The following is a 58500-nucleotide window of genomic DNA, read 5'->3' as shown; positions in this document are numbered from 1 at the left end:
ACATTCAATTTTTCTTTTTCATAACTTAAATCCACATGAGACCCACTCACCGTTCATATCAGCCTTAGTCCCTCATTTTCCTGCTGTCGTGCTGGCTCATGTCCCGAGCCCCCAGCGAGGGCAGCAGTGAAGGACGTTGCTGCCAGGTCTGGAATCCGCTCCCGACTCACAATCCACTGCTCTTCACTCCCGACCCAGGGAAACTACGTCCTTTCCCTTTCTACAGGTTTCCCGGATGCTACTAGTCTGGGCTTGTACTGACAGCCTTGTTATGAGGCAAGCATGCATGAAGTAAAACATTCACGGAGTTCATAAGAACAATAGTCTCAGATTCCCTGAGTGCTTACCGGGTGCCAAGCTGCAAGAAGGCTTCCATGCAGTAGCTTCACAACCTTATAAAGAAGGTGCTGTCGGGGTGCCTGCGTGGCTCCGTCGGTTAAGCGTCCGACTTCAGCCCAGGTCATGATCTCACCGTCTGTGGCTTCGAGCCCCACGTCGGGCTCTGTGCTGACAGCTCAGAGCCTGGAGCCTGCTTCGGATTCTGTGTCTCCGCCTCTCTCTGCTCCTCCACTGCTCATGCTCTCTGTCTCAAAAATAAATAAAAACATTTTAAAAAAGAAAAAAAAGAAGGTGCTGTTATCAACAAGCTACAGGTGAGGAAACTGAGGCTCAGAGAGGCCGAGTAACAGCTGGGGATGGGTCAGGCAGGTGTAGACCTCTATCTGGCTCCACACCTGCATCCTATGGGTTGGCCATAAGCACTGCCACCTTCTGGCACACATTAGGCTGAGTATGAATACGAGCCCGACAAAAACAGGGGCGTTTGATATCCAGCTATTGACAAACCTGCATGAGGATTTAAAGACAATCTTTTTTTCTTTTTTAAACATACATTGTTTTCAGGGCACCTGGGTGGCTCAGTCACTTAAGTGTCCGACTCTCGACTTTGGCTCAGGTCATGACCTCATGGTTTGTGAGATCAAGCCCTGCAGAGGGCTCTGTGCTGACAGGGCAGAGCCTGCTTGGGATTCTCTCTTCCTCCCTCTGCCCCTCCCCCGCTCAAAATAAACAAATAAACATTAAAGAAAAATAAAACCACTGGCACATTTAGAGGAATAGCTTTAAAAAATACATTGTTTTCAAACGGGGCACTCAAAAACATTTAAGCTTAACGAGATCCATTTTTAATTCAAAGCAAGCCTTTTATGAAATGTATTATTTTTAACTTATTTGATTCAAAGTATGCTTAATTGTTTCTGAACTCATGATTTAAAACCCAGGAAGTTGCTTCAGAGGACTTGCCAATATTATTGATGGCAGGTTTCTACTGGACTGTGACCAGCCGCAGTTGCCTTGCTCTTAAACGGGCTTTGGACCTCTGCCACCCACCAGATGGTGGACATCACCTTCTGAGGTCGCTGGGTTCTGGTCACCTGCCACTGCTAAGGCCACCAGGCAGGACTGGCAGCCTCCCCTGCTTGTCCCTACTTACCCTTGGCCCCTCCCCATCCCAGAGGAGGGGCAGGGGACAGAGAAGGAGGGGCAGGACAGTGCTGGGGGTATAGCAAGTGCTCAGTGGATGCTTCATGCTCACTCGTGTTCATTCATCAGCGTTTCCTGACTGCCCACTGTGTGCCAGGCTCGGTGTGAGCCTGCAGTGGACAGAAAGGAGGAGGCACGCTGCTGCCCTACGGGAAGGGGAAGGCTGGGGACACAAGTGGCTGTTCCCCCTGAGGGTCTGCCTTTGTCCCAGCTTCTGCCTCCCTGTGTGACCCAGCCCAGCCCCTTTCCTTTTTTTTTTTTTTTGTTTTTTTTTGTTTTTTTGTTTTTGAAATGTTTATTTTTGAGAGGCAGCGTGAGCAGGGGAGGGGCAGAGAGAGGGGGACAGAGGTTCTGCACTGGGCTCCATGCTGACAGTAGCGAGCCCCATGCAGGGCTCAAACTCACAAATCGCAAGATCATGACATGAGCCAAAGTCAGTGGCTCAACGGAACAAGCCACCCAGGTGCCCCGCCCCTTTCCTTCTTTAAGCTCAGTTTTCCATCGTGAATCCACAGAGATCCCCACTGAAGATTCACCCTCTCTGAGGGTCCTTTCAGCTCCATGGCAGCTTGCCCATGCCCCATCCTAGCTGCCCTCCATTGTCTCTGCCTGTCACCAGGCCCACCTTCCCTCTTCCTGGAGCCTTTGGGGACCAGGGCAAGGGACTCACGTGCTCTCTCTAATAGCTCCTGAGCAAGCCCTGGAGACTGTGGGAGATTTCTTGTCTCTGCAGAAAACATCACAACAGAGACCCCAGCCCAGAGCCCCAGGGCAAGTTGTCCTTGACCTCTCAGAGCCTCAGTTTGCTGATTTATAAAATGGGAAGACTACCAGTTTTCTTCTCATGGGACTGTTGTGAGGATTAATTGCCTTCGATGTTGTAGGGAAAGCATCAAGCACAGTGCTAGACCCTTCACTGGGACCCTTCACTCGTGTCCCCTTCACGAGGTTTTAAAAACACACACAGTAAGTGCTAGATCAGCCCTGTTGAGTGACAGCTCCAAAGGCTCCCTGTTGAGCTCCTGGCACAGAGCAGGCACCCATTCTGTGTCAGAATGCATGAATTTGGTAACAGAGCCCCAAACTGCCATGCCACCCACAGAAATCGTCCCTCCACCAACACAGGTGAAATCAGCAGAAAGCTAAACTCCCGTCTCAGAAGAATAAAAAGGAAAAAAATCTTCCCCCAGAAGACTTGGAGCTTTGTATGGTGCTTAATGTGGGCTGAGCAGTAAATGGCAGGGCTTTCAGAGTATGTATTTCTCAGCAGGGAAAGAGAATAAATTGGGGGTCTTCTAAGGCCGCTGAAAAAGCCTGATCTGGGGACTGGTGTTAAAGTTTCAAAGGTTAATTTTTTTTTTTTTTTAATGTTTTTATTTATTTTTGAGACACAGAGAGAGCATGAGCAGGGGAGCGGCAGAGAGAGAGGGAGACACAGAATCTGAAGCAGGCTCCAAGCTCTGAGCTGTCAGCACAGAGCCCGACACGGGGCTTGAACTCATGGAGTGTGAGATCATGACATGAACTGAAGTCGGACGCTTAACCGACTGAGCCACCCAGGCTCAAAGTTTCAAAGTTTCAAAGGTTTAAATCACTGAGACTACAGAGGGTTGTATTCGAAGTTTCAAAGTTTCAAAGATTTAAATCACTGAGACTATAGAGGGTTGTATTCAATCACATGAAAGACCCAGGGAGTGCCCCAAACCTCACAGGTCTGGCCTCACCTGAGCCGTACTGACTTGGGCCTAGAATCCACCTTTGAGGGTCTTCCTTTGCCCCCCTTCCCCTTCTCTGCTACCAGGTTCCATTTTCCAGTTGCGTGCATCTCCCCTTCGCCAGAACCAAGGAGATAAGAAGGTGCCTGGGAAGGTAGTCAGGACTCAGAGGAACCAACAGGAGCTTTTCCAGCCTCTAACCACACACAGGGTAGTCTGAGGTCACCTGCTGGGCACAGTCAGGCCGCAAGAGGGAGCCAGAGGTCCCATCCAGCTTAGAGGGGCCAAAGAGAAGGCAGGTGCATGGTGGGCTCCAGAGTACAAACCCCCAGCCTGCTGGAATGAGGCCAAGAGCATCAGTGGGAGGTCCTGGACTCACTAGCCCCTCCCACCTTGGCAAACTCGACACACCTCTTTTCCTGCTATTAAAACTTGAGGAGAACAGGGAGCTCCCAGCTCATATCAGCTATGCACACTTTAATAAGGAATAAATTAAGGAAATGTGACTGTAATGTTGGGATGAATGCCAGAGAATGGGTTAGAGATATGGACTAGCCCCAGGATCCTCTTACAGGTCAGGACAGACGTCTAGATGTATAACCTTCGCATCCCTGAGTCTCTTAAAAATGGTCCTCCAGCATCTCCTTGCTGGAATATTTCCCCAGGGACTACTGACACGATGGGGATTAAGAACTCAACAGTATCTGGCACAAAGCAGGTCCTCCCTGGCCTGAGCCTGCAGCAAAGCCAGCCACCAGAGGGCGCTGTAGCACAGTCAGCTTCAGGCTTTCTGGCCACGGAGCTCCTGGACTCAGGGTCCCAGCGGTAAAGGCTGGTGACTTCACCTTCCAGGGTGTGGCCTGTTCAGAGCAGCGTTTCCTTTTTTTTTTTTTTTTTTTTTTTTAATATATGAATTTTATTGTCAAATTGGTTTCCATACAACACCCAGTGCTCATCCCAAAAGGTGCCCTCCTCAATACCCATCACCCACCCTCCCCTCCCTCCCACCCCCCATCAGCCCTCAGTTTGTTCTCAGTTTTTAATAGTCTCTTATGCTTTGGTTCTCTCCCACTCTAACCTCTTTTTTTTTTTTTTCAGCGTTTCCTTTTTATTATTTTTTTTAACGTTTACTTATTTTTTGAGAGAGAGAGAGAGCCGGAGAGGGCAGAGAGGGGGGTGGGGGTGGGGAAACAGATGATCCGAAGTGGGCTCTGAGCAGAAAGACTGGTGCAGGCCTGAACTCAAGAGCTATGAGATCGAAGTCAGACTCTTAAACCAACTGAGCCACCCAGGTGCTCCAGAGCAGCGTTTCCTGACTTCCCTTGGATGACTGGGCAAAATGCAGATTCATGGCTCCCACCTAACTGGCTCCCAATCCTGATGCAGGTTGGACCCTCCAGGGACCTTTAAAAATGCTGATGCCTGGTCCTTCTCCAGAGATCACCATTTTTTATTAGACACAGGCACCCTGAGCATGGGGTTCCAACGTGCTGTCAGCGCTGAGACCTGCTGCTTAGAACTTGGCATAGTGGCCATGTCTCATCAGTACGTGCTGCACGCTGAATTTGAGAGCCTTAAAGGGACTTTGGTCTGGGCAGTCCATTCATTCATTCAGCCCTCTCTGTAGCCCCGCCCTGTGCTCCCAGAACCTATGGGTGCCTTCATAAGCTGGCACATAGAACTACTGGGTGGAGTCACTCTGAATCTTTCTAACTTGCTCATTTTGGTCTCCTGGCCTTGCACCACTTTTTATGTTAGGAAAGTATTCAACCAGCTCCCCAACTGCTGGGCTTTCTGCTTCCTTCCCAATTAATCCATGAGATGGCAGGCATCCTGGGCCAGCCTCCTGGGGCCTGTGGGTGAGGTTCCTCTGAGCAGCTCTGCCTGAGAAGGGGGATGGCTGGGACATGGGGCGGGGGCGTCTGAGGTTTTAATCGAAACTGCCAAGTTGCCCCCCACTGTCCAGTCAGAGGCCCAGGAATTCAAACTGCACGTGCAGCTGGTAGGTCCTCTGTCCTGATTGAGGGAATGGAATCACATGACTGCTGTTGACTAAGCCTATTTTTGTGTCCTGAGTCCGTGGGGAGCTCTTAGAGACCTCCTCCTCACCCACAAGCAGCAGCATGGTTGTCCCCACTTCACAGAAAAGGAGGTTGAAGCTCCAGGAGGTTGTCACTCCCTGAGGTCACCAACTAGGGACAAGCAGGAGTCGAACCCGGAGCCATCTGACAGCAGAGCCCATGCTCCTGCCCCCCAGGCCCTCCTGCATCCGTTACCATGCCTGCCCAGCACTGAGTTCGAGGCCTGTCACACATTTCGGGCAGGGCACAGCACTCCATCTGACCCCTGCAGGGGGTGAGGGGGCTGAGCTCACTGCTCCGTTTGCACACCTACTTGGTAGATGGAGGGGAACAGTCTGCCTGCTTCTGGACCCCCAGGTTTCAGTGTAAATGTGGTTCTGGGCCCAGCCACAAGAGGCATTTCCTGAGGCTGCCGGGTCAGGCCTGGCACCTACCCAGCTCTGACAACAGGCCTGGAGCTGCACAGCCTCCCAGGGAGTTTGGCAGCACCCTGGCCATTGCTTCCCCTTCCCAGGCTGCTTGAGGTGGGCTCCACAGGCCCAGCCCCTGCCCTTTCCTGGGCTCTGCCTGGCCCCGTGGGGTACAAGCATCAGTCCTTAAGGGGCTCCCTAAAGCCAAGAGCTCCTCAAAGCGGCAAGATTGTCCCATTTTACAGATGAGGGAACTGAAGCTCAATGAAAAACCTCGTGGATGGCAGAGTGAAACTCAAACTCCAGGCTCCTGACTCTCAGCACCACGTTCTTCCCATCACCCTCTGCTGCCTCTGACTGATAAACCACTCATCCCCACTCCACACAGGAGGAAGCTGGGGCTCTCGGTGCAAGGCTCTGCCTTGGAGCTGCAGAACAATGGAGAGAGGCTTGGAGTTCAAACACCAACTGTACTTTTGTTCTAAACTCACTCTGCACAGCCCCACGGGGTCTCTCGGGGCCTTGTGTGTATTGCAGCAGAGGTAGGGGTCAGAATCCCCCAGCACAGCCCATGCCACGCTGTCTCTTCCACCTGACCGTGAGTCCCACTTCAGGGCTTTTCACTGCTGTTCAGCAGAGGGGGGATTCAACAACTGCTTTCCAGAGAGTACGGCTGGTGGATGGAGAGGGGAGGGGGACTTTAGTCTCTCTGGGGAGAGTTTGCTGCCCCCATCCCCGCAGCCCCCTCCCCTGGCCAGCACCAGCCCCACCTCATCCCACCTCTCTCCAGCCTTGGAAACTTGTACCTCAGCCCAGAAAAATGAACTTGCTGGAAGTCAGCTGCCTGGCTGTCAGGGCCAACCAATCAGGCACTGGGGCATTTTGCCCACCTCCAGGGATGAAGGGCCAGGGGCTGGACCAGGGGGGCTGGAGGGCAGGCCCTGCCTCAGGCCTGTGGCCCAGAGAGGGGGGGTGGTAGAGAAGGGGGGAGGAGTAGGGGAAGAGGCTGAGAGGAAGAAATGGGAAGCCAGAGGGAGGGAAACACCGAGGTGGCGGTAAGGGAGATCTGCCCATGCTCAGGGGTCACTGGTCGCCACCTTTGTCTCTCGGAGCCAGTGTCCTCACTACACCGCAGGCACACTGGAGCATGGTGCTCAACCCCGATGCAGCTGCTCAGCATGTTCTCATCCTTCTTCTCCCATCCTGCTCCCCTCCCCTTCCTCAGGCAGGCAGGGACTCTTGAGAAGTAGATTCTAGAACTCTAACACAGACTTCTCTGTGGCAGGGACAGGGAAAAATAGCGATGAGATACAGAGTTCCATCTAGTTATCACCTCGCCTTGTCCCCATTTTACAGTTGAGGAAGCTGAGCTTTAAGATGATTAAGTGATAGGCCCATGTCTTTTGGCTACGCTGGGATTTGAATCTAGAGGGGCCTGAAGCCTCAGCCCTATTTCCTTCCTCTTCTCTGTCCTCTCCAGTCCGGGCCAGCCTCCAAGACTTTGCTCATGTCTCTCTGCTCTTCCAGACTGGCCCTCACTCTCCTAACACAGTCTGTGGTGGGTCCCACCTCCTCCCATCGCCCCACAGACACATTCAGGACTCCCTTTAGCCACCCAGAAAAAGGTTTCTGCTTTAGGCCCAGGGCCTTAGAGGCACAGGAAACCCATAAATACAAACACATTTGCATGAAAACCCAGGCGTCTGTGTTTGCAGCTAACAGCTCAGCTTCCGGGATAGAGCTTCCAGAAGTGGGAGCAGCGGCCACCAGTGTTCCTGGGACAAATGTGTCCCGACAGCCAGGTCAGTACCATTTGGTGTTTATTCAGACACACAGATAAAAGAACCTGGTGGTTCAAACAGCTTGTGCTCTTTTTTGTTTTTTGTGGTCACATATATGTATCTGTGTATATATGTGTATATATATACATATATATTTTAAAAAATCAATAGATCGCCAGTCCCTCATATGTTTCTTCTATACTGAGCAATATATACAGCCTATTATATATATATATGTGTGTGTGTGTGTGTGTGTGTATAATATATTTTTTCAATAGATAACTACATTCAAGTAGTGAAACACAGGATTTACAATTTCCCTCTGATGGCAGAGGAAAAGCAAATTCACACATAGTTCACAGAAGTACCATAAGAGCCCAGCCAGACAGGAGCTGAGGCCCCTCCTGGAGGTAAGGGGTGGCAGCAGCAGAAATCAGACAATCACACTGTTGCTCATTGTTGGGGGGGGAAGGGGCGGGCAGGTACCGATGAAGGGGGACGCCCAGTCTGCTCTGCCTCGGGCTGGATGGGCAGGCTGTGCTGGCTGACGCAGGCTTCCCAGCTGGGGAGGGTTGGGGGGCATGTCTGGAAGTCTCACTTTTCCAGGAGTCTCTCAAATTTGGGGTTCACGAAGGAGAAGCCAGCAAATGCAGTTTGATCCATGGAGTCGATGAGGTTCTTGTCGGTGTAGGAGAGGCGTGCCTTCTCGTTCAGGAACTCCTGGTCAAAGTTGCTGTAGTCTCCAGGGGACTTCTGTGGGCAGAATGCAGGGGCAAGTGAGTGGGACCCAAAGGGTGGCCCTCCAAAGGTTCCTGAGTTCCCAAGACTGCATCCCAAACACCTCAGAATCCCCATAGTGCTGGGCCAGACCAGAGCTGGCCTTTTTTTTTCTTTAATGTTTATTTTACTTGTTTTTTTTTTAATGTTTATTTATTTTTGAGAGAGACAGAACATGAGTAGGGGAGGGGCAGAGAGACAGGCAGACACAGAATCCAAAGCAGGCTCCAGGCTCTGAGCTGTCAGCACAGAGCCCAATGCAGGGCTCAAACTTGTGAACTGTGAGATCATGACCTAAGCTGAAGTCAGATGCTTAACTGACTAAGTCACCCAGGTGCCCTGAGCCAGCCTTACTAAGAACAGAAAAGGGAGTCTCTCCCAAGAGCCTGAGAGGAGCCCAGCTGGATAGTGGGTGCTATCTCACCAGGGGGGATAAAGGAAGCCATCAAGGAACTCTGGCCCTGGATAAGGAGAGGTGGGCATCATCCTGAACAGGGTTCTAGCAAACCACAGCCCGTGAGCGAACCCCACCCACCAAAAGCTTTAAGAATGGCTTCAAAAAAAAAAAAGAATGGCTTTCACATTTTTAATGTTTAGGGAAAAAAAATCAAAAGGAGATTAATATTTCATGATATGTAAAATTTAAATGAAATCCAAATTTCAGTGCCTGTAAATAAAGTTTTATTAGTATAAGACTATACCCATTCGTTGATAAATCTTCTATGGCTGCTTTGAGACTGGCCTGCAAAGCCTGAAATATTTAGCACCAGCCTGTTCCAGGAAAAGTTTGCCAACTCTGCTTCTGGCGATACAATGGAATGATACTAGATCTCAGGCTGGTGGCCTTCAGGCCAAACTGAGCAGGTAGGTACAATCATTTTGACTGGTACTGGGTTTTTAATGGGATTTGAGTCAATTATTTTATTTTTTATTTTTTAAAAGAATTATATATATATATAATGTTTATTTATTTTTGAGAGAGAGAGACAGAGCATGAGCGGGAGAGGAGCAAACACAAAATCCAAAGCAGACTCCAGGCTCCGAACTGTTAGCACAGAGCCCGATGCGGGGCTCAAACCCACAAACTGTGAGATCATGACCTGAACTAAAGTTGGACGCTTAACAGACTGAGCCACCCAGGCGCCCCTAGCCAATTATTTTAAAATTGGACAATTTGACATAAAAACCCAGATTTCTGGCTTTTGAAAACTGGCAGAGCAAACAGCCTTGGCCCCATTTCCCGGGAGGTCCACTCTTGGTACTGAAGCCCCTCGGACAGCTCGCCAGAGGCCCCATAATTTCCCACTGACGGCCCTGCTGACCTACACACCAGCCCTGTGTTTTCTAGTGCAGAGAAATAAATCGGCCCCTCTTTCTAGCAAAAGCGAGAGACCGAAAGCAGGCTGTGTGGCCTTCCTACAGCTGGCCTGGCCTGGTGATACGGTGCCCAGCCCAGGGGCCCCCGAGTTTGAGACCCCTGGAGCAAGGGCGATGCTCTCTGGTGACAAAACACAAATGTGGGGCACATTACACAGGCTGCCTGCCTGGGGGCAGTGTGTCCTGACAGAGACAAAGGAAGCGAGAGGGAAGAGCTATGGTCAGAGAAGGGCTATAGAGTCTAACTTCTTACCTAAGAATTCTGGCCCCAACCTGCCTCTGCTCTCCTGCTGGCTCCTAGGTGGCCTCTGTAGATTCTGGGCTTTTGTGTGAACATTCCTCCTCTGTCTGGAATGCCTCGCAGCTGCCCTCTGCCTGGCCTAGTCTTCCCACCCTGCCCATACCCCACTTCTTCTCAGACCCACTCTGTTCTCTACATCTGGGCTCCTGCTGACAGACCCTCCCACCCCCACCCAGTGACAACTGGTCATGTGTGGCCTTGTGACAGCTCTCGTGCTGTCGTTTCCTATCACAAATGATCATCAGTGTGCAAGTGATAATCTCCCCCAGGGGCTGGAGTTTCTCTGGCTCTGGGCCTGGGAGTGCAGCTCAGCATGGTACCCATCAGGCACTCAACAGGCAGCCAGCAGGCTCCCAGCATTTCCAGTATTTCTTGGAAGACAGATGGGAGGGAGGGAGCGAGGTCTTAACTCTGATTCCCACAGCCTAGTCGCCTGCATACAGGGGGCCCTAAAGAATGTCTGGATCTGCAGTTCCCACTGTTTCTTGACTGACTGAGTGAGGGAGAGAGAGGGTAAGAACACAAGGGTAGAGGCTGTGACCGAATGTGCACGTGAGGCCGGGAAAGCAGGTTTGCTGGCAGAATGGAGAGGAGGAAGGCATGTAAATGAAGCAAGAGAGAAGCAGAGCAAAGGAGATGCCCAACAGGAAGGCAGCGGAGGGCAACATCCAGTAGGGGCCCCCATGGGAGTGGGATCACGTACCACTTTGGGCTTGAAGGGCGGTTCCACGGCTCGTTTCTCCAGAAGAGTCCAGTTGATGGTCTTGAAGAAGGGGTGGATTTTGATGTTCCCTGTCACTCCCAGCCTCTTGGTTGTATCCCTTTCAAGCAGCTGCAACCCAGTAGGGGCCCTGGTTAGCACCTGAGGGCTGCAGGGAGGCCAGAGCCTCCACAAACCCCCCGAGCAGGCCCAGGGGTGCCCAGGCGGGTCTAGTCCAACCCAGCAGCACAACCCAGGGCCCCTGGAGCCAAGAGGGTCCTCTCTGGCCCCGCTGCACCGCTGGGCCCCTCAGAGATGACAGTCCATGGAGTAGGGCTGCCAGGACTTCCTGCTGGTGGGACCGTGCTTAAAAGCAGTAGAGTTCATTGGGTGTTTATTGTCTGCCTGGCATAGACCTGAGCACCACACGTTTATGGTTTTTTTCCCAAAAACTCTGTGAGGCAGTTTCCCCTGTAGCCTCCATTTTGCAGACAAGGAGACAGACTCAGCTGAGCTTCAGCTTATGACCCTAAGCTCATAATCACCATACCAGGCTGACTCGGCGCAGTGGACTCAGGAGCTCCCGGGAACATGGAGAGCGAGCGATACCCCCCAGTGTGTTAGGACCAGAGCATCAGTGAGGCTACCATTCCAGAGATGAGGGGCTTCTGGCCATCCCACGATCTGAATGTGTACTGACCCCTGCCCCAGCCAACCCAGCCCGGGGCCTCCCACCTTCTCCAGGATATCCTTGGACTCCTTGGTGATCCAGCGGGGATAATGTGGTGTGTCCACACGGATGGACTCAAACAGTTCGTCCTCATCGTCACCATGGAAGGGGGACTGACCAATGAGCATCTCATAGAGAAGGACTCCAAAGGACCACCAATCCACGGAGAATGAGTACTTCAGGCCCTGCAGAATCTGGGGCAGGAGAAGGGGTGCAGGAGCTGAGAGGTGCCCCAGGGCATGCGCAGCACCCACCAGGCCTCTTCACCCTCCTAGCTGTGGCTCGGACATCACAGTCCCCACCCCCACTGAGACAAGGTATCTCACTGGGCTGGTGGCTAGGACGGTGCCCACTCACCTCGGGGGCGATATAGTCAGGGGTGCCACAGAAGGTGCTGGCCTGTTTCTCCCCGAAGATGTTCTCCTTGCACATCCCAAAGTCGGCGATCTTGATGTGGCCATCCTGGTCCAGCATCACGTTGTCCAGCTTGAGGTCCCTGAGAGGATGGTGTGGGAAAGGGAGTCATCAGGGACCAATCCCCCTCCTCTCCCCTCAGCCCCCATGGCCCCATTTCCAACCCTGTAAGCCTAGGAATCTCCCCAAGGGGACAAGGGAATGACAAAGAGGCAAGGATGCAGAAGAAGAAAGACGTGCTAAAAACGGGTGTTCCCTGCAAAACACCTGCTGGTGTGCTACATGCTGCATATACACCATCCTACTTCCTAAAGCCCGAATCGAGGCTCAGAGCGGTGATGTCACTTGCCCAGGGTCACCTAGCTGGTCAGCGGTGGAGGCGGCCCCGAGCTCAGTTTGGTCTGACTCCATGAGGGCAGGGACCACATCTGCTCTACACAGTCTGTGGTTGGAGGAGGTAATTTACGCACACGGTAACAAGTACCAGAGAAGGGCAAACAGCACAAAGTCCATTTTCCCTAACCTCGATACCCAGAGCAATCCCAGGCACGGACAAGCACATCACCATGTGCCGCTCACCCCCACCTTCTAAATCCTGAATCCTAATATTCAAGGCACACTGTCCCACGGATTAGTAACCCACCTGGCAACGTAGCTTAGCCCCGTCCCACATCAGTGCACAGAGTTCAGTCAGCCTTTCTGACGGGTCCTTACTAATCCACTGCAAGACGGGACTGTCATTTATTAGGTGAGAATTGATAGAACCAGTCCCTACTGATGGAAGCTTAGACTGCTCAGATGGGGCCTCGGAGCAAGATCGATTGCTCCAAGGAAGGGAGACACTACCAGGCAGTGCGTACTCCCACCAGTGGAACCAAGTATGGGCAATGAGTCCCCAGTGCCTGGAGCTGGGCCAGCCTCAGCAGAGGGGCCACAGGAATCCCAGCAATGGAGTAGGAGGTTTAGGCAAACACCCAACTAACAACGGACTCTAAGCAGAGATAGGGCCATGGCTGGGCTGGGCCTCACTCAGAGCATTGTGGGGTGGAGCTTTCCCTCCTGAAAGGCTCCCAACCACTCCCCTCCTCATACCTGTAAATGATCCCTTTGTTGTGTAGAAACTGTAGTCCACAGACGATCTCGGCTGCATAAAACCTGGATGACAGAGAGAGACGAAGTGTTCTGGGATTTCCGTGACCAACCCCTGCTTCTTCCTGGGCCCTCACCCCTATCCCCAGGGTCAGGAAATGCTGCAAAAAACCCCATGGGCCACCTGGGTCTGATTAAGCACATCTTGTATCAGGCAAGAGGGGGAGGGGGCCTGGCAACCAAAAAGAAAATTATTAAGGAAAAGCTCCAAATGAGACAGTTCTGTCATGAGTGTATACATTTATACAGACATACACACACACACACACACACACACACACACACACACACCACAGAGTTTGGGAAGGGGTACATACTAGTCTGGGGTCCTGTGTTGTACACCAGGGTCCTGTGTTGTACAGCATTACCATCTGCAAGGCTGCCCAAGCTGAGGCTCAAGGAGCAGGGGACAGGACCCCAGTACGCCTGTGCTGTGCTGTCAGCCAGAGCTCACTCACCACCCATGGCTTCCCATATGGTGGGGATAGCCCCAGGCACCCCAAATCTCTCCAAGCCCAGCTCTAGCCCAGGCTGGCTTCTCCAGGGACAGGGAAGAAGGAAAAGAGGGCAGACCAGCAGGGCTCCTCCCCCCACAGGTCCCTCACATACGTAGCACGGTAGAGCTCGAAGCGGCCTTTGTCCTGGATGTGGTACATCAGGTCCCCCCCGTTGAGGAACTCCATCACGAAGAACAAGTGGTCCTGGGGTGGAAAGAGCGGTGAGCAGAAGCACAGAAAAGGGCTGAAGCAACTCTACTGAGGGCTACCAAGGGCGGAAGGAATTAGGGGACAACTCTGCCCTGGAGGACACAAGCAGGGGAGACATGGCCCCGCTGGGAGGCCAAGGGGGGCTGTGGCTCCAGACACAATGACAGTGGGAGGGCTGGGTACCTTGGTCTGGAATGTACAGAAGAGGTGGGTGAGAAAGGGATTCTCCCAGGCGAGTGCCAGCACCCGCTTCTCCACCATGGTGCACTCCACATCATCATCGATCAGAACCACGTCCTTCTTGAGGGCCTTGACCGCAAAGAACTCCTTCCTGCCCTTCAGCTCTGCAAGCAGCACCTGATGGGTGGGCAGGATGTCGAGCGGGGGGAAGGCCAGGCCAAAAGCTAGGACACCACAACCGTACCCCATCAGGAAGAAGCCAGGTAGGGTGGGATGCAGGTGCCCCTGGGCTCCTGGGTTCCTGGGCCCAGGTCCATTGAGTTGCCCCAGGGCCAAACAGCCCCTTACCTTCCCAAAGCTGCCTTTGCCCAGGACCTTGTGGAAGGTGAAGTTCTCAATGTTGCACCTGGTGCTGCCCTCCCAGATCTTGCCGTAGGTCCCATTGTCTGCCCAAGAGATGGCACTTTAGACTCAGGTGTCTGTCTGCTGAGTCCCCTCCCCTGGGGCCAAGTGGTGGGGTGGGGTAAGGGGCCTCAAAGAGGAAGGGACTCCCTCTCCAGGGGTGGTGTCTCCCTTCAGGTCTCAACAGTAGAGGGAGGTTGGGTCCCATCTTGGGTCCTAGTGGGGAGTGGGAACTTTCCGGGGGGAAATGGGCCCAGCTTCACCTGCGACAATTTCTCCAGAGATTTCTGGCTTCTTCTCAAAATTCTGGTAGATCCCAACGGGCTCTGTTTCTGACTTCCGGAAGGGTCTCTGGAGGAGAGGGTAGAGGTTAGGGAGACATCCAGTCAGTCATACCAGGATCAGAACTCTCAGCCAAGAAGGAGAACCCCAACCATCCATGACTCCACTCTCAAAACCAATGGGGGACAGCAGGGGCAAAGCCCAGGACTCCAGGGAGCGCGCGCGCGCACACACACGCACGCACACACACACACACGCACACACACACACACACCCTGTAGCACAGGGATACCTTGATGGCCTGGAAGGCACTGAATAGAAAGAAAATTTTGCACATTGAATCCTCCCACCACTTACTCAATGGATTATTTGTGTTGCCTTCACTGGTAATTGATTCTAGAATTTTACCTTAAAGTGTTATGGCATTTCTCAAGCTCCACCCACACCCAAACACACAACATACACAACACATAAAACATACACACAATAAGGGCTCTTAGTTCCAAGCATTCCAACCTTGTGGTCCTCCGGGCTCACCAAGTACACAACCACTTGAATAATTTCTTATATGAGAACAAGCCCACCGCCTTCTGCTAATTCTTGGACTACATCTTCCAGAAGTGGGGTCATGAATACAAATGCTGCCCACCCACTCCACACCCCAGGGTTCTCTAATAGTAGCATGAGCCCTGACGGCCCACCCCCAATCCTGCCACCTTGTGTCCAGGGTTCCCACCGTGTCTGCCTACCTGGCTCACTTGGTTCAACGCCTCAGCCAAGAGCTTCTGGTTAATGCCACAGAGGTTGGCCACCTTCTTCTGGCACTTATGGTGCACATTCATGCCACAGTCTGGGGTGAAGCAGACACAGGGCCATCAGGGCCCCCGCTCAGGCAGGGCCTGACAGGCTGCCGGCAGGCTCTGGGAGAACTGTCCCCATCCCCCCAGGCTCAGCCAAGTGCAGAGAGGAGGGGAGGAGGGGAGGAGGGGAGGAGGGAGCAGGAGGAAGCAGGGCTTTGGTGGAGTCTGCTGGGTTTCTGGTCTTTAAAAAAAAATGCATCTGAAGCCATCGTGAGTGCTTTAAATCTTTCATTATTTAAAGAAGAAAAAGAAAAAAAAAAGGCACAAGATAGGAGACCTAACTCTAAACCCTTCAAAGAATGTCTAGGGCAACCTAGACAAGCCACTTTTCCTCTCAGGGGGCCCCCTGTTTCTGCCTCACTAAAGCCTGGGTCCAGGGAAGGGGTCTGTGAAACGTGTTTGCTCAACACCTTCCGCCTGCTTGTCCCTCAGTGATTCCTTGGGCCCTACTCTACTCTTACCCCTATCTTCCACTTGAGGACACTGAGCTCAGAGCAATGGGGACTCCTGGTCACACAGCAGGTAAATGGGGAAGCCAGTGGGGAGGGGACATTGAGGCCTTCCCCAGCAGCGGGGCAAAGGCAGCATTAGTTAGTGGGAGTTTAGGAGGTCTGGGTGGGTAGGCACCAGCTGGGAGTGCCCTCCTGCCCAGCCCTAGTCCCCGGAGCTGGGTGGCACGCACCTTCACATTTTAGTCCCTGCTTCACCAGCCCCCACAGCAGGCTGCCACAGTGGTCACAGAAGGTGGGGCTCATGTAGTTGTAAACCTTGAATCGGTGCGGCATGTCGATGTTGAAACGTTCTTTCTGGAACTGGGAAGGAGAGTGTCACAGGTTGAGGGTCACATGCCAGCTCTAGCTCCTTCCTCAACCCCTAGTTCTCCTCAACGCCGTGCATGGCAAGATGCTCAAAAGGGCTCCACTGGGCCATGGGGTAGGGGGGGCAAGGGGGAAGGTACAGGAACTGGGCAATCTGGAAGTCCAAGGAGGCAACCAAGAAAAATGGGGAGAAGGACAAGCTCCACAGGGAAGGGGTGGGGAGAACCCAAATCCCTCCCAGCTGGCCAAGCCCCCCCAGGTCCCCCGCCCTGGGCCCAGCCTCACTATGGTGTCCCGGCTGTTGGCTGCGGTGCCGGTGCACCGGCCGATGATCTTGTCGATGCATTTCTTGTGGATGGCAGCGTTGCATTCTTGAGGAGGCACAGGCCAGGAGGGGGATGGGAAGGCACCAGGAGGGGCAGAGCTGTGAGCTGGCGCCCACTGGCCCAGTCCAGCCCTCTATACAAAGCCACTGTTTTCCCTGATCGCCCACACCCTCACCCCACAGACGCCTGGGGCCCACAGCTTGCTTTTTCTCTCCTCCTGCCTGCCCTTGCAGGAGGGGCCTGGAAAGGGGAGGAGCAGGGAGGGCGGGCCAATTGGAGGATCTCAGAGATTAGGGAAGGTTCAAGGGGTCCTAGTGGGCAGTGGGGGCAGCAATGAGGGCACAGAGTATTGCAGTGAGAGGACTGCAGGCAGAGAGCCCCCTGTCTCTCTGCTATGCTTGGGACAGCAAACGGGTCCTAAGCTCTCTCATGCACATGCACACACATGCGCACACACACCACCACCACCACCACCACCACCACAAAGACACCAGAATATACACACTGCTGCATAATGACAATATGCTCTCTATATAAAATGCTGACTATGTACTAGTCACCTAAACTGCAGCTTTATATATTTTATCCCATTTGATCTTCATAAAGGCTATTATCCCCATTTTACTGAGGCACAGAAAGGTTAAGTCACTCTAAGGCCCTACAAATAGGAAGTGGCAGAGTTAGGATTCAAACCCAGGCCATCTGGCTCCAGAGCTTGTGCTCAATTTTTTTTTTAATGTTTATTTATTTTTGAGATAGAGGCAGAGCATGAGTGGGGGAGGGGCAGAGAGAGAGGGAGACACAGAATCTGAAGCAGGCTCCAGGCTCTGTCAGCACAGAGCCTAATGTGGGGCTCGAACCCATGAACCATGAGATCATGACCTGAGCCGAAGTTGAACGATTAGCTGACTGAGCCATCTAGGTGCCCCCAGAGCTTGTGTTCAGAACCAGCACCACTGTGGAGGTATCTTATATGTGTGTACCCATATACACACATGTCTAAACAGAAGCACATGTGCAGCCAAGGGTATACTATAAAAGGTCTAATAGCCTCTGCAGGGGAAAAGAGCCGTGATAAGTAGCATTGGCTGATTTCTATGTAAATACTGCACCAAAGTCTGGGAAAAGACACAGAGAACTGGCTTTCATGAGCCAGAGCAAGCCCACTCATGCACCCACTGAGTGTGGTTCTCGTACATAGACAATGACGTGGAAAATCTCACATGCACGCATGCAAGCACACAGAGTCTAGACATGTGATCCCTGCACAGGGACATGGGCTTTCCTGAGAACGCACGCAGGTACTGGCAGACACACGTGTGCAAACAGACCGGGCAGTGGAGACACTTACGCCTGCATTTGTAGCCTTGCTTGTTGAGACCCCTGAAAGGCAAATCCCCAGGCAGGGTTAGTTCTGGGTGTGGGGCCCTCCCTCCCCAGACCCCACTCTCAGGAGGCACAGCCAGCCCTCACCAAACAAAGTCTTTGCATACAGAACAGAAGGTGGGCTGTCTGAAGAAGGTGGCAATAAACTCATGGTTCTTGATGTAGTGGATCTTGGCCTGCTTGATGGCTCCACGGCGGTTCATTGTTGGAAACTTGGCCTCGTCTTCACCCCGCATAGACTGTTTGCAATCTGGCGGCCGTGGAGTAGTGAAGTCAGCCCCAGCCCCGGAAAGGGTAACATTCCTGTAGTCCCTCCCAGGGTGGCCCTGGACAGACTGCCCACAGGGACTGCTTCCCTAAGGTTCTGTCCTGGCTCTGGCCTCTGAACCTACACCCCCAGCCCAGATAGGGAGGGTCTTACCTATGTCTTCCAGGAAATACTGCACAGACATCAACACCTTGGCCTGGGGTTGCAGGTCCAGCTGCAGGGGTGAGGGTAGGGAAGGGGTGGGGGTGGGGGGTCAATGAGGGCGGGCTCCAGCCATGCTGGACTCAGAACCCGCCCCCATGGTTGGTCCCCCAAGGCCAAGGGAGTCCTGGCAGCCTAGCCAGACACCTGTCTGCCCAGTGTGGGCACGGCCCCGCCCCTGAGCCCCGCCCCCACCCTCTACCCAGAGGTATTATTACATTTGGGGAAGTGAAAAGATCCAGCCCACACCCAGCCCGGCCACATGGCCCAGGAACAGATTGGGAAGGGAAACTCCCCACCCCCACTCCTGGCTGCCCCCTTAACGAGGATCTTAGAATGTCCCCCCACACCCCCAAGTCCCTGCACACACAGAGACACAGACACATGCGTGTTGAGACACCCACACTGGTTCTCTGTGTCCGAGTCTCTGCATGCCCAGCCTCCTCACATAGACTGGCTGCTTCTGGCAGGACCTTCACCTCTGCCAACACCCATGCCTGGTGACTGATATCGTTTCTTGGTGGAGTAGACAGACAGCACAGCAAGTATCTCTACCTGACCAGCCAAGTGTTCATACAGCCCTAGGTCAACTTCTCTCCTGGCCCCTTCATACCTCACTGGAGGCTCACCAGAGTCCCTCACAGTCATAGTGTCTTTCCAGTGGGGACATCTTGGATGCAGGAGCCCACATGTAACCCCAGGGGGCAAGAGGTGCTCTGCCAGCGCTGACATCCGTGGCCATGAGGGCCACATGGCCATATGCGTGTGCAAAGTCCAGGTTTCGGCAGGTGAGTGATGGCCATAAGCCTTCCCTTTCTCCCACCTCCTCCTCGTTGAGGAGACATATGTTCCCTAATGCCTGCCTGGGCCTGGAATATCTGTGAAGGCTCCAAACAGAACTTGGAACAATGGGGGCCTCTGAGAAGTGGGTGCGGTGCCTGGTGGTGGGGCCAGGACATACCCTTACATATATTCTGAAATGTTTTACCTTGTGCATATCGTGCTTTCACAAAATTAAAAGGGAAAAGAGTAGTCGCAATGGCAAGGATGGCTCCCTTGAGCACCTACTATGTGCCCAGCGCTACAATAAGCCCTTGGCATCCAGTGACTCATGTCACCTGAACAAATGACCCTGAGGTGGGGTCTTTTGCTAGCTTCTCCTTTTACAGATTCAGAACTGGGCTCAGAAGGTCTGGGATCTGGTAAATCACAGAGCCAGCACCGATCGCAGAGCTTCTCCAGTGGCCAGACAGGACCTGCACCCCGCAGCCAGGCTCACCCAGGGGCCCACACACGTGCGTGCACACGCTGCAGCCCTCACGTCCTCACCCAGAACTCGGCCTTGCCGTTGTTCTTCTTGCAGCGCTCAGCCAGTACCGACACACCCACTGTCACCTCAGACATCGGCTCTTCGGCTGCCCGCATCAGCACGATCTGGATGACGCGGCCCTCGTAGATGTGGGCATCGAACGTCGACTTCCACTCGGGGTACATGGTGGGCTTCTTCTGCACCAGTGTCTTCCCGCGCTCTGCAACATGGCCAGGCAGGCAAGGTCCGGCTGGGGTCCCTCTGTCCCACCACCCCACCCCCAGACTTCCCATAGCCTTCAGCCAGAGAGAATCCTCCTGGCTCTCCCTCTGATATTTCCACTCCCCCGCCTTCACAACTGTGCTCTGCTCACCTCCCCAGCCTCATGTCATTCCTAACACACCCTAGAGCACACAGCTGCCTGCAGCTCCTCTAGGAAGCCCTGCTAGGTCCCATCCCAGCCCCTGCTCTTCCCTCTTCCTGTGACCCTCTTCCTCAGCCCCACTTAGCTGTCACCTCCCTTCATGCACTCAGTGAACACATGTGGAGGCCCGTCATGCCAGCCTTGGCATTTGGAGGTGAAGCACACGACAGAAAGAAAAGTGAAAAACAGTGCCTGTCTCCCTAGAGCCCAGTCCAGGGCAGAGACACGAGCCCATTAATTCCTCAAGTAAATGTTAAATCACAGCTGTGATGAGATTGAAGATGGCAAGGCCAGGGCTTTAGACCTGCTCTGGGTCATGGTCAGGTGGCATGCCCCAGCCTAAGGGTCAGGGAATGCCTCCTGGAAGAAGGGACAGCTCAGCTGGGACCTAAGGGATGAGCCAGGGGCTCAGCAAGTGAGGACAGAAGCAAGAAGGAATGGTGTGAGATGTTTGCCTCTTCCAGGAGGACCTTGCTGAGCCCAGCCTGGGACAGTGCCTCCTGTGGGCTTCCCTGTCACGGGACTCATTGTCTGGCTCCCACACCTGACTGTGAGCCCCATGAGGGCAGGGCTAAGTCAGCCCTGGAGCATGGCAGTGTCCTCAGTGCCCAGCACAGGGGCTGGCACAGATGAGCATGAGGAAATTGTTGGGTGAACCCACCAATAGGGGAGGAGCCAGAATCCCCCCTCCCCCCCACCTCCACCCCACGATCACCCTGGAGAAGGCTCTACACAGCCAGTGCTAGAGACCCTACGGGCACTCGGTGGTCTCCACGGTCCTACACCCACAGCTGGGCTGGGCCGGGAGGTGAGGATGAGGAAGAGAAGGATCCCTCGGAAGTTCTAGGGGAACAAGGCATGGGCCCTGCAGGGCCTCCCACCGAGCCTGGATTCTCAGTCCTACCTGTGCTAAGTGCCTCCTTCATCTTCACGGCACAGAAGGGCTGGCTGGCCTCATCCGCAGCCTGCAGGGAGCCGAGCTCATAGGAGGTGAAGGCGATACGCAGGAACGGTGCCATGCTGGGGCCTGCAGTACGGCTGTACGGACAGAATGGGTGAGGCTGGGCAGCAAGGGACAGTCCCAGGAGGCGCTGCTCGGGTGCCCCCGGGGGACTCTCTCCGCATTGAGTTTGGCCCATTGAGTTAGTGCTTACAGGGCGCTAGTTCTAGTTGCCGTTGTCAAAACTGAGAAGTTTTCTGGAAGTCTGGATTTGTGGCATCCCTGGTAAAATGAAGATGTGACCTCAAGCACACTGGGCAACAGCTGGCTGGCACCCCTGCCAGTCTACTCCAGGCCAGGGGCCCCCTTTTTACTCCTTTCCAAAACCTACCGGGACCCTGGAGGCATTGAGTCTGTGACCACGAGTCATTTATTTGGGGACTCATTTAAGGCCCCTGTAATACCCAATTCCTGTGCACATACTATGTGCTGAGCACTCGGTATATGCTGGGCTCCAGCACGTCAGTGCCAGCCAAGATGGGCAGGACGGTACCCCCGCCTCCCTGCACCCTGTTCCCTTGCAGATCTTCTTGGTTTTCGAAGTTTGTTTTTTATTCATAACTACCCAGAAGGACAAATAGGGCCAAGATGACCACCCCCACCGTTCAGATGGAAAAACGGAAACCCTGAGGCTGAGCCAGAAGCTAAAGCTGAGATTCCACTAATTAAGCACCCACTTCATTCAGGGACCAGGGCAGGGAAAGGCCCCACCCTCACCCCTGACCTTTTGAACGCCAGCCCCTCTGGGTCAGGTGCCCCTCATCCTACAGAGGTTGCCTGCGCTTTCCAACTAATTTTTCCCAAATATAAAACTATTTTAATGTTGAACGTAACACTGAATTTGTTTTTTAAACCACACAGGTCACCCCCACATCTCGCCCTATTCCTTGCTCTTCCTCAAATCAAGGGTCACTAAAGGAGGTGACCCTGAGGGTCTTTTGGGTTGTTATTCCTGGAGGAGGGCCACATGTGCAAGCCCCTGGGTGTACCCTCATACACCTACATGGACACTGGCTCTGGGCCCCACACACGAGGCTGCTCCATAAACATGGTTGAACGAACACTCACTCATGTACATGCACATACGTATGTACTCACTCCATATTGAACGTAAGCCAGCGTGGCGGCAATCTCAGACACGTGCCCCTAGACCACCCCCCCCCCCACATACATGTGAATATGCCAGAGCCACCCTGCCCCCGGGATAGCTCCCCCAGCTCCTCCACAAGGCAGCCAGAGTAGCAGCCGGGTCTGCCGAGAGCTCCCAGCCCAGATGAGCTCACAGGAAACACTGACCTCAGCCTGAAGCCCAGCCCAGGGGCCCCGCCGGTCTTCTGAGGCCAGCAGCCAGGGGAGAGGGGAGGCGCGCCAGGCGAGGCAGACCCCACCACGTCCCCTGCCCAGGCCTGGCTCCTACTCAGAAGGAGCCAGAATGGGTGTGTAAGCTCACATCTGAGCTCAGGTCCCAAAGCCTTCAGTGTAAGACCAGCCAAACCAGCCACTATGACCTCTTGGTAGGCAGGGAGGAGGAGCCGGCCGTGGGGGGCTGCTGGCTCCTCCCTGAACTCAAGCATGTGTGAGTGTGTGAGCTGGAGTGTCTGAAGGTGTGAGTGGGTGGCACAAAGTGGGCACTGAGCTAATGTGAATGGGAAAGAGAGCAGGCTGCATGGGCCAGGCTGGCTGTGTGTGTGTGTGTGTGTGTGTGTGTGTGTGTGTGTGTGTGTGTGTGAATCTGGGTGAATGTCCCAAACTGTCGGGCAAAAAGGACATCGTGCCCTTCGTGAGGCCACCCTGCTGGCCTGGGGACCCAAGGTGTGGAACACCCAGCTGAGTTCTCCCTGGGGGGTCCAGATGATCGGCAGGGCCCCTGCACAGCACACGTTTGCCACAAGTTTGCATCCACAACTCCCAGGCCCGACCCCAGCAGACACGCTGGGCCGTGTGCTTCCCAACAGGATAACCCTGGGACCCAGGGTGGGGCACTGACGGGCTTTCTGAGTGTCTCAGAGGATGAGGGCTGAGTGGTCACACAGGCAGGGACAAAGGAGCAGTAGTCACGCTGCAGGGGCCTGGGTTCCTGCGAGAGAGGGGGTCAGGGTAGCCTTGGTGGCAAAATGATCTGGGCATTTGAGGCAAGCGGTCAAGATGCCTCCCCACCGCCTCCCCTTGGGGCCCAGTCCAGATGGTCCCAGCTCCATGACCTCACCCACCTCTGTCCATGGGGACCACCCCAGGGGGCTGCATGAGGAGATGGAATCAGAGAAGCCCCAGGAATGTGAGGCAGAGCCCAGCCTCGCAGGCCGCCAATCAGGCCTGCGCTCCAGCACCCAATGATCACACTCAGAGCAGCTGCTGCTCAGTTAGAAGCCACTGGAGGGAAACCGTAACCACAGCAAGCCCCAGCCCTGGCCCCAAACCTGTACAGCCAGGCCGCAGTGCCATGAGGAGGGGGACCATGGGGCTACTCAGCAGCAACCCCAGGGTTGGGTCACCCAAGCCCCAATTTCGTAGACTAACACTAGGGCATGGGCCCTCCACCCCACTGCACGGCCCAGACCCCAGGAGGGAGACAGACACCATGAACCAGGATCTTCTTCTATTACCACGTGACCCTGAGAGAGGTCTTGGGCCCTGCACAGTGAAGCCAGCACTGCCCATCTACCTTGCAGTCTGAACACTGGTGGGGAAACCAGGGACTGAAGTAACAGCACAAAAGCAAGGTGTGCCGATTATTTATAGCCCCCATGCAAATAGGCCCAGGCCCATAGGCCCCAAAGGAAGGCCACTGGCTCAGCCTCACTGCCGCTCTGCCAGGCCATGGAAGTGGCAAGGGCTGATCCCACACAGACCTCCATGGGGACCTGCCCCTCAGAGCTGGCTGAGGCCAGCCAGGCCTTTCCCAGCTAGCAGTGGGCTGTTAATCTCTACTCTCCAATTTCTTCAGCCCATAGCAGAGGCAGCCCTATGAAGTTGGGGGAGCACCGGACACAGAGTCAGAGGATCTGGGGGTGAATCTCAGCACCCTCACTTATAAGAAGGATCATCCTTCCCTAAGGCCAACACACACCAGATTAACCTTGTAATGGCATTAGCTCACTTTGTGTCCGTGCTGGTTCTGGAAGTGGGTATTTTACTGATGAAGAAACAGATTTGGAGAGGTTAAATGCCCTGCCCAAGGTCACACAGCCAGTAAGTGGTAGAAGGATTTGAATCCAGGCCTGCATCTTGCAGCCGATGTTCTTTCCCGTATACCATGTCAGGAAGAAAAGACAAAGGGAAAGAGGGAGCAAAGGTACAGACAGATAAATGTGCCAAGCACTACACACAGACACTGAGGACAGAGGAAACGAGGAGAGGGGTAAGGGCACCAGGAGAGTGGTGCCCTGTGCTTAATCAGAGTCTATCTGCCCAACCCCCTCTGGGCCGGTCCTAGACCTGACCTTGAGGACCTCTTCCTTTTCTGTATGAGGGTGGTACAGACCCCTGAATTCTACCTTCCCGCCCATCCCAGCCCCTTGGGCCAGCCTCTGGTGCTCAAAACCTGGGGAAGCCTAGGCCATACTAGATTCCAGTCCCAAGGCATGAGGGCCCACTGACTCGGCTCCCCACCCCACCCTAGACCAGCCACCCAGAGGTAAGGAAAGGTGGTGCTGGGCAGGACCAGAGCAGGCAGGTCACCTCCTCCAGGGCAATGTACTCCCAGGCCGTCCAGGGCAGTGGACAAGGCCAACCTTGAGGTGAGCAGAGTGACCACACTGGTGAGGACTCCTGGGGCACAGAGGACAAGTGTGCATGCTGCACATCCACGTGTACGCCCGTGAGTGTGTTCCAGCAATGGGGGTGATGTGGGAGACATGGCCTGAGGTGTGCCAACCGGAATAGAAGTGTACTTTCTAACTCTTCCACAGCAATCATGTGTAATTTGTTCAATAACAGTTTTGTTAAAGGTGAAAAATAAAACCCATTAAGTCAAAACATATCTAAGAGATGGACCTTTAGACACTGACCCGCCCATCTCCTCTTTGCAGGGAGGGGGAAACCAAGAATGAGGTCCTGCAATGAGAGTCTCCAGGTCCCCAGACCCGACCTGGCCCCTCTACTCCGGTCCTTCCCTGGCACTGGATTCTGTCTCATAGGCCACAGGGACATGCCCACTGGACCGAGGAGCAAAGTGGGGCCCCAAGAAGAGAGACTTGGCCAGGCTCTTGGGGACTGTGTGCAAACATAGATGGAGGCTCCCTCAGAAAATCTGCCAGAGAAATAAGAGGGGGCAGGCTGAGGTCAAGAAAGGCAAGCAAACAGAGCCGGGGCACCTGCTGGGGCAGAAGACGCCCTCCTCCCATGCAACCCTTTCCCACACATATCTGCCCAATCTTGGGGCCAGCCCCTGTCGCCTGCCCATGGAAGGCACCACCCGCTGCCAGTCAAGGCTGGGTGGAGGTGGCTGCAAAGTGGAGGCAGTGTCGGCCCAGGCTTTCCTCGGGATACAGACCCAGCCTGGGGAGTAGTTCAAGGTCTAGCCCACTTGGGCCTAAAAGGATGAATGAAGGAGGGAGGACACATGAGGCCCAGGGAGTGGGAGGGTAGGCCAGTGAAAGGCAGTGTGATCAGTAGTATGGAGCAGGGCTGACTCTGGCAGAGCAGCAACAGGGCAAGGCAGCCGGGCTTGGCAGGGAGGATGGCCTCCCCAGATGGCCTTCCCAGACGGAAGCAAGTCAGAGAGGCCACAGGGGTTTCACAACCCAGGAAATGGGCTCAGCAAGAAGAGCAGGAGGTGGGGGAGGGGAAGGGCTAGGCAAGGTCCCCTCTAAGGCCCTTCCACCAGGGCCTGTGCCCCAGCCTCCATATGACCAGCTTTGTCTTGGAGGAGGACCAGCTATGGTCTCAGATCATGGCCAAGTCCCAGAGCAAGTCCAGACACTTGCTCCCAACCCTCAACCCCCACACGTGCTCCTTCTTGCCCCGCCCCTCACAGACCAACCACTGCAGTGGACTCTCCTCCCTTTCCCCAGCGACCCCTACCAGTCACCACCAACCCATGAAACCTCCTGGGCTCCCACTGCCCTTGGAGAAACCCCAGACCTCAGCCTGGCCCTGGCTTGCTTCACCTCAGGTCTCACCTCTGGCTACTCTGTGAACTCCTGTCTCTCTTTTAAGCCCCCTCTTTTACATATGCTATTCCCTCAGCCAGAATGTCCTGAATTCCTACATATCCTTGCAGACACTTCTAAAGGCCAACCCTGGGGAATCAGGAAGCCAGCTTCTCCCCTGCCTCATGTACTCACTACAGGTACCCTGTGCAGTTGTCTGAGAAGTGCATGCTGAGGACCTGGGTCTGTTCTCTGGGCACTGTCTCAATCCCTGTCTTGGGCTTCTCAGCTCTGGCCACACATATGAATGTCCTGGGGACATTCAAAAATCATTCTGCCAGGCTGACCCAGTCCACAGGGATCCAGTGGGAATCACAGGTGAGGCCTGAGCAGCATGAATGAAGCCTCTGCAATTGCAAAGGGGTGGTCATACCCTGAGAACCAATGAAAGATGTGGACCCTCTTCCCAGGAAAGTACGTACAGGTGGTGACATAATTCTGCACACGATGGGGTGGGGGCTCTAAGTCCCAAAGGCCCAGTCCAGCCCTCCTCAGGCCCAGCCAGCAGGCACCACAGTGACAAGACATACTGGGCCATGGAACTCACAGCTAGGAAGGTAGGGGACAGTCACATAAATATGTAATTACAGAGGAGGATATGACCGCTGCTCAGGTAGTGAGTGGAAGGGAGCGAGAGGGGCTGGGGTAGAATGGGGACCAGGCTTCAATCTGAGAGATGTGCAGGGGTGCAGCTGGCCCAGCCAGTCAGAGGATCTAGAAGGGTCTGAGAGGCAAGACTTGGGACCCTGGCTGTCACTGGCTCACACTCACTCCTGCCAGCACATGGTAAGGGGAGGGGTGAGGATAGGACCTTCTTGGGGGCATAGTCCATGCCAGGCCCAGGCCTTGAGTCACTCAGCTAGTCCTAGGATTGGGGAAGCCCTGGACTCAGTCAGAGGGAGAGTTCCAGGTACCCCCTGAGGGAGAAACAAAGGCCCCTTCACGGCAGGACTGAGGACAAGGGGGCCTCTGTGAAGAGCTGGGGTGGGGGGTACATGAGGGTCTTTCCCAGAATAACCGCACATGTGTGCACACACGGGCACACCCACCAACCCAAACACACAGTTACACATGGGGAACCCTGCTTGCAGTTAGACACACACACAGATGGTTGTAACCACAGGCACATACACACTCCTAGGATGACTCAGTGACACACACTGAGAAACACCACCCCCCACAACCGCTGTCACCTGTTGACACATGTCGATACCCTCATGCACTCATAAGCACAGAGAGATCTGTGTGCACACACGGTATCACCAGCACAATGGACAGAGATATTCCAGGCAGACACAGGGATAAACACACAAGTCTGGAAGCACCCACACACGTCTGGCTAGGGTCTGGCACCAGGAATGTCCAAATGTAGCCTTTTCGACCACAGCCCCTGGGGCACAACGGCTAAGGAGGGAAACAGCAGCTGGGTGTCAGGCAGGCTGGGCCTCTCCACGGAAGGAGGCAGAGAAAGTCCCTCCTGGCCCAGAGCAAAGTCCAAAGTGCACAGAGGAAGAAGTGGGCCAGTCGCATACATCACTGGGCAGGCCTCCCCGCCCACCCGTCTGAGGGGACAGCGGAGGCTGAGGACGAGACCGGGGGTCACAGGTGGCAGTCCGAGGCCTGGCACACGGAAGGAGGGGAAGGTTCACACCTGTCAGGTGGGGCGGCCACGCCAGGTACCTCACACATGACCTCCAGTGAGCTCAGACTCACTGAGCAGAACTCAACAAAAAGAGAGCAATTCACCCAAAGCCACAAAGCCGATGGGGCAGCCTTGTGGGGAGGCAGAGAGGGACCCTCCAGTTCTAACTCTGGAACTGGCCACCTGGCCTCCTGTGGGGTGAGGGCATGTCCGTGTGCCTGGGGGTGGGAATGGTTCCTCCTCCAGCCTCCAAAGAGGTGGGCCCCAAGTCTACTTCCTCCACCTTGTCCCTCTGCACCCCCAGAGGCCTCCTTCCAGATTCCCATGGTTCTCCCCATAGTTGACATTAATCTCTGTGTTTGGGAGAAGGTGAAATGGGCGCCTAAGGCTTTTGCCACCCATCACCACAAGGGGAGCAGGGCTCGGATGACGCCTCCCCATCTGGGGATCGGGAGAAGCCGGGAGAGAGGCAGGGCCATGGCGTGCCATCCCATGGCGGGCAGTGAACACAGGAACTTAGGAGTGGGGGCCTGGGTGTGAGTTGGACAGGTCTAGTTCAGACCTGATCTGTTCCTTGGTGCCCTGTGAACCTGGTAAAGGTGCCCTGGCATCCTCGTCTGTAAAAGGGAATGATCTTGCCCTGCCTAGGAGGCTGTGCTGAGTGCAAGACCTGGCACCATCATCCTTATCACCACCTCCACCCTCACACCTGTCCTCTCCACACCTGCCCCCCTGCCCATTTCCAGCCGTCCTGTCACCAGGATCAGTGGTAAAGGGGCTCTCTCAAGCCTCCCACCCCTGTAATGCCCTGCTCTGGACTGCTGCTCTGGGAAAAGACCAGGCTTGGCAAAGGCAGCCTGAGACCTTTGGCAGACCCTGGGCTAGCTGCTCTCTCTCTCAGGGCCTCGGTCTCCCTGTACTGATGATTCAGACCCACAAGCTTTCTCCAGCCCTAGTACTAGAAGGCCCTGCAATCCTCCTGTCTCCCTCCACCCTGGTCCGGGCTCCCAGCCCCTGCAGCCCACACCAAGCAAGCATCTGATCTAGCCGCTCCACTGTGCCTGTTTACCCAACAAGCCAGTGACATGATCCAAAGCTTCCGGGGCTGTTGTGAAAACAGTGGCTCAGCCACCGCAAGCCTGCCCTCCTGGGCACCTTGGCAGGGACCTTTGAGGGACAGCATCCCAACCCCATACCGAGGGCCTCTTGAACTTTCCCACCAAAGACCCGCCAAACCCCGTCCTCCCCAGCCCAGGCTTGCACGCTACCTCTTGACTCTCACGTCTCTGCTTTCAGCTCAGGTCCCACAAACTCCAGGCCTGCCTGTGGGCCCACCTGCCTCCCCAAGCTCACCATGCTCTAGAGACACTCAAATGCACTTGAGCCAGGCTTCCTCATGTCCTCCATGCAAGTGTCCCCTCATCTCCTAGCAGGGCCAGCACTGGCCCCATGACACCAGAGGAGGTGGGGGGTTCACCCTCCTCCCCACACAGCATCACCATCAGTTCTGTGCTGCATTCTACCCTGAAGTCATCTCTTCTGTCCACCGCTGTCCCCATCCTAGCACCCCATCACCTTCCCCAGGCTCTGCACCTGCTTGCTCTCCATCCTCTGCTCTGGCCCCACAGTCCTTCTGCCCCAGCAACTAAGGCAGATCTCGTCACTCCCTGCCCAAGTCCCTAATGGTTACCTTTTCCTTCCCAATAAGCCTAGGCGCCTCCCCCAGGCCTAACCCACCCTCCCTGACCTCCTCGGCCACTGCCTTCCCCTCACTCCTCTGCCCCAGGCCACGGTGACCCCTTTCAGTTCCCTGAACAGCCAAGTTCCTTCCCGCTTAGGAGTCTCCGCACTTGCTATTCTGTCTTCCTGCCCCTCCTCTGAAACACACACTGGCTCCTTATCATTCAGGTCTCAAATGGACAACTCCTTGACCTTCCCATTTCACAGATGAGGCAGCTGAGGCTCAAAGCAGTCTAGTCCCTGGCTCAAGACTACACAGCCAGTAAATATCACGTGAGAATTCGAACCCAGGTCTGTCTGGTGCTTGCAGAGGTCTTGCTCCTAAACCTTCAGGATATGCCCTCACTCAAAACTCCTAGCCCAGGCCCCTGCCAATCTCCAGCCCTCCAGTCTTCTGGCCCCCGCCTACAATACCACTATCATTACCACACCAACACCCAAGGCCCCCAGCCTCTGGGCCCTGGAGAGCAAAGGGCTTCCCCTCCCTGTCCCTAGCACAGGCATGTCCCTGTCACCAGCTGCCACGTGTCAAGGATGTATGTATGGACGTGTGTGTAGGGGGGGTTTCTATCCCCAGATGTCTACCCCCTTCCCAGTCCACAGGCTGACTCCAGGGGTCCAAAGGGCAGGCAGTCTGGCAGGAGGGCTCACCATCCACCCCCCATCACCAGCGTCAGTTTCTCCAGGCCCAACGTCCCGCAGGGGACCAGAGTCAGGGAAGGGGCCCAGGGGAGGCTGAGGGGGCAGCAGGCAGCTGCCTTTCTCTTCCCTGCATCCATTTGTCATGAGATCTATTTTCCTCCCTTTGAAAGGGAGTGAGGGGGCTGGGCTGCTGAGTGGGCACAGCTGCTCTGCCCTGCAGCTCCTCTCCTCAGAGGACATGGAACGTACCCTCCCCACCCTGCAGCATTGCCACCGGGAGGCAAAACAGAGCCTGAGACCTGGCTTCTCAGCCGCGTTGTGCAGCCACCTGGCCCTGTGACACTGGGCCAGTGCCCAGGCCTTCAGACAATAATAACCCCACCATCAGTACCACTTGCTGTTTTGGGGGATTGTTACCACAAACTGAGTGCTAAGTGCTTTACATAACTCCAGTTTCTACCCCTTAAACACTAATAAAGTGCCAGGCAAGTTGCTAGCTACTTTGCATACATTATCTGTAGCTTCCGGCACAACCGCAGGAAGATGGATGCTATCATTGTCTCATCTGTCAGAGAAGAAAGATGAGGCACCAGGCATCAAAGCCACTTGTCCAAATTCATTCGTACAGCTTGGAGCCTGCTAATCCCTGAGACGTAACCCAGCCGACGCCAGTTCACGCGACGCAGCTCTGCCTGCCAGAGTTAGCGCTCTGAGCCTCTGGGCTCAGAGGAAAGGAGGAGCTGGGGTGATGGGGGTTGCAGGGAACTTCATAGCCTCAGCTCCCCGAGCCCTCTCCTCGGGCCTCTGTCAAGGCCTGGTCAGCCCTGGCAGTGGGAAGCCTGGTCAGTCAGCCTAACCCACTGGTCAGGCACTGCTCCCCTCACAGGCAAGGCCGGGGCGGGGCAGGCCACAGCCGGACGGCTGGTCAGTCCCACTCTGAAACCACTTCCTGGGCAGCCCAAGGGAAGTGAGCCTCCGGAAACACCTCGGATGGACAGATCTCTCCCTGGGCCCAGGCCTTGGAAAGTGTACAGATCGCCCTGGGAGAAGTACCCTGCTTGCCTCCCAGTCGCCAGAGCCCAGCAACTCCGCTGTGGGCACTGACACTGCGGGGACAGAGGAACTGATTGGACCCCCACCCACCTTCGAGCACCTTAGCCCCATGACCACAGGCAGCCCACTTCCTCCTCTGCGGCAGCAGCCACAAACGGTGCCAGCACAGCTGAAGTCGTCCCCCATCATCCCTCCCCCACCCCCTACAGAGTCCTGGTCAGCCGGGGCGGGGGGGGGGGGGGGGGGGGGGGGGGGGGGGGGCGGGGGGGGGGGGGTCTGGCCCAGGTGAGCAGGATGGCTGGTGAATGCCTGGGCAGGCAGAGCCCATCTCCTGGTGTGGCCCAGCCCCCTGGAGCACCTGTGGTCACAACCACACCTCAAACCTCACCCTCAGTGCCAGACGCAAGCTGGGTTGTGACCCTGACCAAGGACCCCATTTCCTGACCCAGGATGGGCAGTGTGGTATGTGTGGGCAGGCTTCTGAATGCAAGGATGACTGGCCGAGCACCCGAGTGCGTGTTTGAGCATGCCTGTGGATATGTGTGCGCATGTGTAGTGCGTGTGTGGGCACTTGAGGGTGTGCAGGCCTGGGCGCAGAGGGCAGCTCAGTTTCTATATCCCTGTGTGAGCATACCTGTGTCTGCGCCAGCTGGGAGGTGAGGTTTGAGCTTTGAAAGTGGGCTGGCTCCAAGACTAATTGGTTGAATTTCTTAGGGAATGGGGCTCAGTGCTGGGAGTCGGTGGGTCCCTGACCTCAGGTAGCAGAGGCCTCCAGCCCGCCAAGGACACGTCACCTCCTCCCCTCACCAGGTTTGATGGTAAGTTGAATAAACAGCAGACCCAATGATGACCCTCCCCTTGTTTAGCCCCCACTCCCATCCCAGGAGCCAGGGCCCTGCCCTCCTGCCCTCCTTCCCCTCCAAGTTAAGCTCTGAGAGCCCAGCCCCCACTGATCTATTCACCACCATCCCCCACCCCTGCTGCCCCCCGAAAATCTGTAGATACCAGTAGAGGCGGGAGTAGGGCAGTAGGGGCAGGAGCAGGGGTTGATCAGGGAGGTCTCCCTGAGGAAAGACCACCTTTGCCACCCCTCCCCACTGTCACTCCCTAGGTTCCAAGTGCCCTCAGCAACCCCCCCCCCAATCACACCCCAGAATCTTATCCACTGAACTTTGGACATTCGATAGGTAACTCTCAGGGTTGTTTTCATTATAATGAGGGCAGAAGGAAGGAGGTCTGGCCCCAAAAGAAGGAATCTTTAGCTTTATAAGGAGCCTGAGAGAGTGCAGCCTTCCCCAGTATTACTTAGAGACTGCCTAACTCACCCAGAATCTGGAGGCTGGGGAGGAGAATTGTGTATCTCTCCTTCACCCCAGAGAGGATGGGCAAATGAGGGAACTGGGATGTGGAAAAGAACTCAGGAGAGACCTCATTCCATTCTCAGTTTGGTGTCCAACCCACTGTGGGGCCCAGGGCAAGCCTCAGTTTCCCTGTGAGATGATGAGAACAGCCTGAGGCAGAGACAAGAGGCCATAGAAAAGCTGATACATCCACCCTGAACCCTTGGCACATACCCCGCCTTCTTTCTAACTGACTAGCAAAATGTCACCCCTCCTCACCCCAGACGGCCGGTGGGCCCCAGGCCTCTGAGCTCCAAGGCCACAGTCTTCCCTGGGCCAAAAGCCAGAGTCAGGCAGGGAGCCCTCATAGGCAAAGCCAACTGCTGCCCGCTCTGGGCACCCAGGCCCCTCACTCAACCCAGGGACTCTGTGTGACCCTTCCCCTACCCGACCCAGCCCCAGCCCCAGCCCCAGCAGACAGGGAGGAGCCCAAAGAGGAAGGCCACCCCGGCACACTGTCCATATGTCCATCTGTCTAGGAGGATCCAGTCTTACCTGGGGCTCCTGGCTCCCCCTTGCCCTCAGTCCTGGCTCCCGCTGCGGCCACCGCCACACTACCACCACCAGAAGTAGGTCCGCTGCCCTCACCTGGGCCAGTTCCAGGCCGACCTGCAGGAACAAGAGGCAACAGCTGAGCTGGGAGGCACTGCCAAACAGGCTTTCCCCATCAGTCAGCCCCAGAACAGCCAACGCAGGCCCGGCTCAGCCCCATCTGGCTCTGAGACCTCAGCCTCTTTGGACTCAGTTTTCTCTTTTGTGAAGTGGAGTGTTGGGCCCAACTTCTCCAGGGCACCGGCCCCATGTCCTCTCCACGCTAGGGGTTGGATCGCTTTGTCTCAGCCCTCAGAGCATTTCCAGACTACAGACGCAGCAAGAAAGCTCCCACTGTCCGCCCGAGGTTGTCCTGATCTTCCTGTCTGCAAGAGGTTGCCCTATGACTTAGGAGACCTAGTGGCAATTGGGGAAGCCACTGCTCTGTGGCCTGGGGTAATTTCCCTGAGCCTCAGTTTATCTTATCTTTAAAATGAGGAGACTACATCTCTCCAGGCGGTTCTGAGGCCCCAGTGATGCGGCATGATATAGCTCCTATGCTAGACTCACCTTGGGAGTACCAAATGAATAGTGACATTTTTAAAAAAATGTTTATTTATTTATTTTGAAGGAGGGGGCAGAGAGAGAGGGAGAGAGAATCTTAAGCAGGCTCCACGCTGAGCACGGAGCCCTACCAGGGGCTCGATTCTGAACAAGGAGATCACGACCTGAACTGATATCAGAAGTTGGATGCTCAACCAACTGAGCCACCCAGGTACCTCGTGACACTTTTTTATTCTTTGTTTTACACCTTTTAGCTCAGGTGATTCTCACATTAATATTGTGCCCATTATACAGCTGAAAAAAACCGAGGCCCAGAGAGATCCTAGAAGGAAGGAATGGCAAAGGCAGCAAGCTGTCCCAGGTCTCCTGGCTGAAAGGCCTGGGCCTCGGGGCACCTGGGTGGCTCAGTTGGTTGAATGTCCGACTTTGGCTCAGGTCATGATCTCGCAGTCTGTGAGTTAGAGCCCCATGTCGGGCTCTGTGCTGAGGGCCAGAGCCTGGAGCCTGCTTCGGATTCTGTGTCTCCCTCTCTCTGACCCTCCCCCGTTCATGCTCTCTCTCTCTCTCTCTCTCTCTCTCTCTCTCTGTGAAAAATAAATAAACTTAAAAAAAAAAAATTGAAAGGCCTGGGCCTCCACGAAAGATTCCTCTCCCCAAGATGTGAGCTCCTCCTCCCACTGAAGACCCCCATCACCGCTCCCTAGGGACTGAGGCATCCTCAGGCTTGTCTGTACTTTATTTCTAATTTTAATTTAAACTCCAATTAGCTATGGCAGCTAAATGGTGTCAGCATCCTGCAGTCAAGCTCCAAATCACCCCCCCGAGCCCCTTCTTCCCCATCAGTGTTGCTGAGACTGGGCAGGTGTCAAGTGGGCTGAATAAGGCTGCTGGGGTCTCTGCCAGCCCTCAGCCCTTCTGAAAGCAGTCTGGTAAAGGGCACGGGAGGGGGCCCCAGACACATCACAGAAAAGAAACTGGGTGGGGGACTATCTGGGCTTTTATTAGCCCAGCTCTCAGGAAAATGGAGACCATAGAGTAGGCAGGGGAGAGTGGTCTCCAAATAAGACTTAGCATGTGCTGAGCTCTGACAAGCAAGCCTGTGTTAGAGGACTGTTGCCACAGGACCTCAAGTCCTCACAGCAACTTTCTCCATTCTGCAGATAAGGGGACTCAGCCTTAGAGAGGCCTAGCCCCAGTCTTGCGCCCGTAAGAGGCACAGTGAGTATTTGAGCCCTAGGTCTTGGTCACAGCACTGCAAACCCAAAGACTTGCCCTCGGGTATCTTTCAACTTGGGGGGCAGAGGAAGGCAAGAGATAGAGGCCTTCCCCAACTCCCCAGGAACCAGGGCTGGCCTTGAGGTGCCCCGTGCACATCCACACCCTCACAGCCTCCCACATGCTCACACACACTGGGGCTCTCACCTTCCCGCCCAGCACTGTCACCTCGGGGCACAGGCACCACACTCTCAGTTCCCTACAATCATAGGGACTCCCTAGCACACAGACTGGCAGTTTCATACAGTCAGACTGTGAGTCTCCCACCAGTCACACACTCACCAGTCTCGCCCAGCCACAGTTCTGAACACACCAGATCCCTTATACCAGCTTATAGCTAGGTATAGCTGTCCAAACACCTCTACATCACACACACACACACACACACACACACACACACACACACACAGGACTGCCCTCTACCGGCCTGTCCACCGCACCCCAACTCAGTCCACAGCAGGAACAAGGAAACTCAAGGGACCAGTCCCCTCCCTTGGTGACCAGGTCAGCCTGGTCACAGAGGCTCAGTAGCAGAGGGAGAGGAAGAATGAGTGTTACACACGTACCCACACTCAGACACACACATGAGCCGGGTGGGGTAACACTCTAACACAAGGCTCCCAAAACTAACAGTTCAAATGTATTTGGCCAGTGGGTCACCATGGCACGCCCAGAGTACAACATAGGACTGTCCAGGCACATAAGGGACACATAGGTACACAAAGACACACACACACCCCAACACATTGACGGGAGTCTGGTGATAAAGAACACACAAAGACATAGTGCACACAGAGTTGCGAAGGGCACACAGAGCCTCAGGACACACAGACATACACACATGTACATAGGGAAGGCACACAGGTGGGAAAAGACCACAGAGGCAAGTTCCAGACACAGTGACAAAGAACACACAGGCAGACACAGACACACAATGTACCTACATGTCCAGATACAGGCAACTCATTACAAGGAGTCAAGTCCAACCGTACAGCGTAGGGACCAGAGGAGAAGGGGATGCCCTTAAGCACAGCAAATCCTTCTGACCAGGTGTGAGTGGGGGGCTCAGTGGGGCTCTCCCTTCTCACGGGAGGAAATGAGAGTCAGAGAAGTAGGACAGTTCTGACGGTGCCCATCTCCAGCCTCTTCACCCCGAATCTCCTCCACTCTCTCCCCTCACCTGGCCGGGACCCACGGGGGGAGGGGTGGCGTCTGAATTGCGGAGGGGTTAGGACCGACGGGACCTGGAAGGGGCCTCTAGGCGAGGGGGCTCAGAGGGGCGGAGGGGTGGGGCGGTAAGGGGGATGGTGGAGACTGGAGCCACGCCCAGCCGGAGACAGATGGAGAAAGACCGAGAGAGACACCCAGACTGAAAGGAGAGAGCGAGCGAGAAGGAGGCGCCGCTCCGGCTGGGCCGGGCAGGGACCCAGGGGCGGGCGGCGAGGCAAGGCGGGCGGCCTGGCTTCTGCTCCGCGGTAGAAAAGGAGAGGCGGCGGGACCGGCAGGGGGCGACGAGCGTGGGTTGGGGGCGCGGCTCTGGGAGGACAGGATCCAGGGGCGGCGGGAGGTGCGGTGGGGGTGGGGCACGCGGAGGTCTAAGGACAGACAGATCAAGATTAGGAAGACGCGGACGCGGGAACACATGAGGGGGTGGGGACAGATGGACCGACCGAGGGCCCCAGGGAATCGACGGGGACGGACGGACGCTCGGAGGGTCTAGGGACATACTGGCGGGTAGAGGGGCCGGGAGCAGACCAACGAGAGGGCCTCGGCCCGTACCGCTGAACGGAGGGACAGACCGACGGACCGGGGACGGAGGCACCGGCGGGTCTCGGAGCGCGGCGGGGACTTTCGCTGGCCGCGGCTCAGTTTCACAGTTTTGGAAACGAGAACCGGATTGGAGAGGGGGAAGGGAGGGGCGGCGCGCCCTAAGGGTAGCCCGGCTCCCTCGTCCGGTCCCGGCCCTCACTCACCTCCCGCGCACCTCCAGGCGCCAGGGGTCTCGACGTCTGGGGTCCAGCTCCCTGCTCCGTTCCGGGGCGCGCGCGAGGACGGGGGGTCGATGCGGGCCCGACCGGGACGGGCCCGGAGGCCGCTGAGTCCCGTCCGGGCCTCAGCGCTGCGTGCGGATGCCGAGGGTCGCTCCGGGGATCCCGGTGCCGCAGCCTCCCTCTCTCGAGCCGCTGCACACGGAAGTGCAAGGGGGCGGGGCGGCGCGACCTCACCCAGGTGCCTGCCACGGCCCCGCCCCCGCTCAGGGCCCGCCTTCACAAGGGCCAGCCCCCTAAGGCCCCGCCCCCGCCGCGGAGAGGAGGGGGTCCCGGCCTCCTCCTCCCGGTGCCGGTCACTCTCGGCCGGTCCCGGCGCACCTCGGCCCCTGCCAACCCTTGGCGCGCGCACCAGCCCTCAGAAGGGGCGTCACTTTACAGAGGAGGACGCTGAGGCCCGCGGGAGGAGGACGCTCTCCCAACCCCCCCACCCCATTCTCCACCCCTCTCACACCGTAGCCTGGGAGGTGCCGGCGGGGCTTCCCCAGCTCCCAGCGCCCACGCCCGGGACTCCCCACCGGCCAGCTGGCCCGCCGCGCCCGGTCTCTCTCTCTCTCTCTCTCTCTCTCTCTCTCTCTCCCCCCCCCCCCCTTTTTGTTGGTGGGAGTGCAGACGCGGCTGGGCCCGGTGCCTGCTGCCAGGCCGGCTCGTCCCGTCCCTGGCCCTGAGAGTGGCTGAGAAAGCTCCAGGGTAGGAGGCTCTAGCTGGTCCATCACTGCTGGTCGAGAGATTCCAGGAGCAGCCCCTATCCTGACCCCTCAGCTTTCTGCTCTCCTGCCCCCACTGTCCATAGCTCCCCACCGCCCCTAATAGGCACCTGAGCTTCCTTCCACACTTGAAACTTGGTTGTCAGGCATAACTCATTCATTCACTGGGTACCCTCTGGGCCTAAAGTCTGGGGATGGTGAGGGACCCAAGGAGTCCATTCCCTTGCCTTCAAAACTCAGAAAGGAAAGAGCTGATGACTCCATACTCCAAAGAAATGTCATTTTCCAGAGGCAAAGAAGAGGGTTCCAGGTCCCAGACCTTCCAGGGGAACACCTAGACAGCTCTTCCCTGCTGAAGCCTAATGATTGGAAATGAAGGGCAATTCCTGAGGAGGCCTGAGTTGATCCAAGGGGTTCATGGCAGAGACTTTGGTTTTCTCAAGGAGCAGGTGGTGGGAGCTGTTACACTGGAGTGGCCTCCTGGGAGAATGGATAGGGACAGAGGCTGCCACATTGTGCAGGTTGGAGGACCCTGGGTTGTGAAAGATGTATGGGGAGAACAGGACAGACCAGGTGGGTCTTGGGGCTGTGGTTAGATTGGGAGGAGGAGGTGTTTAGTGAGACCTCCAGGGAAGGAGAGCCCTGGCAGAGATGTGGATCCCAAAACTCTGTTTTAACGGGGGTGGGTTTAGACTGGAAAGAGAAAAACTACAATCACTCTTTTTACCACAGAGCAAACAGGGACACAGGTATCCTATACCTGGAAGGGAGGGCCTATTTTGAGAACTGGTTTATGTCCATGTTTGTAGTCCTATTGCCCCATTGGGGTAGGCTTTTTCCACCAAGCTGGACCCCTCTGACCACACTGGATATCATTTGGAAAATAAACCTTATGCCTTACCCCTCACAACAGGACCTTTGAACATTCTATTCTCTGGGCCCCGAATGCCATTTCCCACCCACCCCCATGTCTCTACCTGTCTTGGTTGTGTCCACTCACATGACACTCCTCCCTGATGCCCAGCTGTGAATCCATGGTACTTCCCTGAGCTAAGGGAACGTATTCATTAGTGTGTTTTGTGTCCTCATTCTCTCACCCCCACCCCACCCCATGGCTTCCCTGGAGCTGGGCTGGAGGGAAGGTGAGCTTCAGGTGACTTTTGTCGACCCGGGATCAAGTTTCCTTTCTGGCTCCTCCCTCCAGGTCTACCTCGGCTAAGTATTCTCTCCCTCAGCATCAACAATAGGTCCACCCTGTACCAAGGACTGCTGGAGAGAGGGCAAAGGAGGGTTGACCCTCGGGGATCTCCAGATCCAGCCACAGGAACTTTGCTCCCACACCCTGAGGTTCACCTTAGAAAATGGAAAGGAAGAATAATGGCTATCACTAATGGAGCTTTCCCAGTGCCAGACCCCGTGCCCAGTATTGGATATGTTCAATTCATTCAGTTCTCAGACCCTATAAGGTAAGGGTTACTGTTAGTGTCACTTTGAATGAAGAGCAAACTGAGTCTCAAAGAGAAGCAAGGCCACTTGGCCAGGGGTACAGAGCTAGTGAATGGTAGAAGCAGGATTCGAACCAAAGTCTGCCTAGCTCCAAAGCCCATGTTTTATGTCCGGAGTTCTCAATCTCAGCACTATTGCCCTTTGGGCCAGATAATTCTTTGTTATGAGGACTGTCCTGTGCCTTGCAGGATGTTTAGCAGCATGCCTGCCCTCTACCCACTAGATGCCAATAGCACTCCTCTCCCTCAAGTTGTGACAGATAAAAATGTCTCCAGACACTGCCAAATGTCCCTGGGGCAGGGAGAGGGACAGGGGAGCAGGCAAAATCACACATTGTTGAGAACCAGGGCTTTAGAGCAGGGCTGGTATTGTGGGAGCAAGATTGAAATTAGACACCAGGAAGTACTTTCTGGGCCCTGAGGATTATGCAGACACGTGGGCTCAGGGGCTGTGAGCACACACTGGCCTCAGCCAATCTTTCTCTTCTGGAGACTTCAAGGGGAAGTGTGATAACCCAAAAGCGGCAGAGAGGCTAAGGCTGTGCAGGCCACACTGTGACAAGGGCAGAGGAAGGATGCAGAGACAAACACTGCGACCAGGGGTCCCAGAGAGAATAAGCTGGGGTGGGGTCCAGGGAGTCCAGACCAAAGTCAGCTGGAGCCACTGTGCATGGTGGAACTGTTCCTGGGTGCCACACTGGTGGGCCAGGGCAGGGTCCATGAGAGCTTGCCTCTGTGCCCTCATAACCTGCCTGCTCCAGGCCTTCAAAGGGCCTACTGAGGCCTGGAAGCTAGCCTTGGCTGTATCACATGCTAACTGTATGACCTGAGGCAGGCGACCACACCTCTCTGATCCTGAGTCCTCACCTGAAAAAGGGGCTGATGACAGACTCATGTCAGGGGCTGAGTAAGGGTTAGGTGAGATGATGTGCGGGAAACCTCAGCCAGGGTGGACACCTGGTGAGGGCTCAGCTCACACTGGCCAGGGGCACAGGTATCATCACTTTGCTGAGTCACAGGCTGTCAGCCTTGGAAGAGCCCTTGATGGCCTCTCATGACATAGGGCGTAAATCCCCAAGCAGGGCTGGGCCCATGGCAGCCACCAGGAAGTGGTACTTTCTCTTCTTCCTCCTCCGGGTTTGCAGCCAAGGAAACAGGCCCATCACAGATAGTGGTGGACAGCATCCAGTCTCCTACCCCCAGCATCCGCCCAGGGCTAGTTCTCTGTGGATTCCCTAGAGGGTTTGTCCAGAGGAGGGCTAGCATGACCAGTGCAGCCCCTACCCCACCCATAGACCATGAACCCTGGGGGCCCCCAGGCCCCTCTGCAGGGAATCCAGGACTCAGCCAAGCAACCTAGAAAAGGCCTAAACCTTCTTCTGTCCCTGGGGCCCACCTACCTGAGGGCAGAATGGGGTCCCCCCCACCCTTGATCCCTGCCAAGAGTTGGTCCTTGTCCTGGCCTCTCTGCCTCTCGCTCTCTGTTTCTGCTTCTCCGTATCATCATCCCCATCCCTGAAGCTTTGGCTGCCAGCACCATCCTCATCACACCCAGAGTGCTGGCCTGGCCAAGGTAGAGTCACTCATGTTTCTGGAGCAGGAGGCCCGGGCCAGCAAGGGTGTTGCACCTGGGTGATTTCTGGGGATGGCAGAGCAGTTGGGGGATGAAGGTTGGAAGGGCACATGGGACATGGTCCAACCTGTGGCTAAATCTCAGGCCACCAAGATGGTCATGAGCAGGGATTTCAGCCTCAGGCACTGGGTAGGAGGCAAGCAAGGGCAGTGGGTTTGGGAGCAGCGCCACATGGTAGTAGAGTGCCAAGCCAAGTCCTAGAGGGGTCAGGTTCACATCCTCCTCACACCCTGGACCTGTGACTTAATTGTGCCTCAGCTTCCTCATCTGTGGAATGGAGATGATAAAGGTAATACTGGCCTGGTGGGTGGTTGGGAGGATGGGGGAGACCAGGCTCACCGGCCACTAGGCATGAGACTCAGTCTGTGTTGGTGTTAACTAGCAAATAAAGAGTTGATGAGGCCCAGCTAATAGTCCCCAAGTTCTGTAGTCAGTATATTTGTGTTCAGGTGAAACTTGGGAAATACTTGGGAGTAGGCAAGGGGCAGGTGTTTTCTGAGAGCACGGGACACAGGGTTTTTTCTGGAGCTATTACCGGTATGCAGCACCTGGCCTGCCCCAGTCCCACGTTGACCAGGGCACAGCTCCTGCCTGCCTGAGTCCCCACTTCTGGCTCCACACCCAAAGGGGTGTGGAGGGGGGCTGGATAGACGTCGGTGCTGTCAGAGGCAGAAACAGAAGGAAGGCGTTTTCTTGACACAGAGACCCAAGGGAGCCTTCTCCACCACCTCCACCTCTCCCATCCCGCACACGCAACAGCACCCTCTGCTCTCCTCTGCTGGGTCTCACACTAGGCTCTGACACCTGGGAGTCTGAGCAGCCCAGTCACCCACAGGGCTTGCCAGCTCCCTGGCCTGGCCATGCCTCAGTTTCACTCCACACACACACCCCCCCCCCCCCCCCCCAGCACGGGTAGCTCACTGAGCCCTTTAGCCCGTGGGGAACTGGAGGCAGGCCCAGCGCGGGAAGGCAGCCCTCTATGTAGGGAGGGTAGAGAAGAACCGCAGGCACACTGGCGTCCCCCGTGCGGCACAAACATCCCATCCCCACCCCGACAGCCACACGCGCCCCCGCAGGCACGTCTCCGCGCTCGGGTACCCACTGGCCGGGGACCCGGCCCCGCCCCGCCCCAGGGAAGCCTTTCCGAGGCCGGCCGGAGGCCCCGCCCATCCCTGTGACGTGAGCCTGGTATAAAAGAGACTGCTCTATTCCGGGTTGCGCAGCCACCTGGAGGTTGGACTGGCGCTGACACCTGGGCCCCGGCGCCGGGCGGCGCCTTCTTCTCCTAGCCCTTCCCCGCTGCCGGCTCAGTCCCGGAAAGTCGGGGAGACCTGAACACGCCCATTTCATGGATGGCGCAACAGAGGTCCTGGGAGTGAAGGTGGTCCAGCATCCTGCTAGCTAGCTGGGAACCTGTAAGAAGATCGGAGGACAGGGGTGGATGGGGGATGAGAGATAGGGAGAGAGTCACAGAAACCTAGAAAAGTAATGTTACACATTAGCGGTTGCTGATGAAAAACAGAGCAAACAAGGAAAATAAAGACTAGCTTTCAGAGGAAAGTAGAAATCTCCCATAATTCCTCCAATAACTTAATCTCCCCTGACAGACCTACCCTCCACGCTGTGATTGCATCTTAGAAATTGTTCTGTTGGAGGCCAAAATCAGGGCAGGCTTTCGAGAGGAGACGACAGAGCACTATGGGGCTCAGGACCCCTTAATAATTTTGCCCCGAGATCAGGACTGGGGGATCCTAGGTTCCTGACCCAGATGTCACCCAGAGTTTGCCAACAGCTTTCAGCAGGACTGTGAGTAGGGCCTGAAAAGAAGTGGTTGGGCCAGTTGGACCAGCAGAGCCTGAGCAAAGTGCCCACACACTCCCATAGCCAGCACCCTCCATCCCAGGTCCTCAAGCGGTATAAGAGGCCCTGGGGCACCAGGACACCCTAGCCAACCCACTCACCTGCCCCCTCCCCCCCCCCACCCTCCCACGGTTCATCAAAACCCCTGCCTCTGCTCAAGCTGTGCTTTGCCACTGGAATGTCATCCTGTCAAGTTCTTAACCATCTAACCAGGCCCCCTACAAAAAAAGTCCTCCTCCAGGGAGCCTCCCAGATGCCTGCCCCTAACCAAGGAGGTCCTCTGCTTTCTATGAGCTCTCCCCTCAACTCTACTCACCCCACCCACCCCGTCCAGGGTCTCTCCTGAGGCACCAACCACATGGGGCAGAGGCTCCAGAGTAGGAAGAACTAACATGCAGCTCCACACTAACTGGCTGTGTGACCTTGAGTAGCCCCCTTGGGGCTCCCTTACCCCTTAGGGCTGCTCTGAGGATGGATTGAAATGTTGGGAGCAGGGGTGCCTAGGTGGCTCAGTTGATTAAGCATCGACTTTGGCTCAGGTCATGATCTCAGATTTCGTGAGTTTGAGCCCTGCTGTGGGCTTTGTGCTGACAGCTCAGAGCCTAGAGCTTTCTTCGGATTCTATGTCTCCCTCTCTCAATGCCCCCACCCCTCTCGTGCTCTCTGTCTCTCTCTCAAAAATAAACTTAAAAAAAATGTTTTTTTAATTAAAAAAAGAAAGAAATGTTAGGAGCAGAAGACCCAGCCTGTGCCCAGGACTAGAAACAGACTGCTACTGGGCTATCCAAGCCCATCTCCCCAGACTGTGAGCTCCCTTGGCCGAGACATACTTCTGCCTGCAGTGGGCAGAGACAGAAGTTAACCTCCTGGGGGATTAGAGTCTCACCCTCAGACTACTGCCCACCCCCACCGCCTTCACACGCCTGAGCCCTGCCTCTGCCCACAGGCTTCTGTGGGCACAGGCTGTGGCCACCTTGGCCACAGCAGCTAGGCAGGCAGCCAGGCTGCTGGGCAGGCCTGGGCAGCAGGAATGGTGAGCCCTTAGGGCAAGAAACACAGCCAGTTCCCAGGCCAGCCCCTTGGGGCCTGTGAACAACTGGGCCCTCATCCCAGGGCAGTGGAGGAAGGGGAGGAAGAAGGCTGAAATTTCTGGATAGAGGATGGCATTTGGGTCAAGGCTGGGGTACAGAATCTAAGCCCTCAGGCAGATTTCATGTGGGGACCTTTACACCCCCACTCTAGGCCAGTGGGGGGAGGACTCAGGCCAGCTGAGTATAGCTGCAGCAGACTTCCCCAAGGTGGGCACTGGAACGGAGGCCTCAGCTCCAGGTACCAGGCCCAGAATCACAGGAGCTGCCAGGTGTGGGGGAGATCTAGGATCATGCTTGGGGACCTTGCAAAGAAGATGAACTAGACTTTCAACTTGGCCTCAGGTTTCACAACCTGGAAGCCTGAGAAGTTCATGCTGATGTCTGCTCTAGTTCCATCATGTTACAAAGCAGCCATGCTGGTGTGTCCTCTGGGGTGGGAAGGTAGCTCCCCTGGGCCTGTGAGTGTGCCCGCACCACTCCTTTCCAGGGCAAGCCAGGAGGGAAGATAAAGCAGGAATTGGGGAAATTGTGAGGGGGTTTGAATGCTGGGCTTTAGGGGCTGCAGTGGAGTGTTCTGTGGCACCTGACTTTGGGTTCTTGTGTGTGTACCTGAGGTCTGATGGTGTATATGTGGGTGGGTGGGGGTGGGGTGGTTGGAAGGGGGGTGTGTGGCAGAAATGCCTAGTTTTTCCTCCTGTTCCTCAAACCCCCTCCTTCCATACCTCCTTCCTCATGAAGCCACTGGAATCTAGAGAGGAAGGCCCCAAGGAAGCTTCCACACTTTCTCTCAGGCTTTCAAGAAGGCAGGTGGTTGGGGGTGCTGTGTGTGTGTGTGTGTGTGTGTGTGTGTGTGTGCCTGGCACAGCCATGTTACAAAGTAAAAAAATCAATAACATAAACTTTTCTTCTCTGAGACAGAAAGTTTGTTCCAAAAGATGGGGAGGGAAGAAAGGATTCCCAGAGGCTGGGATGGATTGAAGTGAGCCTGCTCTAGGCAGCCTTTTGGCCTTCTCCCATGCTCAGTTTCCCCCACACACAGTGGTTGCCACCCTAGCCCTGCCCCAGGTCACTGTGGAAACTGCTACAGGTGTTTGTCCCCTCAGCACCTCAGTCTCCCATTCTGACTTCTCACATTCATCTGTCTCCACTGTCGCCATCCTGGCCAGGGCCACTGGTGTCTCTTGCCTGGCCATCTGCAGTGTTGTCTACTCAGGACCCCACCGCCCCACCCCCACAATTTTTTCTCCTCACAGCGTCCACACAATCCTCCTAACATGTCAAGAAGTATGCACTCCCCATCCTGAAGGATCTCTCAGGACAAAGGACAAAGTCCACACATGACCACCAGGCCCAGCATGGCTTAGCCCCTGAACTCCAGTGAGAGGAAGTTCTTTCAGTTCCCACCGGACAACACCCTGCAATTTCTCACCTCGGGCATTTGCCTGTACAATTCCCTTTGCTTGGTGCTCCAGGCCCAGCTACCTCCTCCTCCATCTTCAGGCAGGTCCTCCTCCAGGAAGCTTTCCCTAACCACTTGTACCCAGTTAGGCAGACCTCAGCCATCAAGGCACAGTGTGCCTTCTATCCCTGGAGAACACCACCACCCAGGATTTCTTCTTCACTCATCCCTGTCCAGCTGCCAAGCCTGAGCCTCCTCCCTCAGGTCTCCGAGGAAGAGAGAATAGAGTACAGGGAGAAGTAAGGGCAGGGGACAACCAGGGGTCTCAGGATGACTCCCGGAGCCCTGTCCCACCTGCTCTATAGAGCCTCAGCTGATTGCTCCTATCCCAATTATCTCCTGAGTCTGCTTTCACCAGAGCCACCAGGTCTTGGGTTACCTGGACCTCAGCATCCTCCCCCACTGATCGTAGTCCCCTAGCTGAGTCCCAGCTCAGAGGGAACCCTAGTAGCTGAGGGCAGGCCTGGCATCCTGTGTCTTGTCTGATGGGAGGTAGGCACAAGGTAAACTTCTGGAGGACTAACCAGGGGTGGACCTGGAGCACAGCTGAGGCTAACGTGGGCCCCCAGCGGACACACGTGGGGAGATACCTGGGCAAGCACCACAAGGCTGGGGGCTTGGCCTGCCATGCCTCTGACTCTGGCTAGCTGCAGGATCCCGGCAGGCCCCTGCCCCTCCAGGCCTTGATGGCTCCAGCTGTATGAGGGAGCGACAGCATGGTTCATATCAGTTTGCCACTAGGATGATACTGGGTCCTGCCAGGGGCTGAGCAGTTCAAAACAGCCTCTTGTTTAATGCTCAGAGCAACCTGCAAAGTCAGGGTAGCCCCAGTTTATAGGTGAGGAAACGGAGACTCAGATAGGTGAGGCTACTGCCCGAGGCCACTTGGCAAGTCAGGTGGCAGGGCCAGGTCCCCAGATCTGTGTGAGGCTACAGCTTCCAGGCTTTCAAGAGGAAGAGCTGGTGGCTTTAGAGGCAGGGGCCCCTGGTGGTTAAGCCTGAGACCCAGGCAGCCAGACTTCTCCGCGGTTCAACCTTCTCTGGCTGGGTGACCTTGGGCAGGTAGTTCAGCTTCTCTGAAACACTACAGAATGACCATGAGAGACCTAGTTCTCTGTGACCACAAGGATTAACTGACCAAGTGAGGGAAGGGGGAGGAGGATTCCTGCCTTCCCCATCTCATCTCTCCCTCCTTCCCAGGTATGCATGAGGGTCTGCCTAGGGCACAGATGGGAGTACAGTTTGGAGGGGTGTAGGAATCATGTCCTGCAGTTCTGCCCAGCCACACTCTTCTCTTTACCCCTTGGCTGAGAGGCTCCCCCACCTCCACCGAGAGCCCACTAATTGCTGTCTAATTGCCTACACCTGGGTAGAGCAGGCGTGCTGATCCCATCCCACAGGTGAGGAAACCGAGGCTCGGGTGAATCCTTGCCCTAGGCCACACAAGTTACTGGAGGAGACTGAGACAGGAGCCCAGGGCCTGGTTTGTCCACCTGTCCTGCAGAGGGTCTCTGGTCCCTTCTCTACACAAAGGATGGATGCTGAGGTGGGGGGCAGGCTCTGCCACCCAGCAGTTGGTTCTGACAGGGGCATGGCCAGGACAACTTCTCAGGAAATGGAAAGGGGGCAGATATTTACAAGACTGGGCTGGGCCCAGATTGACTTAGAAGTATCCCCACCAGAGGAGGGCATGGGGTCTAGCATGATTTGGGAGGCCAGGCACCTGTTTTCCTCTGGCTGGCAGGGATGAGGGGCTGGAGTATCCCTGCTGCCAAATGCATGGGTGACTACCCTCCAGAAACCCCTATTCCCTTTTACATGCCTATGAGATTCCCAGCTCACAAGGCAGCCCAGTCCCTGAGCCCGAGCCTCCTGAGATCAGGAACAAGAGTTAGCAAAAGGGCCTATCCTTACAGCTATTATGTTGGACGGCAGTGGCTAAACATAGGGGGCCCTGGTAGGAGGTCAGGAGCCCCTTTGGGATGATGGGGGCTGGCCTTCTTGCAGGGAGCTCAGCCCCTGAGCTGTGTGACCTTGGGCAAGGCACCTTGCTTCAACTCCCTTATCTATAAATGGGGCCCTTTGTACCCCTCAGAGCTCAGGGAGTGTGGACCAGACAAGGGTCTGGCACAGTGCCTGGATCAGATGCATTCTCCATAGATCACTGAGACTTCTGCTATATGACTTAATTTTGTTATTATCGGGGTGTATAGGGGGATGGGCAGGGAAGCTTCCATAGCCTGAAGCCTCTGCATTAAATGTAAGGTTCTTAGAAACTTAATGCAAGCCATTTCATCCAACTCTGATTTAACACTGTGTCATGGGAGACCAAGCTTCCAACAAGCAAAGTGACTTTCCCAGGTTACCAGCAACAGACTCCAACAGAGCTGAGAATAGAACATAATTCATTGTTCTTTCCTTCCTGCCATCATTTCACAGGAACCTACTGTGTGATAGGTTTTGTACAGGGGTGCTGAGGAAGCAGGGAAGGCTCTACTGCAAAGGTGCCCCTGGCCCAGGCCAGGAGGACAAGGGAAGTGGGGGTGAGAAGACAGAGAAGGCACCCCAGGCAGAAGGAGGAGCTGGAGCAAAGACTCAGAGCTAATGAACTCACTACATCTAAGCCCAGTTCCAGTAAACAGTGAGGTGGGCCTTTGGGGCTTGTGCAAGGTAACCCAAGGGTCAGTTGTGGGGCGCGGGGGTGGGACGGTGGTTACATTCTCAGTGCCTTGGGTGCCATGCGAAGGCCTAAGCCTGCAGGTGGGCCTGTGCTGAAGACAATGGGGAATGAAGGCTTGGGGAAGGGGTTTCCCAGACAGGAATGAAGGGAGAAGATCAGGAGACTAGAGCTTTCTTTCTTTTTTTTTTTTTTTAAATTTTTTTTTTAACGTTTATTTATTTTTGAGACAGAGAGAGACAGAGCATGAACGGGGGAGGGGCAGAGAGAGAGGGAGACACAGAATCGGAAGCAGGCTCCAGGCTCTGAGCCATCAGCCCAGAGCCCGACGCGGGGCTCGAACTCCTGGATCGTGAGATCGTGACCTGAGCCGAAGTCGGACGCTCAACCGACTGAGCCACCCAGGCGCCCCAGGAGACTAGAGCTTTCTAGGTAGAGGACACAACAAAAGCAAAAGCCTAGAAGCAGGAATGGCTGCAAAAAGCACCTTTAAGTGAATGGATAAATGAAGGCATGGCCTTTATTATTCATATTCATGCTGCCAGGCGTTCTTGGGGCCCAAGGGGCAGGGACTGGAGTGCCCTGCCCCATGCTCTTAATGGCCCTGGCCCAGTCGGGGTGGGGAGACAGAATTCTACTTGCTCAAGTTCCCAGCTTCCCTCCCCCAAGGCAGTGCCTGAGGCTGATGACAGCCTGCTCCTTGAGCATAAGGTTTGGCTACCTGAGAAGGCACCAGTGGGTGTGAATCCAAGGAACCTTCACCAGTCTTTGCCCTTCTGACCTTTGAGCTCGGTGGCTCAGCCCTCACCAAGGGCTACTGGGAATCTGACCAGCAGCTCAATGGTAAGGGTATGAGTGTGTGGAGGGGGCTCCTGGGCCACCTCAAACACACTTCTTTCCTTCACCGTTGATCCTGGAACTTTTGTCCTTGGGTCTCGTACTCCCTGGTGCCATGGTTCTGGCATGTGACCATCTTGGGCCTATATGCCTGCAGGGTCACTCCCTTGAGGGCCATGTCCTCTTCTCCTGGTCACTCCCTATGCCACCACCCATGTGACACCACCCTGTGAGAGCCAAATACAGTGTGGACACATAGTAAAGACTGGCTTTCCTGTAGTGGCATCCCCGTGCCCAGAGACACGGCCCAGAAGCGTTTGTCCACCACGCATTTCTTGACTTCCCCAGCTCAGGGTCTGCCCTTGAGGCACCCTTACTCCTAGCCACCCCAGTGGGAGTCATGCCAGCATCTTCCCGCATAAGACCAAGGCCTGGGTGGCTAAGGGGAGGAGGAGGTGGGGGAGACCGAAGGGAAGGGGACGAAGATGGAGAGTCCACTGTGGGTCCCTGGCTCCCTAGGCTGCTCCATACTATGGCTTCACACTGTGTCTAAAAGTGCCCTGGGTGCTCCCCATCAGCTTTCCCAGCTGCTCCAGGCTCCTCAGAGCAGAGGTGGTTCTGGGGAGACGTGGGCTCCCAAAACCTTTGCACCCTGCAGAGGTCAACCTTTTTGGAAGGGCCTTCTCCCCAAAGAACTCAACCTTTATCCGTACTAGGCAATGGCCAGCTGGTAAGGGCTGCCCAAGAGCACTGTCTGGGCATCATAATAAAACTTGACAATAGCTGCTCCTGCTCAGTGCCCCAGAGCTCCTGCGCTGACCCTGCTACTAACCTTGTTAGTGTCGAAAGAGAATTGTAAGTGGCCTGGGATGGCCGACTATGCACCGCACAGAACTCGGCCAGCTCAGGGGCCACGGACTACAGGGAGCCCCTGCCTGCCCCATCTTTCTCTGTCCTAGGCCTTCAGGTTCAGAGCATCCCAGATCCCCAGCACCAGGACCTGCCACCATCCTGCGCGTCTACCAGTCTTGGAAGTGGTCCCCTGGGAGTCTGGGTAGAATCTGGACTCTGCAGATGGTGTGGAAAACATTAACTTGGTCTCAGATTAGAATAATAATTATAATAATTCCAGCCCCCACCTATCAAGTGCTCACAACCTACCAGGCCCTGAGATAACACTTGATGTTCTTTAACTGACAAGCCTCCCACAAAGCCTTTATGATGTGAGTGGGTACCATCAGGAACCCCATTTCACAGGAGGGAATACTGAAGGCCAGGGAGGCTGAATGACATGCTCAAGACACAGCAAAACTGAGCCTCACACCCCACCGTTCTGCATTCCAGGCCAGAGTTCATAGTCATTAGGCCAGGCTTCCCCTAAAGCCACAGGAGCAAGGGTGTGACAGTTGGTACCTGGCCCGGGTGGAGCCAGACAAGAGACAGGTGTGGAGGCATTGGCAGCTGGCAGGGGAAGGACAGAGCTCCTCTTCCAGAGGCTTCTTCCCCAACTGTGAATGTCTGTGCAGATCCTGCCTGCATGGCCTCACAGGGTAAATGCCCAAGGGGCAGTGGGAGTTGGGGGAACAAGGGTAGCACATATGGTCTGGCAGCCTCACAGTTGGCCCTCTCGACCCTGCCACCCCTCCCCGGGGGCCCGCCCAGACTTTCTCAGCCCAGAGGGGACATCCTGCCCATCCCTGCCTGCTCTGATCCTACTAGATTCTTCCCCCACAACTTGGAAAACTGTGTGAGGGCAGGGGCTCACGCAGAGCCCCACCTGACCCTGTGTGCCCCTCAAACAAGCTGGGCCCAGTGGGGACACCCGGGTCTAAAAGGCATGGAAAGCTTGGGCCTGCCCCCTGCAACACAAGGCCCCAACACCTGGGCCTTTGTCTGGATTATCTCTGGAATTTGCCTTGGAAAACTCTTGGTTCCTGCTTACTGGTGAGGGCAGAGCCAGGCCTGCCCTTGTCCCTGGACTCAGGGTCTCAGTCACATTGCCAGGAAATCCTTATGAGCATCTGACTTCTCACTTGCTCTCTGTTATTCTTTCCCATTCTCTTCTCCCTATTCCCTTCCTGGCTCTTACAGATACACTGGTAAAGAGGCCATGTGTTCGTATTTCCATCTCCACAAAGGGTAATGACTTCTGCACTGACCTTGTTAGCAATCAACAAGGAACCCACCACACTTTATTTTGTCCTTTTCTGTTCAGAGAGCTGAGAAGTCAAATGAGGGAGCAAATTCTGAGGTGGGTTAGTGTGCCCCACTCTGCTTATGGCAGGTATTGGTAATTGATCACAGCACTTCTTGCTGAGCCTGGAGAGATACAGCTCAAACTCCTTCATGTATATATATACGTGAGTGTATATACATATATATACATATATATGTATATATATAATATGCAATATTATATATTATTATATGCATTATTTTATATATATATATATATATAATTTTTTTTAAATGTTTACTTATTTTTGAGAGGGAGACAGAATGCAAGCAGGGCATGGGGAGAGACAGAGGGAGACACAGAATCTGAAGCAGGCTCCAGGCTCTGTACTGTCAGCACAGAGCCTGACATAGGGCTCGAACCCACAAACCACGAGATCATGTCCTGACCCGAAGTTGTACTCTTAACTGACTGAGCCACCCAGGTGCCCCTAGAATCCTTCTTAACAACAGCTTCAGGGAGCCATCAGCAACCAGCCAGAATTGACATACAAGTAGAAACCCATCTACCCACCCTTCTGCCACCCACTTTCTGCTGAGGATTGAGGCCAGGGTCAGGCCAGGGCTTCTGTGCAAAGCTATCCTTGTGCTGTCCCACCTTGCACTGCCTGTGCCCTGATTTCTTTGTCCTCGTTCTCAGCGCCTGACACAAGATGGGAAGAGGGTAGACAGGATCATCTGTCTTCACGTCTCAGGTTCCTGTGAGGCAGTGATGGCCTGGTTAGGGACTTGACCCCAAAGTGGTGCAGTGCCTAGAGACCCAAGGCATCTGGGCTGCTGCATCTGAGCACCTTCCACAGCTGCTGCATCAGGGACCCTCCCTGAACAAACCTCTTTCCAAGGCTGCCTTGGGGCCCAAGAAGCACAGGTCCCCTTGCCTGGCCTCCTGCTCCCCAGGCCCGCATTGTGCCTTCCTGCCCAGGTTGAAGACAAGGTCCTGACCATGACTTGCCTTTTGTAGTCTTTCATACACATAGATTAACACCCACTGAACATCAGAGCCTGTGGCAGGGGTCAAGAGCCTCCCTAAGCAGAAACAGAGGGTCCCTGATTCAAGGAGTTTGAGGTCTGCAGGGGAAAGGGCTGTATTCCCAGATGGGTTATTGAGAAAGCATCAGACTCAGGGAGGGCCAGACAGGTGGGAAGTCAGTCCCAGCTCTGCCACTGGGGCCTCAGTTTTGTTGTGTGTGACATAGGATTATAGTAATAACACAGCAACACCTGCCTCACAGACTTATTTAAGGACTGACCGAGATAACATTCCATCTTTCAACATTATTCGTTGAGCACTTACTGTATGCCAAGACTTGCATTCAACTCAAGGGATGTGATTGCTCTCTTAGAGCTGACAGAGAGAGAGCAGGCAAATCACCAGGAAAAGACCTCACAGAGTGAGCAGAGCCCAGATGGGGGAAGTCTAGCAGAGCCCAGATGGGGAAAGCACTGTGAGAGTCAGAAGAACCCCTGACCAGAAAATCAAAGAAGGCTTCCTGGAGGAGGTGATTCCTTAGGGAGGAGGAGGAATAGCCAGGCTTAGGGACAAAGGTGTTCCAGGAAGAGGGAGTAGTCTGAGCAAAGGCTAGGCAGTGAAGATGGTGCATAGGAAAGTGCCCAGCACTGGGCTTCAGCATTTGTTTAAAAAATACAAGGCAAGAGACGGGCCCAGACAGAGTGCTGGATGTGGGACAGATGAACTGGGTTGAGTGTGTCCAGGGAGCTGCATTATTTACTGTCCCAGCTATAAAATATTTACACGGGCTTCCTGATGATTTATGGTGTTTGCTTTCCTACCTCCAGGCTCCTGCAGGTAAACCATGTGCCCTAGAGCTCACCCTGGGAGGAGCCCTGAGGTGCGGGTGCCAAGCACCTAACTGGGCCAGGAGGAGGGCTCTGGTCCAGCCAGCCAAGCCGTGCACTGGCTCTGAGTTCTAATGAAATGTAAGCCCCACAGGCCTGAATCCCCTGCCCCCGGGGTCCCCAGGGCAGAGCCAGGAACCCAGGATGACGGAGGTCCAGGCTGCAGAGAGAGGCAGACCCAGACAGTGGCCCAGTGCTCACTGGATGTGTGGTCTTAGGTTCTGGGCCTTTCTCACCCTGTTTTCTCCCCTATAAAATGGGGTTAATAGTAGTATGATATTTTGAGTAGATTGAGATCACATGGCACAGGATATGAGCTCAGTGACAGGAAGCTTGAAATTCCTACATGTTTCACTAAATGTCTGCAAAGTGTAATATTAGGACAACTTGTCAAATGTAGCACACCTCAACTCTTATAAAGTGATTCAAAAGTGTTTTATGACGTGGGAAGTGGGTATATTTTAACCTGCTTGGGTTGTGAGCTGAGCCTGCAGAAACCTTAGAAGGGTCTGACCTCAGTTTTCATGGGAGGGAGACCAGCTTCCTCTGCTCCAACTCCTCTCTTGGAGTCTTTCTAGAAAGTGGCCCAGTTTCCGGTTCATTTCTGGAAAGGAAGAAAGGAAGAGCCCCAGACAGTGGGAGGGCAGTGGGGTAGGGGACTCAAGAGGACCTCTGTCTAGGCCAAGTGGTGCCCCCTATTCCTCTAAGGGGAAGTAACCCCTCAGCCAGGCAGAAGGCAGAGCCCTGATGGCTGGAATCACTCCTGGCCCTGTGGGTGGGAGGTCTAGACTGGGGCTAATGGGCTCTCAGGCTTATGCAGCTAGGACTGCAGGGAAAAGTGGGCATAGGACCAGGTGGGCTCCAGCCTGGGACAGCAGGATGAATAGGACATTAGGTGAGAAGGGATGGTGAGGTCAGCAGATTCCTGAGGGAGGCTCCTGGAGAATCGTGGCCTGGTTGTGGATGTGGACCAGGGTCTTCTTCCAGGGCCCTCCTGGACCTGTCTGACCAACCTCCCCATTGAGCAGATGGGCATGCTAAGGTCAAAGAGAGAAAGGATCAAAAGGCCACATAGAATCAGAACTGGGACCAGAACCCAGGGATGTCATGCCCTTGCTCTAAGAGTCACAGATCTGTGGACTTTCAGAGAGCAAAGGTCCTCAGGGACCATCATTTTCTGACCCCCTGTGACAGTGCACAAAAGAGGAATGTGCACATCCTGGACCTGTTTGCCTTTCCCAGCTCTGATCTTTGTCCATGGAAGGGGCCCAATCTCTTCAGGCTGCACTCCCCAAACGTCTGTGTGGCTTGGTTTAGCCTGTGGGGGTCCTGTGGGGGAAAATGGACAGAGACAGGAAGAGAGACCCCTTAGGCAATGTCTCCAGCTTGTGGCTACATCTCCTTCATGGACTCAGACCCCCTGGACAGACCCAATGAGGTTTTAGCTTCTTCTGGATGACATGCATATCAATCAGTAATACTTTAGTGAGAATCAATTGATTGGTTCCTTAAGTTCAATGTATTCCCAGGCAGACCCATAAAGCAGAAAAGCTGGCACAGAGGTGGGGTGAGGAAAGGAGAGGAGGCTGAGGAAGCAGAGAGTGGGCTGCCACAGGCAAGCCCCTTCATGCTGGGCAAGTAGCCTCACTTCTCTGGACTTCTAGGGTCTGGCAGCAAAAGAGAAGCCAGTCTAGGTATTTCAAATAGACGGAATTAAATATAGGGAATCCATTGCACAAGTCGTGGAAAAGTGGAGACGTTATACAGGGACTGGAAAGGCAGCCCAGAGAGAAGCATCAGCAGGCAGCCACCACTAACCCCAGGGTAAAGGGACAAAGGATGAGGTGGTGGTGTGCATGTGCTAGCCCTGGAGATCCCCTCCCCAGAGCTCAGCAGCCTGTTGGATTTTCCCCATCGTGTTTCTCAACCAGGGTGTTTGCAGCAGCAACTTCCCCATTTTGCACATACTTCCGTCCCTTGGCTGCAGCTCTAGGGCACACAGTCTTCTGGAAAACTGCTGCTTCATCTGCCCAGCTTGTCTGGGACTGGAGAGGCTGCGGCCTGTGCATCACTCCTACAGTGTCCAGAGGGGGCCTGCTGGGCCTTTACACTAGGGACCTGGGGAGAGAGCTGAAGAGTGAGGCCTTCTGATGAGCAAGGCCCTGGAAACCCAGAAAGTTGAAATCTCCATCCCACCATCTAAACTACAAATAGCAACAGCCCCTCAGGGTCTTGAGGCCAATGCTCCATCAGCCAGTGGACCCACAAATCTTTACTGAACACCTACTGTGAGCTAGGCATCTTTATGTCACCTTGGTTTTACCTGACTCCAAACCTGTGAGGTAGGTATTATGATATAAGCCCATTTTACAGATGGGGAAATAGAACCTTCAAAGGGTCACTTGCCCAAGGTCCCGACACTAAGATGAGGCTGTGCTACTTTACATTTATTCCCACACAGCCCTGAGGTACAGACGTTGAGAGCACTTGGCATTTGCCATTTCAGCATGAGGGGCTTCAAGTGTTTAAGAGTAACCGCAAAGGTCAGGGACTTTCTGTCATTCAATGCATGGCTGAGGCATGGATTTGAACCTTGTATAGGTCAAGGCAGGCGGTGGGAGGCTGATTTTGAGGCTTAAGCAAAGCAAAGCAGGCTGAACTCCTCGCCAGCACCCTGTGGGAAGGCATGGGGGCTATCAGGCTCTGGGGTCAGGTTACCCTCCCACCCCCGCCCCGACTACAGTTGCCTGTGAGCCATCCCTTTATCTCCTCAGCTGTAAGATGAGATACATAATCCTGACCTTGAAGAGTTCTTGTGCAGACTGCAATCACATATGTAAAAGTCCCGATGCTCCAGGCACAGAGTAGAAGTGAAGCTGATGTTGGCATAACTCATGGCTACATGGCAGGCCATGAGGCCTGAGTCAGAAGGAGCTCCGAGGCAGCCAGGGTGATTCTAGGGGGTCAGGGAAGTGAGGAGGGTCCATGCAAGGTGAAGGTCAGGCAGGCAGGAGGGGCTGAGGTGTGTGCTCAGCGGCTCTGGCCTCGGGGATCACAAAACTCCTGGGTGCAAATGGTGGCTCTACCCCTTCCTGGTGGTATGACCTTGTGCAAGTTACTTCGATGGGGCCTCACTTTCTTCTGTAAAATGAGGGTGTCACCAATGTCTATTTCCTAAGGTATGCTGAGGAAGTGAAATGCAATAATGCACCTGAAATGCCCAGTATGTGCCTGGCACATGCTAAGTGCTTTTAACTAATATTGATAGTAGCTGTTATTGAACATCCGTGGTTACTATTATTTTCACGATGGCTGGACAAGAGCTTTGGGGCATGAATAGACGGTGACTGTCCTCTATGGCTCCGGTGGTATTTCCTGGGTCCCAAGGCCCACTGGCTTCTCAGCTTTGGCCTTGTCTGAGGGAGCATTCCTCTGGTCCCCATCACTTCCCATCAGACTTGGGCTAGGGGAGTAGCCGAGGCACTTCTGACAGTTTTACCCACCTCTGTGAGGCCGAGGTCACTTAAGACTCTGCTGTGAGTAGCTGGCTCCCTGCCCTGGTCTCAGCACTAATGTCACTCTGCAGAGGCCCTCCCTGACCACCCCACTGAAGTAGGCCTCGTATCGTACCACCCTGCCTTCCTGACTTCAAGGCACTTACAGAGATCTGGAATTATCTTATCAACTTGCCTACTGGTTTGTGGTCTACCTCTCCACACTGGGAGGAATGCTCCTTGAGGCAGGGTCCTTGTCTGTATCTTAGCTCCCAGTTTGGTGTGTAGCACTTAATAGGTACTTGGTAAACATTTGCTGAACGCACGGATGAGCGATGACAGGGAGGCAAAAGGTGAATCTTGTAGGAGGTACAAGAAGAACACTGGACAGAGACGAGAAGGCCTGAGTTCCCAGCCTAGCTCTGCCCCAGCTGTGTGCCCTTGGGCCATAGCCACCCCACGTGTACCATGAAGTCTTTGGTAAAAGGAGCTCAGAGATCTTTTCGGGTTCCAACATTTTATGCCTCCAAGGGGTGTCTGCCAAGCTGCAACTCAAGGAAGCCTCCTCTGCCACTGGGTAACAGGAAGTCCCTATGACAAATGCAACCAGGTCTATATTGAAATACGTTCTTGGATTGGCTATGTCTGAGCTCTGGGTGACTAAGCCCAAAGAATTCTCCCTTTCCTCGGGGCTGCTTTCCACAGCGCGTGACTTGAGGCACCCACACACAGGAGCACATGCACGCACACATTATTCACACACACGCACAAGCTCGTGCACTCACACAGGCACTCACACAATCTGTATGCACAACTCTTACACCTGCATATGCATACTTACGTATACCTGTTCACACATGTACACGACACAACACAGGTGAACATTCACCCACATATGTACTCTGTGCATGCTTACTCAGACACGTTCACACTCACACACACACGTACAGATGCTTCCTCACACATTTACATATACCCTCTCACACCTGCACACACACACACACTCACGTTTACTGTCACACATGCTTACTCACACAGTCAAGTACAAACTCATTCAGCCACATACACATGCACACACTCATACACAATCACATACTGTTGCACAAGCCCAACCCCCACCTGTCTGGCAGCTTGTCCTTCTAGAATTGCATGGGCCTGGCCTCGTCTGGTGGCTTCTCCCCCCTCTCTTTTCCCTCTTGGTTCCATTTATTTTTCTTAGTCATGATGCACATATTTGGAGAAGGATCTATTTTCACCCTATCTGGAAACATATTTCCCCTTGGCCATGAGCTCGGCAGATTAGTGAGAAGGCTCAGCTGCCATGATGTGGGCCAGGAGGGCTGAGGCAAAGCCAGGATGGAGACCAGAGAGCCACAGAGGCCGGAGGGCTTCCTGGGGTGGTGTTTCTGCCCAAGCTGGGGCCCCAACTCTGAAATCCCTTTTGGGTAACTCTGAACTCAGGGCACCTGCTTCCCAGAGAGGCAACTGTGGCTGGGGTAACTTGGCACCCCTCTTTGCTTTTTCCATCTGACCTGGGGGTGTCCCTAACTCCTTACCAACCTCTCTTTTCTCTAAGGGAGTCAAGCCTTTAGAGATCGTCTTGTCCCTCACAGTTTTCAGATGACAAAATAAAGAACATGAGTTATATTTAGTGAACATTTCCTCTGCCCCAACCTGTGTAAAGGCCTTTACATGCATCATTTCATTTCAGCTTTATAACCACCTTGAGAGATTGTGCTAGTATCCTCCTGTTTCACAGATAAGAAAACTGAGGCTCGGGGAGGCCAAGAAACACGCATAAGGCACACAGCATTGGGGACAGAGCAGGGTCCTTCTGTCTTCTTATGGCTCAGGCCTCAGCAGCCCCGCTGTCGCCAGCACCTACCCTGCAGAGCTGCCTGGAGATGACCAGGAGCTATGTGGCTGGCCATGGCTGGGTAGTAGTAGGTTTAAATCAAGA

The 58500-nt window shown here is 54.9% G+C and overlaps 1 protein-coding gene across 1 annotated transcript; it reads right to left on the bottom strand.

Moving 5' to 3' along the window:
* Positions 1-7551: 7551 nt before the first annotated feature.
* On the bottom strand, positions 7552-37328 carry PRKCD (protein kinase C delta). Its single transcript, XM_042979159.1, has 19 exons — positions 37111-37328; positions 33263-33376; positions 21045-21178; positions 19737-19936; positions 18360-18420; positions 18026-18188; positions 17904-17935; positions 16512-16597; positions 16091-16220; positions 15298-15398; positions 14530-14617; positions 14213-14310; positions 13868-14041; positions 13587-13678; positions 12921-12983; positions 11772-11910; positions 11420-11608; positions 10688-10816; positions 7552-8282 (listed from the first exon to the last, which is right to left on the bottom strand). Exons 3-19 carry the CDS (start codon positions 21157-21159, stop codon positions 8124-8126), a joined length of 2019 nt encoding a protein of 672 aa, XP_042835093.1. The 5' UTR covers positions 21160-21178; positions 33263-33376; positions 37111-37328; the 3' UTR covers positions 7552-8123.
* Positions 37329-58500: the final 21172 nt, after the last annotated feature.

Source organism: Panthera tigris, chromosome A2 (assembly GCF_018350195.1).
Source record: "Panthera tigris isolate Pti1 chromosome A2, P.tigris_Pti1_mat1.1, whole genome shotgun sequence".
Taxonomy (NCBI): Eukaryota; Metazoa; Chordata; class Mammalia; order Carnivora; family Felidae; genus Panthera; species Panthera tigris.
Note: the sequence above shows the minus strand (reverse complement) of the source record. Positions and strands in the feature narration are given on the sequence as shown.

What these genes read in the sequence shown, in the direction of transcription:
- PRKCD (XM_042979159.1), bottom strand. Translation starts at nt 21,159, where the DNA reads ATGGCACCGTTCCTGCGTATCGCCTTCACCTCCTATGAGCTCGGCTCC. An exon ending in TTCGAGCTCTACCGTGCTAC is followed by an intron (nt 12,984 to 13,586) that starts GTATGTGAGGGA and finishes TCTGTCATCCAG; the next exon opens with GTTTTATGCAGCCGAGATCG. An exon ending in CCAAGGATATCCTGGAGAAG is followed by an intron (nt 10,817 to 11,419) that starts GTGGGAGGCCCC and finishes ACTGGGTTGCAG; the next exon opens with CTGCTTGAAAGGGATACAAC.